The following is a 72,089-nucleotide window of genomic DNA, read 5'->3' on the forward strand; positions in this document are numbered from 1 at the left end:
TTTTAAATATTTAGAGCTAACATTTTCAATATCATATTGCATGCTTTCAAATGCATCATATAATTTATCATAAGTTGGGAATTTGTGATTTGCCTCATTATCATCACCAGAATCTTTATCCGAATTAGCTATTAAGCACGAAGAGGGTTGATCACATTCTAATAACAAGATTGATAATAAACATAGAAATTTAAGAACTACCAATCAAAATATACAAATATGAACAATTAACTTCAAGAAAAAATATTGCAATTAATTTCACGTAATAAACTATAATAACACATTAAATGTAAAATTAAAGTAGCAAATGGATGGAAAAAATTAACACCGAAAATTTTTATAGTGGTTTAATCAAACTCGACTTACATCCACTTTCTCAAACGCATCTTAGGATTTTGTATAATGATCTCACCAACTTTGTCCATGGATTAGAGTCTAACCATTACACCACTCTTTTGTGAGTTCAAGAGCAAACTCAATCATTTCCACGATTAAGATCAAACTATTACAACCGTTCTTTTTATGGATCAAGAGCAACCTTTACAAAATGTTCAGAAAAATTAAAGAACGCACTTAAGAAACTCTCTAAAAGAGTGGGTTTACAAATTTTGAGCTCACAACAAATCAATCCTCACCATACATAAATCTCTCTCAAGAATAAGATGAAAAAGAAAAAATTGAAGCTTGAAGAGAGCAACAATGAAAGTTTAATGAATTATGGAGAATTGTAAAAAGATGTGAAATTGTTGTTTTAATTTTGGAGAAGATGAAGAGTTTAAAAAGAGACGGGTAGGTGAAAACCAAATTCAATTTGGACCACTGATGTTGATAAAAGAAAATTGAATGATTGAGATCTAAACTAAACTAGTCATTTCACACAAACAAAAAACAATATAGTAATATATATCTTTAAAATCATTTCTTTTAAAACTCAACAAAAATAAAAGGTCCACCATGTGTCCCAAGCCGTTAGACACAAACATAAAATAATATTAAATTTATTTTCTTTTTAAATTTATTTTTAAAAAAAACCAATCCATAACTCAAAAGTCCACTATGTGTTACTCCTCCAAGTGGAACCTTTCGATTTGTCCACTTTGATTAGAAAAATTCTATCATGTCATCAATTTGAGATTTTTTTTTCTTCGTTTGAGTTCCAATTTGAGTGATTCAAATTGCATTGAAACCCTTATTCCTAACTCTACACAATGGATACTTCAAAACACTCAATTATTAATAATAAAAGCAGGTTTATTATCATCAAAATATTAATTAATTAATTAATTGAGATTAAGGACAAAAAGTCAACAGGGGTACGTGTCTCCTGACCCCATGTGGATCCGGCATCGTTTGAAAACCCTCATTTGACCCCATTACTATGAACTAAAAAATTGTTGAAAGATTTCTCCAATGTAAGTGAGGAATTAATCAAGAAGAAATCAAAAGAAGAATATGAAAAGAAAGAATATAGTTTATAACAACTAACATAACCAGATTTTGGATTTTTCTGGTCTACGAAAAAAAACAAGAAGTAGAGATGGATGGAGAAGAATGGAAGAGAGATTGGAAAAGTTCAAAAGAATGTTAGTTGCTAGATCACGATGTGGCGGGTGCCGGGATGTTCTTTCCAAACTAAAAGAAGATTGAAGGAAACTGGGGAGCAAAAAGGAGAAGAAAGCAAGGGTGAGTTGGGAGAAGAAAAAAGAAAACAAAAACAATTTTCTATGAAATAAAATAAATAGTCACATTTTTTAAAATCAAGTAACTCACCAATACCACATCACTTTACGTTGGTTGACTAAGAGTCAACTTTAATTTCAAGGACCATTTAGAACTATTATGGGAAATTTGTACAGATGGGTTACATTTTGAGGCTCATTCGGAATTTTGAGGCTCGATATCACGCATGCATCTCAGATTCTCGTGCATCCCTCTCGTGCTTTCCTCTAGTTAAAATGCTCGTTAGCACGCACGTGACCCAGATTCTCGCGCATTTCTCTCGTTAGACTCATTCCCTTCATTCTTCATCGAAAAGAAATCGAATGTTTTAAATTTTAATTTTCAGTCCGACCCCCCTATTCCTCTCGCTTTATCTTTTTTCCTCTTCCTCGGATTTCTTTGTTTCTCTATCTTGCATCTTCTTCCACTCGATAACTTGCATGCATCTAATTCGGTCCATTAAACCTGTACCGTCGAACACCAACAACACCATCAACTACACAGTTGCTCCTTTCTACACCTCTAAAAATTAATGTAACACTAGTACAAATTTTGGTTTAGGTTTTTTATTTCATTTGATATCATAAATATAATTGTCTTTAGGTTTAGAGTTTAGGAAGAAATGAAAGGAAATACGGAAAAGAAGAAGGGGGAGGGAAAACGAGAGGAAGAAAGAAGAGGAAGAACAAGAGAAAGAACGAGAGAAAGAATGAGAGAAAGAACGAGAGAAATAAACGAGATACAAGACTTTAAAAACGAGATTTTTACACATAACGCAATATAATGTATTTTTTGTTCCTTTTTTCTCCAATTCCACTTTGTTCTTTTACCTGTAGTTATAGTGGCTAATCTGAAGATTACTAGATAGGATCATTTTTTTAGATAGGCTATGAGCCTATCTCTCACATTGGGATCGCAAATAAGATAATCAAAGGGAAACTTACAGAGAGGCAACTTCAAATGTTTAGGAGGGTTGTGTTTGGAAAATTCATGGATATGGACATAGTCCTCAACAACTCACTAGTTCACCATATTTTATTGAGGGAGGTAGAAATTAATAGGCCTAATTCTATGAGCTTTGACTTGGATAGGAAGATTGTTGAATTTTCGAAGAAAGATTTCCTATTGGTTACGGGATTGTGGCAGTCACCTACTAAATTGGTTCGTAGTGTTAAAGTGACAAATTCACTAGGATTGAAGTATTTCAATAATTAATTGGTGATGGAAGTGCTATCTACCAAGTTTGAAGAATTTTATAAGGCATTAGAGTTCGAAAATAATTTGGACACGGGGAAGTTAGTCTTGTGTATAATTATGAGTTGGGGTTGATAGGAAAAGACAAGATAAAAAGTAGCATTGATAAATCATTGTTGGATGACATAGAGGATCTTGAATACTTCAACCGCTTAAATTGGGGACATATTTTATGGGAGAGAACCTTCAATGATCTGAAAAAAGCATTAAAGGACAACAGGGCATAAGATTCCTCGGGGGTCCCCCTTGCAAAAGCGAAAGCAGAACCTTGTTGGACATGGTTAGAACATGGAATTGTGTCCCAACTCTCGGCCTCTGGTACACCTTAGCAGAATGGTGTATCAGAAAGGAGAAACAGAACCTTGTTGGACATGGTTTGGTCTACGATGAGTTATGCTCATCTTGCAGACTCGTTTTGGGGTTTTGCAGTGGAGACTGCATGTTATATCCTAAAAAGCATTCACTCGGAAAGTGTTTCTGAAACACCTTTTAAGTCATAGAGAGACCGTAAAGGTAGTTTATGCCACTCCAGGATTTGGGGTTGTCCGGCATATGTGCTAGCAACTAACTCAAAGTTGGAACTGCGTTCGAAGGTTTTCCTCTTTGTAGGCTATCCTAAGGAAATGAGAGGTGGATACTTCTATGATCCAAGTGGAAGAAAGTGGAAGAAAGTGTTTGTTTCTACACTAGGAAACGAGAGATGGATACTTCTATGATCTAAGTGGAAGAAAGTATTTGTTGTCTTTTAAGAAAGCAATGGAGGATGTTGACAAAGATGAATGGGTTAAAGCCATGAACTAGGAAATGGAGTCTATGTACTTCAATAACGTCTGGGAACTTGTTGATCCACCTGATGGGGTAAGACCTATTGGGTGTAAGTGGATTTATAAGCGAAATAAAGGTGTAGAAGGAAAGGTGCAAACCTTTAAGGCTAGACTTGTGGCAAAGGGTTATACCCAGGTTGAGGGAGTTGACTATGAGGAAACTTTCTCACCTGTTGTCATGCTCAAGTCTATCCAGATTCTCCTATCCATAACCACATTTTATGATTATGAAATATGGCAAATGGACGTCAAGACTGCCTTTCTTAATGGTAATCTTGAGGAGTCCATCTATATGACTCAACCAGAGGGGTTCATAGTTCCAGATCAAGAACAAAGAGTTTGCAAGCTTAATAGGTCCATTTATGGGTTGAAACAACCATCTAGATCTTGGAACATCATATTTGACACTTAGTCGCATGCTATCGTGAGATGCTTTAGGAGTGTATAAAGTAAAATAGATTGGAAGAATAAAGTCTAAGTGCTGCGTTCTGCCTTGATGCGTTTAAATGAATGCAACGCGTTGGGGTGTTAGTATTATGCACAGAAGGCATACAACTTCTTATAATAACATTCAAGTTTTCCTAGATGACACCCAAATATAAATCTAATCTAGGTTCCTGGCAAGTCCAGGGTCGATCACAGGAATTCAGTTTCACTAACACAGATTATGCATTGTACTTGCAGTAGGAGGTTTTTCCTAAATAAATGTGAAAGATGTAGTATTTACACTAACATGTCATGCCTGTGCAAGACAATACAAGAGAGTTGAGTGGAGAGTGAAGGATCATGTGAAAATGGAATTTAAGTAGGTGAACGCGCCGGTTAAAGATAGTTGCACACAACTGATGTAATGTGGATGAAATGGGATGGGTTGCTTATCTTTCTGTTCATGCGTTAGACGTCATTCAACACTTCTCAATGCGAATAACATACACGTTTATCTTTAGGGTGCATACATCTAACTTAAAATGCAAGAAACACCAGTAAATCTATCTCTAACTGTACTAGGTGTTCTACTTAATGTGGCTTAGCTATTCTTTCGAACAACTAAGTAAAGAAGCTCTCACCAAGTTGTCAAGTTGATTTAGGCGTTGAAATAGAATTAGGCATGAAGTACTAATGCTTTCAACATAGACAGAAGATAAACAATAGCAAAAGTGATGATCAAATATATGAATTTTATAAAGGATCAATGAGTCTTTACAAAGAGCTATATTCAATCAAAATGAAATGGAAATGATATTAAGAGAGAAACTGAGTCAAGCCAAAGAATACAATCTCTTATAGTTCTTTGGCTCAATCTTGTTGTGTACAATCACTTTAAAGAGCCGAGGACAGAGTATTTTTCTCAAGAATAACTTTCTCCACTCCCTGGCTGGCGGTGGTGGTGGTTCTCAGCTCATTTGATCGTCTTACACCTCGGCACAGCTTGTACAAACTAAAACTAAGTCTACAAAATTATAAAGAGTATGTAGCTTCTAATTGTCTGAACTCTTAATTCTGGAGGGTCTTCAAGTATTTATAGGTGTTGATCTTGTCCACTTGGAGGATGGGCTGCATTTAAGTCCATGCCCTGGTCAGCATTAAACTTCATGTCCTGGTTAGCCTCTGACCTCTAGAAGCTTTTCAGACGCTGCCTGCTGCTAGAAGCTTTTCAGACGCCGCCTATTGCAAGTGCCCATGCTTGCAAGTGGTGATGTGACACAATCAGCCCGGAGCAATGAATCTTCTATGCGTTGAATTCCCTCCGACGCATGGCTCATGTGTTAGCACATTTCCTGCGGCACTTGTCTAATGCGTTATTGTCAGTTCTTGCGTTGAAATCCTGCAAAGTAGTGCGTTAGCGCCGCGATTTTTAGTGATAAACTTCTTTTACATGAAATTTCTATTGTTTAAGTAAATCCATGCGTCTCTATTAAAAATGAGGAGAGTTTATCATTAAAAAACTAATTGTTCTAACTTAAGAGCAAATATAACTTGTATTTTTTACAAGTTATCAACACTGCTGTCAAGTCGTTTGGCTTTGATCAGAACGTTGATGAGCCTTGTGTTTACAAGAAGATTATCAACAACTCAGTAACTTTCCTTGTACTGTATATGGGTGATATCCTACTCATTGGGAATGATGTAGGGTATCTGACTAACATTAAGAATTGGCTAGCTGCCCAGTTCCAAATGCAATATTTGGGTGAGGCACAGTACTTTCTAGGGATCCAGATAATTCGGGATCATAAGAACAAACTGTTAGCTTTGTCTCAGGCATCGTACATTGATCAAATGTTGATCAGGTACAGGATGCAGGATTCCAAGAGGGGTTTGTCTCCCTTTAGGCATGAAATCGTTTTGTCTAAAGGATCAATGTCCTAAGAAACCTTAAGAGGTTGAGGAGATGAGACGAATTCCCTATGCTTCTGCTGTAGGAAGTTTGATGTATGCAATGTTGTGTACCAGACCCGACATTTGCTATGCAGTAGGGATTGTCAGTCGGTATCAGTCCAGTCTAGAATTTGATCACTGGACGACGGTCAAGACGATTCTCAAGTATCTTTGGAGAACGAGGGACTACATGCTCGTGTATGGAGATAAGGATCTGATTCTTACAGGATATACGGACTTTGACTTTCAGACCAATCGAGATTCTCGCAAATCGACATCGGAGTCAGTGTTTACTCTGAATGGAGGGGCTGTAGTCTGGCGAAGCATCAAGCAAGGATGCATCGCGGACTCCACTATGGAAGCCGAATACATAGCCGCTTGTGAAGCAACTAAAGAGGTTGTTTGGCTAAGGAAATTTCTTTCAGATTTGGAAGTTGTTCCAAATATGGATTTGCCTATCACTCTTTATTGTGATAACAGCGGGGCTGTGGAAAATTCGAAGGAGCCTCGGAGTCATCATCGAGGTAAGCACATTGAACGGAAATATCACCTGATCAGGGAGATTGTGCATCGCAGTGATGTGATAGTCACGAAGATCGCATCAGAGCACAATGTTGTTGATCCCTTTACAAAGGCCCTCACGGCTAAAGTGTTCAAGGATCACTTGGAGAGTTTGGATCTGTGGGACATGCGATAACTTGTCTAGGGCAAGTGGAAGGTGATACTGGGGTATGCCCTAGTTTATTGTATATTATACATTTTTATATTTTATTGTACATTAGTCTCCCGAGTCATTAGAATAAGTGGGAGATTGTTGGGATTGGTGTTCTAATTCTCCCGGAGTCTCGTTGTTTGTAATGATACACATTGTTTGATGAATAAAATAAATGTTATTTCATTCTGGCATTTATTCATATCCAATAAACAAAGCTCATTGGTTATCTTATGTGAACTTAAGCATGTATATGTGATATACAAGTGGATCATACCTTAAGTGATAACCTAAATAGGTCTGTAGTATAAGGATTAAGGTGGGATACCTGATCTTGGTGACACTATGCATACGGCCCGCTTTGTAGAGGTTTGCAAGTGTTGTAAACTACTACAGATGGTAGATCCTGACCATTCATGTGGAGACGTGCGAGCGGGGGTGTTCTATATAAAGAGCTGTCTCTTATACACATCTAGATGTGTATAAGAGACAGCTATATATAACGTCGTTGATACTAGAGACTTACATCTCACCTAAATAACCATAGGTGACACGGCCTCAATCCTGAATGTTTTGAGAACTTCTACCATTGAGGGCGGTCCTTTGATTAGTATGGGTGAGAGTGGCCAGATTGCCAACTCAACATGCCTACCTTTTAAGGGACTTGTCTGATCTAGGAGCTGGGAACTCAATCCACAAAATGGAATTCACTTCTTTCCCAAAGTAGGGATAAGTAGAGAGATTACTCCCTTAAGGGCTGATTCTAGAGCTTAAACATAGTGGCCACAGCTTCTTTTTGGAAGAGATGACTCATTCATAGTAGGACTATGACTTATGTTCATTAGAGGGATCAGTGGTACTTAATAGGGGTGTTCATGGGTTGGGCTGGATTGGGTTGAAAGACTTTTTAGACCCAACCCAATTGTTTAAGTTGTAAATTTTTTCAACCCAAATAACCCTTATTAAAAAATGAACCCAACCCAACCCAATCATGAAATATTTGGGTTGGGTTGGTTCGGTTAATTGGGTAATTTATTTAAAATTTTGTTCTAAAAAGAAGCAAAACGTAAATATGTAAAAATATAATTTAATTATTTTCATATATTGAATTAAGATTAACAACTCAATTTCAATTTATATAGTAAAAATTTTCCTTCTAAAGTGCAAAGAAACTAATTTTGAGAGTTGTTGAAGTATATATTATTAAAAAAATATTGGAATTAAATAAAATTAAAATCAATGTATAAGTAATTGTGTTATAAGTAATAAAAAATATATTTTAAAGTTAATAATAAATTCAGGTTGGTTCAGGCTGGTTTGGGTTATATTAGGTAAACCCATGAACCAACCCAACCCATAAAATTTTCATTTATTTGAACCCAACCCAACCCAAATGAGTTGATGACCCAACCTTGATCGACTTTTTCAGGTCATTGAGTTTTTTGAACACCCCTAGTACTTAAGGAGGTAGATGTAACTACAGGGGCATAACGGTTATTGGCTTAGTTGTACCTACGAGCGATTTGTGAAGGGTTGTCGCACTAATGATTGATTAAGATGGACACATAATATATTTGTGGTAAGGAGAGTTCAGCTGTCGGTCTTTAGTGGAGTGCCTGGCAGTTAACCGATGGTGGATCCCGTAACTAAAGAGTTTAGTCAGTTATTCACGTACCGTTGGAGCTTCGAACTATAGGTCCATAAGGTCCCCTTGGTAGCTCAATGGATTCAGTTGAGGATCAGTTCTTGGAGTTGATTTGAAATGTTCAAATTGACGAGAGGTAATTCGATTATATATGATATGATCGATATGATGTATGGATACATCTAGTGGAGGATTAATTTAAATGAGATTTACATTAAGTACCATGGAATAGAAAAAGAGTTATGGTTTATATGTTTCATGAGATGAAATATTAAAACTATAGGTTATAAATATTAAATATAGTATGTTAAGTTAGTTATCATTTATATTTAGGGTACCCTGTTAAATGAATTTCATTTAGTTACTTTTAATAAAATTATTAATTTTGGTCTTTTATCTAATCATGAAAAAGTATGGTTTTGAAATGTATGCATGCATGTTTATAGTAACGACCTAGTTTAAGTCCTAGGAGTTGGGTTGTTACAATTTATTAATATTTTTAGTTTTTAATATAATTTTGTATTTTAAAATTAGGAAAAAGTAACTTTTTGGTCACTAGGTTTTGAGGTTAGTTTTTACTGTGTCCCTAGATTTCAAAATGTTACACATTTAATTCTTAAGTTTTGAGTTTGGTTTCATTTTGGTCCCTAAGTTTCAAAATTTTACAACCCATTGAGATTTGAGTTTTGTTTCAAGTTGGTTCTTAGGTTTCAAGATTTTACACTTTTAACCTGATTTTTTTTTATTAAATACTCATTTTTAGTCATTGACGTAAATGTTTATTAATTAATTTAAGGAAAATTGTATTGGGTGGCAAAACATAATTATATATTAGCAACTATAGCTTTACTTTTTACACTTTGCATCTATAGCAAAAACCATGCATGATTTTTATCTCATTTTAATCTCTTCCATGTTTTTCTTTTTCTTTTTTTCTTTTTATTTGTTTTTTCTTTCTCACGTGCGCGTGAAGCAGCTCCCTTGCACTTCATTCTCACGTGCTAGATGCAGACGCCGCCTCACTCCAGACCTAGTCACTTGAAGACATCGTTGCCGCCTAGATCTGTCAGTCTTCATCCAAACACACCGCTTTCGCCGCCAAGTGTCGTAGTCGTCTCCACGTCTGCGCACGCAAGCCTGCTATCAATCGCCAATGGACGAACCAGTCACTGAAAGCCGTCGATTCTCACATAGGTCTCCCTCTCTCTTTCTCTTATGACTATTTGTTGCACAAGAAGTCGTCAGCCGACCGTTGCCCAGTCTTTGTTGACGTCAGTGACCATTGCCCAACCACCATTCACCTCCGTCATTGCCAGCTTGAGCGTGTTTGGGCTAATAGGCCTACATCAAGTAGTTTGAGTTCTATTATAGTATCTTTTTTCATCGATAACACCATTCTGATTCCTCTATTCAACGACGCCACTCTAAATCAGGATCAGGTCGTCGGTAAATATCTTGTATCAAATGTACATTAATAATATATTAAGTATAGCAAGTGTATCGAAAGTATATTAGTGGTGTATCAAGGGTACAAGTTTGAGTATACTGATATCAGGGGTATCAGGTGTATAAGATGTATAAATGTATCAAGTGTATATCAAATATGTTTGTACTTTTTTTATATTTTGTGGGTTGTGCTTCTTTTTTACCATTTTGCAAAAGCAATAAGTTTGGACAATGGGTCTAATATTTAAAACTTAATTTGCGAAATTTACAAGAAGCCCTTGATTAAATTAATTATGAAGTAAAATTTTAAATTTAATTTTAATAGTGATGAAAATTAAGAAAACTTAATTAATTATAATTATTGTAATTATTTTAAATTAATTAACAATCATTAATACTAAAGATGAAAAATTAATATTTAGCGAAAAAATAGATTAAAACTCTAAATTTTGAAACTTAGAGATTAAGTTGAAACCAAATTCAAAATGAAAGGATTAAATATGCAATATTTTGAAATGGATTAAATGTACAACATTTTGAAATTTAAGGACTAAATGAAAATTAAAGTATAAAAAAATCTATTTTTCCCTCAAAATTACTATTAAAATTACTTAAAACAAAAAGTTTTAAAAAGCATAATCCAAAACAAATCCTTAATTTTGATGTGATATGTACATAAAAATAGGGTAAATATCGATTTTCCTTATAAGTTCAATTTTAAAATATAAAAATTAGAATTAAAATCGATCACTCTGCCTGTTCCAATCCAACAGTGGACCGACAGTCGTTTCAGTTCTATGTTCATAAACCCTACTTTCGATTGGATTCTTGAGTTGTTTTCCCTCCAGCATCCTCCCCCATTTCATCTTCGTTCCGACGGAATTTTTTCTCTTTGATTTCGGTACTGCTTCAAATTCGACTTTTTGTTTTTAGGTTTCATTTTTGCTTTTAGATTTCCGCAGTTATTGGCTTCTGAGGTAGAATACACCATTTAAGAATAATTTTCTTCTCTACCTTGAAAATGGTTTCTGAAAACGATAGGTTCATTGGCCCTCTATAATTTCCTTGATCCGTCCATGTACTTTCTGGCTCTGGGTCTCTTTCTCTGTGAATACGGACTTCGATGGCTGAATTGATACTATACACTTTTTACCATCATCTTAGCGTGGTGGCGTACTGGGGGTTTGTCACCTTCCTAAAACGAGACAGTTTAGTTTGGCTAGCATGTTCATGGCCTTTCAAGTGTTGGATATTTTTAGCACAATAAATGTGTTAGACACTAGTACAAAGTCTATAGAGGTCAACTATTTGTTAAACATGTATCAAACACTAGACTTTGAACAAATTTTGAGAGTCAAATGCATCAAACTCATTTACGTAACTCGGTATATAAATGCATTAATCTATTGGCTTTGAATCTCTTGTTGTACAAAAATGATATATATTTTAAAATGTATATTTTAATATATGCGTCTTTGCTGTATTTGTGTCTTAGATTTTTTTAAAATGTTGTGTCTCCATGTGTGCTTCTTAGCCGCCTCTCTGGTTTACGATGTCAGTATTCTTATCTGTTATGGTAAGAAGGCTACTAATTGCAATCTGACTTTCTACAGTAAGACAAATGGGTGGGAGCGCTATAGATGAAGATTGGCAGCTTGACCTTACTTCCCCAACCAGGAGAAGTGCTCAAACTGTGGTTTTAGTCGGTCGTACAGGCAATGGGAAAAGTGCTACTGGCAATAGTATTCTTGGAAGGAAGGCATTTAAGTCGAAGGCAAGTTCTTCGGGTGTGACGATCACTTCTGAATTGCAGACAACTGTACTAACAGATGACCAAGAGATAACTGTTATTGACACCCCAGGTATGAATGAGCTAACTGATAGGCACCATCACTTAGTTTCAAAGGCGAAGGTATAACAATCTAAAACAATCCATTTTTTCAACGTTGTAGGGCTGTTTGACTTTTCTCTTGGATCAGAGTTTGTTGGCAAGGAAATTGTCAAATGTATTGATCTGGCCAAGGATGGTATTCATGCCGTTCTTTTAGTTTTTTCAGTCCGGAGTCGTTTTTCTCTGGAAGAAGAGGCTGCCCTTCGTAGCCTGCAAACTTTGTTTGGTAGCAAAATTTTCAACTACATGATTGTTGTTTTTACTGGGGGTGACGAACTTGAAGAAAATGACGATACATTGGAAGATTACTTAGGTCATTCATGCCCTGATCCGTTAAAGGTTGCCTTTTTGTAGCTTGCACTAAGTTGTTCCTTATTCTAGGATGTATCTATTGTTTCTTTTAAAATTTTTAGTATGTCGTAGATTCTCAATCATTTATTCAAATTCATATTCGTTGTAAAAATTTAATACTACCAATTATTGAATTATTTTATCATTACCATTGTTGCAGGATATCCTTGCCTTGTGTCAAAACCGATGTGTGCTTTTTGATAATAAGACTAAGGACGAATTAAGGAAGGTTGGACAAGTTCAACAACTGCTCTTCCTTGTTAATGGCATTATGATGCAAAACGGTGGACAACCCTATTCAGATGAGTTATTCACCGAACTGAAGGTACTACTAAACTACATAGATTTCTTTACAATTGTTTCAGGACAAAGCCCCTGATAACAAATTAATCTTATAGATGGGGGCTATGAAACTACGTGATCAACAAAAAGAGGTTGATTCTCTTGAAGGCTACACCAAGCAAGAAATTTTGGAGCTGAAGGAGCAGATGCACCATTCATACGATGAGCAGTTGAAAAGAATTACAGATATGGTAATTTGAAGCTCTACTGTTTTTCAGTAAATTATGAAGGCGGTCTAGTTGATAATATTATTTTGCTGTCATGCTTTTTTTTTTTAAAGAACCGAACTTTTATTGAAAAAAATTATGAAAGAATATGTTACAAGGGCTCAAAAGAACAAGAAGTTCCACTGAAGGAAGAGACTTCAGTCAAGAAAAATGAGACGTATGATTGCAAAAGATTTTGTTACCAATGCCTAGTGTGAAACATAGAACCGAGCGAGGGATCAAACGTGACAAGGACCCCTTCCATCCCTCTAAAGGTTCTATTGTTTCTTTCTTCCAAACACTCCATAAAATGACACAAACTCCAGCTTGCCAATGTGTTGTTATCTAGACTTTTGCCAATAGGAAAATGCAGACATTGTTTTTCTCTGAGAGTGATGAGAAAGATTGCCAACCTGTCATGAAAGGACTGGGAATGGGATTGACATTGTTGGCCATGAAATGTTGATGATTAGAGTTGTTGGGCACAGACTTAATTTTAGATTCTTCAGAATAATTTGATTATGGTTAGCATATTATTACACAAGGATGATATATTTCTTTCCAAAGAAATAGAACTTTCATTGGGAAAAGTGAAAAAAAAATGTACTAGGGCGTAAATCAACAAGCTCAACAAGAAGGGAGGTCTTAAACTAACTACAAAAGGAACTCCAATCCAGCAAAATCAAATCAAGATCATAACGACAAAAAGGCCTAGTGATTGATGGCCGCAAGGAGCCATCTTAACCCTCACCAGCCCCCAACCTTGTCACACAACCTTTCCACATCTCTACAAATCTCTACAAACTCCCCATAAAATAGCATTGAAACTAACGTGCTACAAAAGTTTTCCCTTCTCCCAGAAAGGGGAACTTAAGAGCACCTCCTCAATCATAGCATATACAAATAATCAGTCCTATTGTAGTTGTGGAATTTATGAATCTATCATTTTACAAATTTTGTGGAGCAAATTTAACTTTCATGCAAATTTAGTTTGGACGGGATGGGATTATGGTGTATCCGAAGAATCACAAATCATAAGTGGTGAACCCGAAGGTTCATTAGCATAAGATGTACACAGCCTGCCATATGTGCACATATTGACATAGAATCTCATCATAGGCAGTCATTTTTTTTCTTTTCTTTTTCTTTTTTGTTTTTTTGTTTTGTTTTTTTTTTTTTTTTTGGGTATTTCTGGTCAAAAGTGAAAATATTTTTTTCCTTTTTCTTAGGCCATAAGTGGCCTACAGATATCCTTCACATGTTTAGAGAGAGCAACAGAAGCATACAAATGTTTATATTTAGAGAGTGTGTGTCACCGTGCCTGTATGAAGTTCTAAGTTTCTTGGTATTCTGACAAGATTCACAAATATCTATTTTTTTTTTCATAGGTTGAGTTGAAGCTTAGAGAAACAACTGTAAGACTTGAACAAAAACTGGCAGAAGAACAAGCAGCGAGACTGAAGGCAGAAGAGCATGCACGACATGCTCAGAGAGAATCTAGTGATGAAATTCGTAAACTCAGGGAGAATCTACAGAAAGCAGAGGAAGAGCTTCGCAGGCGTGGTGAGTCGTCTCACTGCACCATCCTTTGATAAGAATTTGGTGTTAAGATTTACTAGAGTAAATATTATCTTTATGAAATCTCAAAAAGAATATTTCCCATCCGCCTCCCACCATGGTGCCTTTTACGGAGGTTTACATTAACGGTGCAACTGATTAAATGATGTCTATAATTCTAGGGTCCTTTTATTATCAAACATTTCTGATTGCATTTAACTTCTATGTATATGAAAATTCCATTGCCTAATCATTTATGTGCCCAACCATTTAAACTGATATGAGTAGTTATTTCTGGTCACATAGTAAGTGTTTGATAGAATGTCGAAGATTGATGAAAAAAAAAAACTACTATTTCATGTCACAGCATGTCCCTATCCTCCATCCAGCAAGAACGATATTCACATTTGTATGAAACGCATATGGCCTAAATTGGATATTTGTACTCGTGTTCATGGTTTAAATTTATCTGGTCATTGAATCCGTGCTTGCTTCTACTATAATCCACTCCATTTTGTTATACATCTGGAATGGAATCATGATCACCGAATTCGCTCCATTATGTTATACATCTGGAATGGAAACATAATCAACGAATTACATGGAGACTAACTATTTATTTAAAGAAGCCAAATGGAAGTCACTTCGAATGAGAATTGCTACTCTTCCAGGAAGGGATAGTCTGTGTAACCAACTACTGGATCTGATAAGTAAAAAGTATTCCTATTGTACTTGTTGAGAGGAGCATCTATCTCGAATCTCCTTGGCAAGTCTGGATTTGCCAAGAACCAACGTCCATAAGCAATGAGATTGGCTTGATTTTCGGCAATGGCTCTGTTTCCATCTTCCCTATCGTACCCCCCAGCAGCTATGAATGTACTGTTGAATGCCTTTCTCATTGGTAAGAGGCTACGAGGACACTCAACCTCCTCAGGAACACTTTCCATCCGTGGCTCCACCATGTGGCAGTACAAAATTCCATATTTGTTCAAACTCTCCACCATGTAGAGTCCCAAAGCTTCTGGATTTGAATCTCCTGCCTCCATCAAATCTGCAAACGGTGATAGTCTTATCCCAACTCTATCTCCACCTATCTCATTTACGATAGCTTCAACTACTTCTAGAGCAAATCTGCAACGGTTTTCCAGAGACCCTCCGTATTGGTCTGTTCGGTCATTCACGTGATCTTTCATGAACTGTTCAATGAGATAACCGTGAGCTGCATGGATTTCAACTCCATCGAAACCTGTATATTCATTCAACTTCCATTATCAGTGCCGGGTAGAAAAAGTGAAGCCCCAATTGGAGTTGTTCACCCAAAATACATAAAATCAAGAAAGTAAACATAAAATCAGGCTTAAAAGTAGAAACAATTATGGCTAGCTAACTCGTCACTTTTCCAAGCTCATGCCTTGCAGACTTGTCTTATTGAGTAAAATAGAGAAGTTGTGCTGCTTGATGAATTTTTAGTCTTAATCAGTCATGAAAGAAGCTTATAATCTAGTCCTGGCAGGATTTATGTTAGTTTTCTGAAAATAGGACTTACCAGCTTCAATGGAATTCCTGGCTGCAAGTCTAAAATCGTTGACAATTTCAGGGATTTCATCTGTTCTTAGACGTCGTGGAGGACTAAAATATTCAATATCACCATTAGCCTCAACTTGTGGGGACAGTGGCTTGTCTGTTGATGAGATTGGAGCTTGTCCATTTGGTTTAGAACCTATATGCATCAGGGAAAATATATATGGGCAGAATGAACACTTGTTGAGTTAACCACTATGGCAAATCATAAAATCAACTGCTTGTTGTGTATAGCCACCAAATACATTCCCACATCCGTGCATTTTGCAGGCAATATTCAGTGGTCACAAACATCGGATTTTTTGGTCGAGGATATAATATATGGACAAGTTGAGTTATATTCTAGGTTTTGGAGTTAAAGTTGATATTTTGACAAATTTGAGTAAGAAGAGGAGTTCTAGTTTTGTATGGGCTAGTCTTTAATGTTGAAAAAGAAAACACACCCGAATTTGAAACTCTCCCTACGTGCCATATCTGACAAAAGAATGTACCACCTTTGCTATGAACAGCATCTACAATTGGTTTCCATGCTTCAACTTGCTCTTTTGTCCATATCCCAGGTGTATCAGGATATCTTAGATGTTAGAAGACAGAAACAGATTAGTGGAATTAAACTCAAAATAATGCTGTTCTTAGAAAGTTGAGCTCAAGAGGCCTTTTTTCCTGAAAAGAAAATGAAGAAGTTTGTTTACCCTTGGGCAGTATCAGAAACCCCAGTAGCCTCAGCTATCAAGAAACCCCCTTTGCTGGTTCTCTGGGAGTAATACAAGATAGCATGTTCCTGAGGAACATTGTTGTAAGATCTGTGCCTTGTCAATGGAGCCAATACGATTCTGAAGAATAATCATTGATGAGAGGAAAAATATAAGCAAGGCAGGGACTGAAGATGGTGAATTAGATAGATGATACTTGAAAGACAGGAAGATGCAAATGGTGAGAAATGGATGGATGGAAGTACCTGTGAGAAAGATTAAACTTCCCCATCTTGTAAGGAGTGAGGAGAGGAATGGTGGGAGTTTGATCATTGTTGTTTTCACCCATTTCTTTTGCTTTGACTTTACTGTTTCTTTTCTTGGTCCGTTGCTCTTCCTTGGCACAAAATTCAATGGGGAGAGAGGCTTTAGGTCTTTATAAAACTGGTTAAATTACTAAAAAGGTCAGAATATGTCCCCTAAACTTTAACTTTTGGGTTTGTGATAGGTTTTTAAATTTTCATTCTTGTGTATAATAGATTGTTGACAAATTTAAACAAATTTAAAATTTTTAAAATTGATTTATTAGATATACATAAACCTTTAAACTTTTAATTGTGTCTAAAAAATTCGTAACTTTTTTAAAAAATGGTAATTTATAAACAAAATTTGATACAAACAACCATACACCCAGATGGAAGAGGAACAGTGAGCAAAATGTAAGAGGTAACGTTGAATTATTATCGAGAAGAAAAAGGAATTTGCTTTGAGTGAATAAGACTCGTTACTTTTTAAACAAATTTTACTTTAATAAAGTTGCCTTTATCAGAGTTTGACCTTTCGTGTGACGTTAATTTTATCTTACTTTTGGGAGAGAACTTTAAATTCCACTGATTTTTTTTTCTTTAGCATTTCCTAATATGTATTATTAAAATAACGTGTTTTAATATAATTATGTGGTATTAGTTAAATTATTAAATTATTAATAAGTCTTGACAACCATAATGGTCAAGAGATAAAAAATTTTATTAACATTATTAGCACGAAATCAAAAGTTTAATGACTTGTTAGATATAAAATCAAAAGTTTACAAATATATAAGAAGCTTTCTCAAGTTCAATAGTTTTTAGATACTTAAAGTTTAGGAATCTATTTGGTATGAACATAAATTTCAACTACCAAACTATTAGATATCTTGTTACAAAGAAGTTAAAAAATCCTCATATTGTTAATATGTGGATGGAAATTGTTTATATGCACTTGTCACCTCCTTTTTTCATTTTTTTCTCTCTCTGTTGCTTCAATTTATGACCAATGCTTCTCCATTTTCCATCTCTTTCCCCGTATTCTTCCATATCTTCTTAATCTCTTTATTTCATTTTTCGTTCTCTAAAACTATGCAATCCTTTGATCGCCAATTTGAATATAATTCAATTGGTTTTAGACATATATTGATTAGAGATGGCAACGAGGCAGACACATGATTGTAGATGTACTTCCCATCAATATTTCATTGAATTTTTTGAAAAGGTGATAGGATGACTCCCCACTCGAAATACGAATGTTAAACGGAAAGCATTGACGAGCTCTGTGATAACAAAAACATTAACAATAAGTAAAAGCACGCAAAAGTTGGTAATCCACTTTGATGATAATTCACTTACGTGTGAGGCAGTGTACCCAGGAAAGATAATCCAATAACATTAAAGAGTTTAGCAGTTTACAATATAGTACTCATCTGTAATACACGATTATTATAGTGACTCACGTAGAGTTCAACTCACTAACTACCTAGGCTTCCCCTAAATATGAGATTCCCTATCAAATGTACTTAGGTTCCTCCCTAAGTTTGATAATATTAGTGTTCGATACTTCAACTTTTGATAGTGTGTGAGACTTCTCTCACTAAGATATCTTCCCCTTAGTCAGTGAACTCCCTTCACTGGTGAACCTTGGGATACCTTTGAGCTAGCGAATTCTTTTTCGAAGCTGAGTCTTAGGCTCCCCCTAAGATTGAGAATCCCTTCTCTGGAAATAATGGCTTAGGCTCTCCTAAGACTGTGATTTACTTCAAAGTGTTGCACTTCAATGGATAAAGAACTTGCACAGCACAATAGTAAGCAACAAGTAAGAACACAATATTGCACAACAATGGGTGTGGAACAAAACACGTCTTGCTTGATTAACAAAAGCGACAACCTTAAAGAGTGGCATAATTCTTCTTTAAAAGCGAGGGCAAATAAGGAAAGAACTTCCGAAAAAATATCTCCCTTCTTTATCAAAATAAGATCTGTTATAACAAGAAAAATATCGATTAATATATTTCTACTGAGATAACCCCGATTAGGAAATAAAAAATATTTCGTATATAAATTCCAGATTAGAAAAGAAAAATATTCTGCAGGATAATGACTTGTCTGAGGCAGATGTTAAGACAACATTTGTGACAACTGTGAAAACCACTAGAAACTGCCTTAGGAAAAATATAAAGACAATAAGCAAATTTCAAATAATTTTCATCACCACCTTTGGCCAATTCTTCATTTGAGAAGTTAAGGTTAGAGTCGAAGAATCTCTGATCAGGGATTGAGTCCCCATAAGAAAAAAGAAACCATGTTTTCCATTTTAATATGTTATTTATTAAAATTTGATAAGTATATTAACAGTGTACCTACTTAATAGTATTGTTTATTTAAATAACTAATCTACACATCTTGTAGTTTTTAATCATATATTTTAATACAAAAAAATTATTATTTTATTAAATCACATATGATAAATGAATACTTTGTATTTCATGGACAATTTTGAAGAATTGGGCTCTATTTTGGCCAATTTGTACACTTACCCATTTCCAAACCATAGGCTCATTATTCAAACTCAAGACAAGTTAGCCCAATTTTTAGAATACCCCATTTTTCTCCTTTTTTGGTTATTCTAAAATTTGGCCAAAAAAATCATATTTTATATATTTATTTATTATTATTGTACTTTTCTAAACTTATTATCATGACTATGTTTTGAAACTTTTTATTTTAATTGTAGTTTTCCTAAATTAAAAAAAAAAACTTTATTAGGACAAATATTGCACAATTGAATTAACACATCCAAGAAATAGGAAGATCTCCGTCTCTTGATGACAATTAATAAAAATTAAAATAAGGAAAAAAAAGGACAATATATATATACATATATATATATAATAAGAGTAAAAATATATATTTTAAAAAAGAAGTAAGAAGAGTTTTCCATACAACAAACTATGATCAGATAACTAGATGTAAAAATGTAACTAAGAATACATCTAAGTACTCTTCTTAGTTTTATGACCTCCAATAATTATTATGTTCGAGTGTTTTTATGAAGTTTGAGTAATTCTATATTCTACGCATTAAATAGGTTAAAATATTATTTTGGTCTCTACGTTTTGAAGTGTTTAATAAATATATGTATTTTTAGTTTATGTACTTTCAAGAAATTTTAAATTTAGTCCCTACTGCTTGTTTACTATTAATTTTTCATTTTTTTTTTTTTTTGGTTATTTGTTAGCATTTTCACTATAAATTTTAAAAATATATTCATATATTGTTAGAAATTTGTAGTTGGCTTTATATTTGGTTAAGGTTGCAGAAGTTTGGTTTTTAAGTGATTCTTGACTAATATTCTTATACTTAGGGGGAACCCAAGTTTTATTGGGAGGGAGTCTCACACTTAAGGGGAACCTAAGTGGATATTCACTTAGTTGAACATTTTGTGTGTCACTATATTTGCTGTAGATTTACAAATAAGTACAATGTTGTAATTGTTTAACTTCTTATTGATAAAAGTATCTTTCTATGGGCACAAAGTCTCTCAAACATAGGTGATACATCGTCGAATTGGGTTACCAAACTCTTTATGGTATTTTTTTATATTTGTATTCTTTTTGTTTTCTGGTTGTTCTTGCAAGTGTTCACACATCGTGCGTGACATTAGTACTCTGTGTGGTCGCTAACCTTTATTTCACATATTATATTTATGATGACTTGTAGAAATACAAGTTATTGTCTCTCAAAAGTTGAAACAATCAGGATTCTTAATGATAAAAACACATTTGTCTTAAAGGAAAATGCATGGAATTTCGCAAACACTACTAGTCTTTACAAAAACATACTTTTTTATATAACTGCTTCACTAACGCATCTTATCATAAAATTTTAAGAAAATTTGCTAAGTATCGCAGGCTAAGCTAACGCACAAATATGCGTCCGAAGTTGGCCAACGCAGAGAAGATATATTGGTTTATGTTGCTCCTGTCAAATCACCACTTGCAAGTATGGGTATGTGACTGTCAGCGTCTGAAAAGTGACTAAACTGGCAGATGGCTAATCAGGGCATGGAAATTAATGTTGTCTTTATCACAAGTTGCTGAGGAAAATACCTATAAATAGGAAGACTTGCAACCAAAGAAGAGATTCATATATTTTTCAGATAGAAAGCTTTAGAACTTAGATCGTAGTACTTTGTTACTGCAAGAACATAGGAGGGCAAGAACCATTGTCATCATTGATCAAGGAGAATTGTAGAAGACCAAGCTTGAAAGGGAATTCTTCTTCATCTCTTCACCAAGTTTGTTGTACACGCATTTGGATCAAGCCAAAGAGGACAAGAGATTGAACTCCACCGCTTGACTCTTTTCTTTTCTCACTCCATTACCAATTTTCATCTCATGCGATCAAGTATTATTATTGTAATGACATTTTCATTATTTATTCAACCGTGCATTTGATCCATCACTTTTGCCTTTGTTTACATGCTATTGTGTGATAGATGCGTTTATGACTTGTTGCTTGCTTATTGCCCAAAGCTTTAATCATTCTGATTATCTGGTTGAAGTTATAACTCAGTTAAAAGTATTTGAGAGAATAGGATAACTAGAAACGTATTAAGTCAGAACGCACAGTAGATTTAGAGAAAAATACTTGTATTTTATTGCTTTCTATAGCAACACATGCACCCTAGAAATAGGAACATATGTGACATTTGCATTGAGAAATGTTGAATAATATCATAGAAATAGAAACCTAACGCATCTGCATACATCTGGTTTGTAAACGAGCATCTCTGTTACCTTCATTTTTACCCATTCCCTTGTACACGTGTTCATCTTACTTGGATCAATGCATACCCCTAACACTTAGCACCATTCATTCATTAAGCCCCGCGTTTCACTTGATCTCTTGTGTTTTCTTGTATGCATGTAGTAAGATTAGTGTAGATAATTTTCTCCTGCATTTATTTAAAGCCCTTTTGCAACTGTTGCAATGCAAGGCCTGCGTTAGTCTAGTATAAATCCCTGTGTTCGACCTTGGACTTAGATTTATACTTGGATCTTACTCAGAAAAAGCTTGTGCACATTATAGAGAGTGTAATACGACACGTCAACGCATCATCCAATCTTCTCACCTAGAGAAGTGATTTATCATTCATCTTCATTCACCTCAATCGTGCTTTACATCTTTATTTATAATACACTTCTAGCACACATCATAAAGAATGAACAATTTCTTTGCATACAAATTATTTTCATATTTAGTCAATTCGATAAAATAAACTTTAATTTAAGAGACTAAATTTAAAACTCATTATAAATAAATGGCATAAAATTAGACATGCAAAAGTAACAAAGACTAAAATTCAACCTTAAAGTACTGTAAGGATCATCGACATCTCCTCTACTTTATGAAGGCCGTTAATTCAAGAACTAAACTAAACTATTTCTTAAACTTAAATTATTAAGTTCCATTTGATAACCATTTGATTTTTAATTTCTAGTTTTTGAAAAGTAAACATATTTTCTCTAAATTTCTTATCATAATTTTCATCTTTCATGAGTCTAGTTGATAGTCAAATTTCAAAAACAAAAATAAATTTTTAAAAACATTTTTCTAAAAAAAATTCAAAACTTTGCTTGATTTTTGAAAACATGGATAGGTAATAAATAAAAACGTAAGAAATTTATCGATGGAATGAAATGTTTATAAACTTATTTTTTAAAAGCTAAAAGTTAAAAACCAAATAGTTATACAAATGTAGTCATTACACGATTTTGAAACCTAACTAAAGTCTGACCTATTATCTAAACCACGTGGCCAAAGTAAGTGTAATTTGCTCATTTCTTTTTTACATTAAGAAAGGAAAGTTGTCTGTGATCAACAATATCAAATTTCAACTCCAATTAATTGCAACTTGTTAGGTCAATATTTGTTTAAATACATTAAATACGAGATTTGATGATGCAGTACACTCAAACTTAAGTATGTTTAATATAATAATAAAAAAACAACTTCAATAACTCTGATGCATGATCGTGACACATCAATTGGTTAAGACATATATTCTGGACCAAAAGATTAGAGATTCGAATTTTTATCCTTAAATTCCGAAAACAATACAAGTTAATGATTAAAATAACGAACTCACCCAAATAGTTAAAATAACAAACTCACCCTCCCTTCAATAATTTCAACGTCCAATCTTTTGGTCAACTCCAACGACAATCTTCCGCGATCACTCCAGCGGCCAACTCCAACAAAACCACCTTCGACACCTAATTTTGATGATCACCTCCAACGACCACTTCAACGAACACTTCCAACTACCATCTATGCAACTACTCTGATGATCAACTTTGGCGATCACTGCAATGACCAATTCATATAGTATTTAACGGTCTTCTTTCATAGTTATTTGACGCTTTAATAGAAATATTTTGAATGTATAGTAAACCAAACAAATTTGTATATAAAAATATTTTTGAGAAAATGCAACAAAATACATGAGTGTTTTTATTTTAATTTTATTTTATAAAGTGTTTAAATGAAAATAATTAATTTTTTGAAAAACATTGTTTCCTAGTCAATATAAACACATACCCTAATATATTATTTGTTTCATGGGTCTTATCAAAGTTTAAAGCAAGAAAACTATATATATATAAAGTAAAAGTCATTTATAAAATAAAATAAAAAAAAAACGAAATTCCCAAGAAACCTTTTACAAAGACTTGTACATTTTAATTCAATTCATATATAATAAAATAACTTTTTAAAAAAATTACCTTTTTAGTCCCAAGTTTTGAAAAAGCTATCATGAGTTTTAAAAATGTATTTATTTAGTCCTTTAGTTTTAAAAAATATGTGCATTTGGTTCCTGAATTTTTAAAATGTATATTTTTAATCCTTGAATTTTAAAAAATATCTATATTTTGTCATTGAGTTTTCAAAATTGTACATTTTTAGTCCCTGAATTTTATAGAATAGATCTAGAAGTTTCTTCAAGTGATTTTTTAATTATTTAAAATAGTTATATGATATTTAAAATTAGAAAATATTATAAAAAAATTTAGAGAGAAGATAACTTTTAAAAATTATTGTTCTAATTTAAAATGTTATATAGTTATTTCAAATAATAATAAATAATAAAAAATTAAAGGACATTTCAAACCTAGTCTTAAAAATTCAGAGACTTAAAAGGTATTTTTTGAAAATTTGAAGTATGTTGGCAAGAAATACGAAAATAGGAATTTGAAAGCAAGGGATTCCATGAAAATAAAATTATACTTCATGTTTTCATATATGTATTTGGTTATATATTAAAAAATTGGATTATAATTTAAAGAATTGTATATATATTTGATACTTTATTTGTAAACCATGAAACTAGTTTTAGTTCCCCATTAAATATTAGTTTGACTATAAAGTATTATTAATTAATTTATAAACATATTGTTATATTAAAAAAAATTTACATTTATTATTTATGTAATATTTTATAATTTGTAATATTATATAATACATATTTTAACTTTTCTAAAAAAATTAATTGAGTTTATTCTATGAGATACTATATTTCTAAATATTTTTATATTTACTTAATATACTTCTGCATTTTAAAATTTAAAATTCAAAATATGGATACATTGAAGATATTAAAATGTTGTTTTTAGAATTTCTATTGTTTGGATCACAAAATCCGAAAATAATTTTTAGAAACAAAATTCAGATTGTCTGCTAAACATATATTTGCTTAATTCAGTAAATTTGATAACATTAAACATAATATGGATTGCTAACCAAACAGGCTTGGACCAAACGTTGTTATTCTTAAGAACTTAGAGACTAAATGTGTATATTTTGAAAACTTAGGGACCAAGCATGCTTATTCTTCAAAACTAGAGGAATAACAAGGTAATTTTTCTTTAACTTATTTTAGTACCGTGAACTTCTCCTAAAAAAATACTCTTGATCACCACTTCTTCTTATATTGCTTTTGAATGATAAGCTACCACTATTATGTTTTAGTATTTTTTGTGTTTCATTATGGTGGTGGCATGTACTTGGCCAACTATCACTTCCAATGTACATTTTTGTTCAATATAATGGAGTTACAAAATTGGTTGCTTTCGTACATGATTTTTCAATCTAATCTACCATACTTTGTGCATGTTCAACAACGTTGATAGATCCTAAAATGACCAAATGGACGAAGAGCATAATGTAACTTAAAATTAAACACACTTTAAAAATTTGGTGGAACAAATCTTTTTATTTCTATTTACAATATATGATATTTAAGTTAATAGTATTTTTTTCTTCAACTGCTTTTCAATGATAATGGAACAGGATTGTTTTGTAGAAATCATGTATTTAAATTTACACTATTTTTTTGTGTCATCGTGGTGATGACCTATACTTCCCAACAATTGCTACTACATACACGTTTTTTGTGTGACATTATAGAGTTAAAAGAATTAGTTTTTTTAATCTCCAAAACATAAAGATTTCTTAATAAGTAATGAATTATGTAATCTAATCTCACAATCAAATAAAGGGATAATAACGTAACTTAAAATCTAACACATTTTAAAAAAAAAATTGGCGGATGAAATGCTTTTATTTATAATTACAGAATATATATCTAATATGCCATTGTTTGAATTAAAAAAATAGTAAAAAAACAACTCAGATTAAAATAATTTGCACTTCAAACACAAACTATACCCATGATAAAATAGTAAATATCTTTGACTAATCTTAAGTAGGATATTAAAACCTAGGAAGATGTCCACCATATATTGAACCCATGACTTCTTAACCCTTTATCAAGGCCTAGAGATGTCCAATTTTCCTACGGGGATAGGGCCCGTGGGGCTCCACCTCAAACAGGGAGGGGATTCTCGATTAGGTGGGGAATGGAGGAGGGAGTGGGGAAAAAAATTCCCCATGAGCTAAATCTCTGTCTCTTATACACATCTAGATGTGTATAAGAGACAGTTATATATGTGAATAATTTGATTTACATTTATTTCTTTCTACTAAAAAAATTAATTAGTTTTTTTAGGCCAAAATTTGAGTAATTTATTTTTAAATTCAAATTGTCATATAAAACTAACAATAATAAACAATTTAGTGATAAAGTTAATTATTTAATTAAAATTTGTTTACATTACTGATTTAAATCAATTAGTTTTTTACAAAAAAAGAAAAAAGTAATGAGAAAAAATTCCCACCGGGGAACCCTGTCCCCGTGAATTCCCCGTGGGGAATCCTCGCTCCGATCTACGTGGGGAATTTCACGGGGATAAGGAATGAAATGGGGAGCGGGGACAGGGATGGGGAATGACATCCCGGCCCCACCCCGCCCCGTGTACATCTCTAGTTATGCTTCCTATTTACCATTGGACCAACCCATGATGGTTTACCTTTAAAATATTATACTTTTATGTAGTCTATAGATTTCAAGATACTACAATTTTATCCTCAAATTTTCATCAACCTGATCACTTTACTTTTCTATTAATTAATTTAAAATAATTAAAGTAATTATTAATCAAAATCAAATTTCAATCATTTTTATCAATTAAAATTAATTAAGAAAAGGACTAAAAACAAACATTACTAAAAATATGGAGATAAAAAAGTAAACTTGAGAAACTTAAGGAGTTAGCAAATAGAAATTAAATTCAAAATTCTCAAATAAAAATCCAACCTTTTGAAATTTATAGACTAGAAAATTATACTAAAGTTAGAGACTGAAACCGGACCTTTAATATTAATATTGTTGTTTTCAAAACTTATTAGAGAAATATTGTTGTTTTGAAACTTATTAGAGAAATATTGTTGTTTTGGGAGTTCGAGGCTAGAGGTTGAACGTTGAGAACTCGACGAACAAAGAAAAACTTGGAAACAATACGTAGGCCGAAACTTCAACCCTCGACAAGGGAAATCTCGCGAATCTCGCTTAGGTTATCAAAGGTTGAAGTTTCGACACACATCCACCCTTGAGATTGCAGGTTTATTACTTTTCTTTTTCCCTCATAGAGGAAATAAAGTAATGAGATGGTATACTATATGTACTATGTACTCGAGCTACTTCTAACAACCTATGCATTTTTTATCATTTCAAATTAGACGGAGGCTTGTGGGATTGACGTGAGGGGGTGAGGATGACTACATTTCTGGGAGCGAACTCCAGGCGAATATGAAGCGCATGGATACAAGTTATGCCTTGGAATGAAAGACAATTCCGAATTAGCTTTGTCTACGAACAAATTTTGTATATTAGGTTGTCGAAGGTTACACACATGTCGAAACTTGAAGCAGATTAAAAGGAGGAGCGAGATTCAAAGCGAGATAGTAGGAGAGACGAGATGTTGAACAAGATTTTAAGAGAGAGCGAGATTCAAAGCAAGAATGTTGAGAGAGCGAGATGACTAATCTGATTACATTAAACTTGGTAAAATGAAATGGTTGAATAATTGAAAAATGAGATTATTCAGGAATACACCATTGAATGCTAAAGATTACGCATTGAGTTTCTAGTAGTAGATCCATAATAAAAAAAAGTGTTTGTGATTGTTCCAGAAGAAATGAAAGCTAGTAATCATTAAATGAAAAAAATAACAAAACATACAGAAGAGGCGAGATATTGAGAGAGAGCGAGAGTGAAGAGAGAGATCTTAGGAGAGAGCGAGAGCGAGATCTTAGGAGAGAGCGATACTGAGAGAGTGAGATCTTAGGAAAGAGCGGGACTAAGAGAGCGAGATCTTAGGAGAGAGCGAGAGTCTTCACTTTATTTGAATTTTCTATAGAAATATATATAAAAAAGAGAAAAAAAGAGCTAATAATCATACTATAATTGAATAATCATTAGACTATAATTGAATATTTAGATTATTATACTATAAATTGAATAATCATTAGACAATAAATTGAATAAATGAATATATTAGATTATTATAATGTAAAACTTTATTGATTTACAAAAAAAAAAGTTGAATATACAGTAGATTATTATAAAAAAAAATTGAATATACAATAAAATGAATATATATAATAAAAAAAATTATTTATTATTCAATCCCTAATTATCTGAGCCCGTCTTAGTAACGAAGGACACTTCCTTCAATTATGTCCTAATTAGCTTTGTCTCATCCCTGTCAGTATAGATACATTCCCCATGAGCTAAATCAAGGAGCAAACTCCAGGCGAATATGAAGCGCATGGATACAAGTTATGCCTTGAATGAAAGACAATTCCGAATTAGCTTTGTCTACGAACAAAATTTTGTATATTAGGTTGTCAAAGGTTCCATACATGTCGAAACTTGAAGCAGATTACGGAGAGAGCGAGATTCAAAAAGCGAAGATAGTAGGAAAGAGCGAGATGTTGAACAAGATTTTAAGAGAGAGCGAGATTCAAAGCGAGATTTTAGGATAGAGCGAGATTCAAAGCGAGAATGTTGGAGAGAGCGAGAATGACTAATCTGACTAACATTGAACTTTGGTAAAATTGAAATGGTTGAATTAATTGAAAAATAGATTATTCAGAAATACACATTGAATGCTAAGATTACGCATTGAGTTTCTAGTAGTAGATCCATAATCAAAAAAGTGTTTGTGATTGTTCCAGAAGAAAATGAAAGCTAGTAATCATTAATGAAAAAGATAACAACAATAACAGAGAGAGCGAGATATTGAGAGAGAGCGAGAGTGAGAGAGAGATCTTAGGAGAGAGTGAGAGCGAGATCTTAGGGAGAGAGCGAGAGTCTTCACTTTATTTGAACTTTCCATAGAAATATATATAAAAAAAAAAAGAGAAAAAAGAGCTAATAATCATACTATAATTGAATAATCATTAAGACTATAATTGAATATATTAGATTATTATACTATAATTGAATAATCATTAGACAATAAATTGAATAAATTGAATATATTAGATTATTATACTATAAATTGAATATATTAGATTATTATAATGTAAAACTTTATTGATTACAAAAAAAAATGAATATACAGTAGATTATTATAAAAAAATTGAATATACAATAATTATAATTAAAAAAATTGAATATACAATAAAATGAATATATTAATAAAAAAATTATTTATTTATTCAATCCCTAAACTATCTGGAGCCCGTCTTAATAACGAAGGACACTTCCTTCAATTATGTCCTAACTGGTTACAAATCCACATCGTTGTGAGTCGTTGTGATAACGTGAATTTTCGGTTCTAACCAGGTCTTCTCAATAACGATGGATCAGGATGTTAAGACAAGACATATTAGGGTGCGTGATCCAGTAATCTTTCATGCGGTACAGGTTCTCGGTACTTTTGCAACTATGGGTTTTGGAGTGATTTCCAACAATGGCTCCACACTGCATTCATGTTAATGACGCTCAGTTAGTTGGACGAGCCTACGGTTCTCGGTATGTTGTTTTAATTCAATTTAATTTTTATATCACCGATCTAGTTATATTTAAATTCTAAAATTATCAATTTAAAAAATTTAGGTGGAGAGACAAATTTTGTGGTGTGACTAGGATAGGCACACATGTAGTCAACCAGTATAGATACATGTTTGATCTGCTTCAACCTGAAAGGTACATTACACTAAACCTAATTAATTATTTTATTCACATTTTTATTGTATTTGTCTTTAATATTCTCTTAATATAACATTTTGTGTTTCAGGTTATTTGGAGCCGTACAAAATTATTGTACATACTTTGCCTAATTTTTGTACGAATGGTCAAACATATGGTGGACGATAAGTCCTCTCCATATGTTTTCACATTGGTGAATTGCATCTTCCTGACAGGGGATGAGACAAATTCGGTTTTCAGCAAGATGTCCATTGCCTTGTAATACTGAACCCGTACTGCATGTATTGACCTAAAAAGTGGAGATTGGTTCAAAAAAGTTGCACATTTGGTAGTGATGGCACTATCGTGCAAGGTTTATTGTAGTTGAGGTTTCTCTTGAACAGTTTGACACAGATGTCACTCCAGAATATATCATTGGTATAATAATATCACAAGGCGCTACGTCACTCGTCCGGGAGTAGCTGTGGGTCATCTGGTAAATGAATGAATATTATCTAATTTTTTTATTTAAATTTATTTTAAATATGTGTCTAATTGTTTTATAATTCACAGAGATCGAACAACAGTAGACTTCATGAGGTTGCGAATTATCCGAACCAGGTTCTTGCTATATGTAGTGACAAGCAAAGCTATATGAGGAAATTCAATTATATGTACGATATACCTATTGTTCCTCCACCAGCTCCTAGACGTAGAGGATCTGTTCGGGAAGAGGATGAGTTTGATAAAGGTTGCACATTAATGTGGAAGAGTTGCCCCCTATGACGCAGACGCAGAGTCAAACTGATTATGTTAGTCTGATGATGATGATGCCAGCATTTGGTTCAGGACATTATGTCTTAGAGGCTGGTCCTTCGTCTTCATACGTGCATGGACATGGTCGGGGTCGTGGAGAGTATAATGAATATTTATATTATGAATCGCTTGCAGAGGTAACAGAGCAACATCAAGAAGAACCCGAGTAACCTCAAGTTCGAAGTCGACGACGACAACCAGCTTGAAATCGACGACGTCCTCCTTGTGGGACACATTGATTTTTATAATTATTTTTATATAAACGAGATATTTAATTTATATATTTTTATTTTGATGAGTTATTATTTTTTTTTAATTTATTCTTTTTAGAGTTTAAATAAATAATAAAAAATTTTTTAGAATTTTTTTTTTTATAAAAATGGAAAATTAAAAAAAAGAGAAAGGATTAGAGAGAAGAAGATGGAATGTGTAATAATTAAAAAGGAAAAAAAGGGAAATTTGTACGATATTCTCGCTCTCTATCAAAATCTCGCTATTTCGCTCTCGCTCACACTCACGCTCACGCTCTCGCTCTCTCTCATAATCTTGCTCTCTCTCATAATCTCGCTCTCGAATTTGATTGGAAAGTTTAGTGGAAAAAAGAAGAAAATTCATTAGCTCGTTATTTAGTCAGACTTGCTGAGATGACAGAATCCGTAAAAATTATTCAACAAGTTTTGGAAGGAATTCTAGGGGGACCTTATGAAAATTTAGAAATACAATCTTTTGACAGAGGAAGGTCTCCAGAATGATAATTAAACAGACTCAATAATAATGTTAGGAAGGGCAAGGTCGAGGATTCAAAGTTCGACGTACAAATGAAAGGAAGGTCAGGTCGAATTTTGAACCCTCGACTTATTTATAAAAAAAAACAACAATATTTTTATAAATAGTTTGAAAACAACCCTATTTTCCCCTGAAACCATATATTTTCTCATATATATTGCTGGGCTTTTTTGGATGATTCCACCGAGGCCCAGGAAGAACTAAGCTGATGGAAGTGCAAGACAGCTGTTGAGATTGGTGATTCACACGAAAGGTAAATAAACAATTTTACTTTTTATTTCCTTACACTGCAAACCTAAGCTTTCGATGAAGCTCTCTCTAATGGCGATTTTCTTTGATGAAAGGGAAATCACATGCAAGGTTGAAGATGGAGTAGATGAAGGAGAACACAACAATTACGTGGTTCGGTCTAAGCACGGGAAGTAACCAATTCTTGAAGAAAAACTCAAAACCAAGTACAAGTCTCTCACACTCTTTTTCTGATTTTCCGTCTATGTAATCTAAAAGCAGAAACCTCTTTTATGTCTAAGAAGTTTTCTGTTACAAGAAGATTACATGTAGTTATTGAGAGTTTAATTTGAGATTTTGACCGTTGATTTCATTATTTTACAAATCTCCACCTTGAAACCAACGGGATAATTTCTTCAGTTCCTTCCAATGATTTTTTTCTAACTTTTTTCAGCTAAGTCGAAGTGGATTAGCTCAAAGAATTTCTGGAATTTGAGCTTGGTCATTGGCTTCGATAACATGTTAGCTGCATTATCTGAGGTATGTACTTTCAGAACTTCAACTTCTTCTTGTTCTATCATCTCTCGAACAAAGTGGAATTTTACGTCTACGTTTCTGGTCCGATTGTGTAACTAAGAATTTTTTCGATAAGTGTATGGTGCTTTGATTGTCACAAAATATTTTTTTTCTGTTTTCTATTGTATGCCCATGTCGGAAAGTAATCCTCTTAACCATAGACCTTCTTTGATTGCCCCTGATAATGCTATGAACTCTGCTTCTATTATGGATAGAGCTATTACTGATTGTAGTTTGCTTTCCAGGAAACAATAGCCTGATAGGGACCTCCATTTGTTTAGATCCCTGCATAGTTAGAGTCCACAAACCCATATAGTTCAAGTTCTGATTCATTACATCTCTGATAAGTCTCTAGATTCATTGGATGCCTTTAAGTATCTCAGAATCCATTTTATAGCTTCCCAATGCCTCTTACCAGGGTTAGCCATGTATCTACTCACTAGTTTAGCTGCATATGACAAATCCAGTCTAGTAGAAATCATTAAGTACATTCGATTGCCTGCTGCCTGACTGTAGGGAACTGATGACATTTGATTTAGATGTTCGATGTCTGTAGCTTTAGGAGAATTTGCTGCTGAGAGTTTGAAGTGTTGAGCAAGAGGTGTAGCCACCGGTTTGGCTTCACTTAATTGTAACCTCTTGATTACCATCTCACAATAAGCTTGCTGATTTATGAATAGAAGTGACTGTTCCCTGTTTCTAGTAATATCAATCCCAAGAATCCTTTTAGACTCTCCCAAATCCTTCATGTCAAACTCTTTCTTTAGAAATTTTTTTACAAGATTTAGGTCTTCTTTAGAACTCCAGCTAACATGTCATTAACATATAGAAGTAGATAGATTTTGCCCCTGTAGGACTTAGCATTCACATACGCACAATTGTCGTATGAACTTCTCTTAAACCCATTGCTTGCAATATAGGTCACTGTTTTAGTCCATAAATGGACTTATTTAGCAAGCAATATAGGTCTTCTTTACTCTTTTCTTCATATCCCTTAGGTTGGACTATGTAAATGGTTTCTTCTAGATGTCCATGTTGGAAGGTTGTTTTAATATCTAGTTGATCCAACTTTAAGTTGTTCTGAGTCACTTGGGATAGCAAGAGTCTGATTAATGTTTGTTTGACCACTGGAGAAAATGTTTCAAAATAATCTATCCCCTCTCTCTGAGTGTAGCCTTTAGCTACTAACCTACTGCTTCCTCAAAAGAAGATGATTCATCATCTGTGTGAGCCACTGATGAATTCAAGACTAGGTTCATATAGTTTGTTTCAATGTACCTAGCATGAGGTACTATAATCCTTCTTTGTTTGTCTCTAGCAAGTGAGTAATGACTCAAATCAGTTTGAAATTCTTCTAATTCACCTTGTTCAATTGTTTCTTCCTTTGATATTTTTGTTTCAATTAGTGGATTAGAACTCTAAGGCTAGTTTGTAACCTCAATTTCATTAGTCATAGGCTTAGAAATACCTTCCGACTTCTCTTGTTTCTGCATAAACATCTTAGATTCTCTGAATGTTACATCTTTACGGTTAATGAACCATTTTTCAATAGGATGCCACATTCTAAAACCCTTAACTCCATTAGTGAAACCAATAAACATACATTTCACAACTCTGGCTTTTAATTTCCCCTGATTCTGATGAACATACCCCACGCAACCAAAAATCTTTAATTTGTCTAGGTTAGGAGGGTATTTGGTCCATTTCTCTTCCGGTGTTAGGAAAATTAAGGAAGTTTGAGCACCTGTTCAGTGTATAGATAGTGTATGAAGCTACTTCAACCTAAAACTTCTCATGTAGTATTGCATTAGATAATAGACATCTAACCCTCTCCATAATAGTTCTGTTTAGTCTTCCTGTAATACCATTTTTTGGGGGGTGTGTCTAACAGTTCTATGTCATAATGCCTTGTTCTCTGCAATACTTATTAAAGTCCTCACCCGAGAATTCAAGGTCATCTGTTCTTAGGTAATTTACTTTCTTCATGGTTTGATTTTCAATAAGTATTTTCCACTTTTTAAACTTATCAAACACTTGATCCTTAGTCTTAAGAAAGTAAACCCAATTTTTTCTAGAATAATCATCAGGGATAGTAAGTACCTTGAACCACTTAGAGAGGGAGTAGAGGCTGGTTCTCAAAGATCTGGGTGGATATAGTCTAGAATTCTCTTTGTGATATGCTGGAACTTGATGAAATTGTGCCAAGAATACAATACTCATAGAAAGTGAGTTGTTCACTAATGCCATTAGGAAGTAGCCCTGTTTAGATAGAGCTTGAAGTCCCTTTGCACTAATATGAGTCAACCTTTTGTGTCATATATTTGATAGACCCCTGATCAAGAAGGTATATGTCCGGAAGAAGAAGAAGAAGCAAGGTGAAGGGCAAAATAGACAAAATGATGTAATGCAAAATGAATAGGGATCTTGTGGGGACCAGGGATCTTTTCTGTTATTATTCCATTAGCATTCTGTTATTAAGTTGTTAGGCTGTAGATATAAATAGGAATAGGGAAGGTAAGGTTTAGGCATCTTTTTCTTGTATTGAAAATAGCTCAGAGAGCTTGTAGAGGGGAGGAGAGCCTCGGCTCCCTTGGTTGAAAGCCTAAAGTGTGGATATGTAATCCGAGTACTATCACTCTGGTATTAGAGCAACGGTCATTGGGGAATGGTGAAGAAGATGGAAGCTCAAATTTCTGCAATCGAGGAACAACTGACCTTATTGCAAGTAGGGATGGAGGCTTGGATGGATCAGAGGTTTACGGAAATGAAACAGGTAACGAACAATGTGATGACAACATGCTTAGAAACGTGGGGTGAAACGATGGAGCAAAAGATGTTGCTCGCGCTCGAAACATGGTCAAAGAGAAGGGATTTTGCAAGGAAGGGGGAGGACACCAACTCATCTGAGCGGACAGTAACGAACAAAGGGAAACAACTGGAGGGTGAGGGGAGCAATAAGAAAGAAAGCTTGGTGTGTAAAGAAAAGGTGGAGGTACCTCTATTCGATATGCATTTGCAGAAGCTCGAAATTCCATTTTCAAAAGGAGAATTGGGAGACGACCCACTCGGATGGTTCCATAGGGTGGAACGCTACTTCGTGGTCACTAATGGGAAGAAGAGCGAATGCCAATGGAAAGTTGGGCTGATTTCAAAGAGCAAATGCTCTTGCACTTCTTGTCGGCCAAAGAGGAAGACCGTCGAGCTCAGTTCTTGAACCTCAAGAAGGATGGGACGGTGAGATCATACTGATGTCGGTTTGAGCATCTTTCAGGGCCATTGAAAGATTTATCGGACGAGACACTGGAAAGTAAGTTCGTTAGTGGGTTGAAGGAAGATATTCAAGTGGAAATGCGAATGTTTAAGTTAGTGGGTATTAAAGAAAAATTGGGAACGGCCCAGCTGATTGAGGACACTGAAGAAGCCCATAAGAGGAAGTGGGGAAGCAGAAGCCCAAACCCAAGCCAGTCAGTCCAGACAACCGGGTCTACCATAACCCTGGGTACGGGTTCAACATCGGGTCAAGGTAACGTAAATAATATCCCCACGGCCCGTACGATTTCTCTCAACCCTAGCCGTAGCTCGATAACTTCTTCAAATTCAGTGACACTGCGAGATGTGAACGGCAAGGCACTTTCGGTCGGCAACTACAAGCGACTCTCTGATAGTGATATGCAAAGCCGCGGAGACAAGGGGCTATGTTATCGGTGTGATGAACGGTACAGCCCAGGCCACCGTTGCAAGAAGGAGCTGAATTTGCTAATCCATCCTGATGAAGAGGAAGAAGAGGCTGTAGTTGAAAAAGGTGTGGAATTGGAGAATGTTGAAGGAATTACCCCGGCTATGCTAGAGAACATGGAACACCACCCGACGATATTACACCCAACTGAAGCCGAGATTGCTGAACTATCCATTGAAGACGAGATTGCTGAACTATCCACTGAAGATGAGATTGTTGAATTATCCTTAAATTCTTTTGCTGGAATTGACTCTCCAAAGACAGTGAAACTGATGGGCACGGTAGGGGATAACAATGTAGTAGTGTTGATTGACAGTGGAGCAACCCACAACTTCATTGATGATCAATTGGTTAGTACACTCAACCTTCCTTGCTCACCCACCTCTAGTTGCGGAATTATGCTTGGCACAGGGAAATCGGTTCGGACCAATGGCATCTGTAAAGGTGTAGTCCTTAATCTCCCTAATTTAACTATTATTAACGATTTTTTTCCCATACCTCTGGGAAGTGCCGATGTGGTAATGGGTGTTCAGTGGCTCATGACCCTCGGGCAAGTGGAATGTGACTGGAGCACATCGAAGATGGACTTCCAAGTGGGAGAACGGCGGGTACACTTGAAAGCGGACCGGAGTCTGGTGAAGTCTCAAATCTCCTTGAAGTCCATGATGAAACACATGATGAAGGCAGGCTAGGGAATCCTCCTTGAATTGAATGCTGTAGGAATCCTACAAGAAGACGAGTCCCTCTACTGTAAAATGGCCAGTGGATGCCCCAAAATTCAGGAAGTCTTACAACAATATCAGTCTGTGTTCAGACCAATGGAGGGGCTGCCACCGTTAAGGTGCCACGACCACACGATTGAATTAAAATCAGAAGAGGGACCGATCAACGTGCGTCCATATAGGTATCCACAATTTCAAAAGGATGAGATTGAACGGCTAGTAACAGAAATGTTGACAGCAGGCATCATACAACCAGGTACCAGTCCTTTTTTCAGCCCGGTTTTGTTGGTAAGAAAGAAGGATGGCAGCTGGAGGTTCTGCGTGGATTACTACCCCATTCCGGTTGTGGATGAACTCCTTGATGAATTGACCGGGGCAGTAATATTTTCCAAGATTGACCTTAAATCTGGATATCATCAAATACGAGTCGCACAAGACATCCACAAGACGGTCTTCAGAATGCACGAGGGGCACTACAAATTTGTTTCAATTATTTAGGCTGCCCAGTTTACTAAAATAATTGTATCAAATTTCTTCAGTCATGAAAAAATAATCATACTCAAGTTGCTAAAAGATTAAAAACAGAAAATTCTTCAGTTGATCTTCCCTTCTGCCACTGCCGAGAAATAGTTATAAAAAAAATATAAAATTTCCTTTGCGATTTATATTTTATTCCTTGTACAGAAGATGAGCCCATAGTTTGCCATTCAAATGGTAGCCCCAAGTTTGTTCCCAAGTCTTTTGAATATGATAATGATGCTCTCAATTCTGGTGGGATGAAGCTAGAAGATCAAAGGTTTGGATTTTATTCTTTTGGATCGGAGTTTGTTCTTGGACTTGTTTATTGTAGGACTTTGTACATTCTTGATTCCTCATTGTGAAGCTTGGTTTGTTATGGGTTACTATGTGATTGAATGTATCTTTCTTTTTCATTCGCAGGTGTTGTGATTGTTTTGCCATTGGGGATGTATTGTCCTGGGTCTCGTTCTTGTTAAAGCTGCTTTAGCAACCTTGCGGATGTAAATATTGTTATAGTAGACTTTTCTATAATAATAGTTTTTCTATCTATTTTGACTCTGTCCAAAAAAGCACTCCATATTTCATCTATTGTTCTTGTAGGTTCTTGAATATATGTATCGGAAGAGTTTTGTAGGGGAATGAGAATAATCAAAATGCTTGAAATTGTAAGCTTCCATTATGTTGGTTGGTCTGTTTGTTGAGAGGGGAATGCTTTGGCATTATTAGAATTTAAGAGCATTGTACCTCTTTCGAGAAGACACTTGCTTCCTTAGTTTATACTCCTACCAAGTTTATTTTGTGTATTATAAGAATTTTATTTTATGCATGTAAAGGTAAAAAAGATATTAAGAATTTTATTTTATGCATGTAAAGGTAAAAAAGATATTATTGATTTGCATGTGCATGAGCAACAAAAAAAAAAAATGACAATGATACAGATATTTAATATCGGACAATTATGGACAAAGAGGTAAAAACCGACATTGAAAATAGTCTTCAATGTCGGTTGAAAACTGACATTGAAGATAATTGACATTGAAATCTTGGTCATCTATAATGTCGGTTTAAAATCGATATTAAAGACAATCAACATTAAATATCTTTTATAACACGATCTTTGATGTTGGTTTTCAATCGACATTGTATCTTTATAATGTCAGCTTTAAATTGACATAAAAGCCTAGTTTTGTAGTAGTGACCTTTGTAGTTATTTTTTGCTCTTTAAGTATCATTGATTCTCTAATAAACAACCTATTTATGGTCCAACCAAAAATAAAATTCCTCTCAGGCCAATGAGAGGGTAAAACCTCATATTGTCCAAGTTTCATCACTTAAAGAAACAATTTATCTATTTACCTTTAAGGAGGGAAGAAGGGAATTTTGTCTTGTGATGCTATGTCCTCAACTCTTCACTCGATATTGTTCCCAAAATGATAGGCTTATCAAGTTAGCAACTAGGATCATTCTCATCCATATAAATCAAAGGATGACCCTTAAGTAGAGCCCATAATTCACTCAGGGTTCAGGTTGAGTTACATTGTAATCGTTTGAAATATTAATCTCTTCAGTTAACGGTGTTATAACGAGAGATTGTATATTTTGCGCTCTAGTTTTATACAATCTCATTACATAGGATACCCTCAATCACATGTCTCTACATGAACGATTTGAATCAAATCGTTTGTAATAATTATAAAGTGGATTGTATTCATAGTGTTATTAGGATAAGACACCCAATTTTATCCATATATTATAGACCTTTTAGGTTATTACTTGAACACGATTAACTTGTTTGTCAGCCACATACTGTTTAAGTTACATGAAAATAACATCATATCTTAGTTTATTGGATTTGAGTTATGTGATTAAATAAATAACGATTATTTATTAATAACAATTACTATAGATTTTTTTAAATTTACAGATTACGAATTTAGAACATAAATTTCAACAGATTCTCCTTTTGCCACGTTGATGAATAATGGTTCACATAACTAAAGGTAAAGAAACCATTTAACTTTTAATTTCTTTACACTACAAATCTAAGCTTTCAATGAAGCTCTCTCTTTTTTGATAAAAGGGAAATCACATGCAAGGTTGAAGATGGAGTAGATGAAGGAGAAGAAAGGAAGAAGAGAACACAACAATTACATAGTTCGGTCAAAGTGATCTACAACTATGGAAAGGAACCAATTCTTGAAGAAAAACTCAAAGCTAAGTACTAGTCTCACTCTTTTTATTATTATTATTATTATTATTATTATTATTATTATTATTATTATTTTATGTCTATGTAATCGCGTTAAGAGCAAAAGTCTCTTTTATATCTAAGAAGTTTTCTGTTACAAGAAGATTACATGTAGTTATTGAGAGTTTAATTTGAGATTCGTCTGTTGATTTTATTATTTTACATATATTGCTTCAATATAACAAAATAACATTGATATGGAAGGCAATCACAACTCCGTTCATTCATTCTTAAAACAAATAAGAGTGGAAAAGCTAAACATAAGAATGACTAATTAGTTGTAATTAACTTATATTCTTCTCTCTCGTTAGTTAAAACTTTCATATTCTACAATTATTGTACTAAAGAAAAATGGTATCATAATGTTGAATGCTACAAATTCTCAAATAAATAAATAAAATGACCCGGAAAAAGGTCAATTCTACAGCCTACAAGTAAAGTTTATCTAATATTAATTTACACTTGAGAGGTGATATGACCTACACATTGCCCACAAAATATAAAACTAGTTGAAAGCTTTGAAGTAAGCTTAGTTGATAAATTGGACGAATAAATTTAATCTGCGGTCCCCAAATAAATATAAAATTGCGTCCTCAAATAAATATAAAATTACGTACGACGATAATGTTGACAAATTAAAATTTATCCAAATTAGGTGTAAATATAAGATAGTGGATGGAAAATTTGTTGCAATAAAAAAAAGGGTATTGTCAAATCTTTGAAAATTTTAATCATGATGGATGGTGAAATTATTTTGTCCCATATATTCTGCTTCAAAATTCAATATTTTTCTTTCTAATATTCTATTTCTTTACTTTTGAAATGAAAGGACAATTTTATCTTTTCGATCGTCCAATACTTTGTCCGTATCTGATTCTGCACATGCAAACCACGTTATTTTAACTGCTACGGAACAAAACTAGGTTGTGGTAGACCATGTTTCATGTTTTATGTTTTATGTTTTTTGTTTCTTCCTTTGTCAATATTATAATTACAATACCATATAGTATGTTTCACAAAAAAACAAAAATAAAGGTACTTATAAGTTAGGCTTCATAATAATATTGTTATGAAGTTGATTAAACAAAATTTAATATCTTTTATAAGTTCCATAACCAATTGGGTCACATTGTTAAGTTATGGCTTCAGTATAAATAACTTTGATTGAATTCACAAATGATTGTTAAGTTGTTTTTTACTTACGTGTGGAAGAATATATCTGTATTCACTATTTTTTATTAAATCTAAATTTTAATATATAATGTAGAGGTACATCGAGAGAGAACATTTTGAGGGTTGGACTAATCAACAACATGTCTTAAAAATATAATAGATAATACTATTGAAATAGAAAAGAAAAAGAAACAACACGAGGTTTACGTGGAAAACCCTAATTCAAGGAAGAAAAACCACGATAGAAAAGGTTTTATTATTTTAATGTCATACCTACAAGAGACCTCAACCTCAGATATAAATAGAATGAGGGAAAATCCTAATTTAGTGAAAAATCCTAATTTAGTAAATATAGAGTAAACTATACATATACCCTTAGGGCTAATGCAACATATTTCCATTCTCCCCTTCAAGTTGGGGCGTAGATATCGGCAAGATCCAACATGCTAACACAAGCTTCAAACGTCTGTCTCGATAACCCTTTGGTAAGAACATCTGCAATCTGTTGGACTGAAGGTACATAAGGAATACAGATAACCCTGTGGTCTAACTTCTCTTTAATAAAGTGTCTGTCAATTTCCACGTGCTTGGTTCTATCATATTGTACTGGATTGTTAGCAATACGGATGGCGACCTTATTATCACAATACAACTTCATGGGACCCAGATTGTCCTGGTGAAGATCAGACAAAATTTTCTAGAACCAGATTTCTTCACACACTCCCAGACTCATAGCTTTATACTTTGCCTCAGCACTGCTTCTGGCTACTACACCCTGTTTTTTACTTCGCCAAGTCACCAAATTCTCCCACACAAAGGTACAGTATCCTGAGGTTGACTTTCTATCAGTCACTGATCCTGCCCAATCTGAGTCAGTATATGCTTTGATGCTCTGTGTATCATATTTTCTGAACATTAAGCCCTTCCCTGAGGTGGACTTCAGGTATCTCAGAATTCGAGTCACTGCTTCCATGTGCTCCTCGTACGGATTCTACATGAACTGACTTATCACACTCACAGCATAGGAGATGTCGGGCCTAGTATGAGACAAGTAAATTAGTTTTCCTACCAGACGTTGATACCTCTCCTTATTTACAGGAACTCCTTTCGTAATGCTTTTCAGTTCACCATTGACCTCAATAGGAGTGTCAATGGGTTTGCATTCAGTCATTCCTGTTTCCTTTAACAGGTCCAGAGTGTATTTCTGTTGAGACACAGATATTCCTGTTTTCGATCTCGCCACTTCCATCCTGTGAAAATACCACAGACTACTAAGATCTTTGATCTCGAATTCGCCTGCCATCCTTTGTTTTAGCTCAACAATTTCTACCGTGTCATCTCCTGATAAGATGATGTCATCAACATACACCACCAAAATAGCAATCTTCCCTGAAAGTGATTTATTGATAAACAATGTATGATCAGAATGCCCTTGAACAACCCTTGGGATTTAACAAACACTGTGAACCTGTTGAACCACGCCCTAGGAGACTGTTTCAACCCATATAAGGACTTCCTGAGTTTGCAAATATGGTCCCCAAACTTAGCTTCGAAACCTGGAGGCAGACTCATGTAAACCTCCTCTTCTAACTCACCATTCAGGAATGCATTTTTTACATCCAATTGATGTAGGGGCCAATATTTATTCACAACAACAGACAGAAGAACTCGGATCGTGTTTAGCTTAGCCACTGGGGAAAAAGTTTCTGAATAATCAATCCCATACGTCTTAATGAACCCTTTAGCAACTAACCTCGCCTTATATCTCTCGAGCGTTCCGTCAGACCTATACTTCACCATGAACACCCATTTGCAACCAATTGTCTTGTGACCTCTAGGGAGCGCTACTAACTCCCAAGTCTTATTCGCCTCGAGAGTTCTCATTCCTTCCATTACTGCCGCTTTCCACTTAGGAACTTCCATGGCCGCATGTACACTAGTAGGTATTGCTAGGGCATCTAGTTGGGTAGTGAAAGCCTTAAATCCTGGAGATAAGTTACTATAGGTCAAAAAACTGTGCAAAGGGTACTTTGTACATGACCTGGTTCCCTTCCTCAGAGCAATTGGCATATCTAGAGTGATATCATAATTGCCAGTTTTCGTCGGTCTCTCTCTAGTATCAGACTTCTGAGACAATTCTGCATCTTCCTGAGGATCTTCTAGCACCTCATTACCTCCTGTAATTTCAACCTTCTCTGAGCTCGTCTCATCATTTTTTCTGTTCCCAGATTTTTCTTCATGAATCTCCCCTGAAATGTCAAGATCTTGAACCCGAGCTGGTTTTGATGCTTGGACACTTTCCAATGGAATACAAGGGGTTTCCTGAGTTTCCTTTCTGAGATTCTTCCTATAGTATGTTATCCAGGGCACTTGTTGTAACGACCCGACTTCCTAGGACTCAAGCTAGGCCATTACTAAACGCATGCATGCATGGAAGTTAAAACGACATCTTCATTAAATTCAAATATTAAAATCAAATAATAGGGTACCCATAAGTCATAAATGGAAATAAATAAGTCTGAAAACAAATCTTAATCGTAAGTTTCAAACATCAAAACTGAAAGTTGAAAAACATGAAGAGAAATCTAAATATCATGAGCGGAAGCATAAAACTGGTCCTAGTGGCTCGATTACGAATTCCGCTTGTCAATCGCTGATGCATCTCTACCTTTACTTGAAACAACAACATGAGAAATGATGAGTATAAAATACTCAGTAAGTAACCCCACTACTAGGGTCGGGCTAGGCATCTATGTCCTCTTGATGCCTACCCCTGGTGGAATATAAAAACTGCTTTAGTCCTCATGGGACACATACATACATGAAAAGCTGATTTCTATCATACTGTAGTTAAGTATGCCCACTACCTCTGGTGAATCTTGAAGGAAACACAACCCCTGGTGAATCCCGAAGGAAACTCAACCCTATCTAGTGAATCCCGAAGGAAACACAATCTGGTGAATCCCGAAGGAAACACAATATCTAGTGAATCCCGAAGGAAACACAATATTTGGTGGGCATCAAACTAATTAGTAAAGACACTATCACAGTCTCAACATCACAATTATCACAATATGATTTTATAACATACATATACACCTCAACATCATGGCTATACAACATGCACATATGCCTCAATATCCTCATATCAAATACAACCTCAGTGAATCAAGTATCATCTCTTACTAGCATGCAAGTATGTACGTGTACAAATAAATCTTTCATATTCTCATACAAGAACATATATCAGTCATACTATACTATCCATTTATCATGCTATCGTTCTATCCTGATATTCATCTATCATGCTAGCATATATCTAGTGTCTGGCTCGTGGGCAGTTCCAGTAGTAAGATTACTTACCTCGATACTAGATTCAGATATCGATCCAAGCGATAGTCTTCAATAATAAATCTTTGGATTCAATTCCCCAACGAAGCCTGAGCAACAACCACCCTTAAGATTCCAATCTCCAAAATCTTCTTTCAATCAAACCTTGCTTCCAACTTTTAATCCATTTTTCCCTTAAAATTTTCAATTTACCAAGAATTTAACTAACCCCCTTCCACAATGAAATTAATTCTTGACATTAATTTCAAATTATATTTGTGTGACATAACCCATTTCTAAAACGAAATTAATTCTTGACATTAATTTCAAATTAAATTTGTGTGACATAATCCCCTTCCAAAATGAAAATAATTCTTGACATTAATTTCAAATTAAATTTGTGTAACATAAAAAATTCAATTTCCATAACTTCCCTCCAATTAAACCATTAAATTAAAATACCCCTTCCTTCCAAAATGAAATTAATTCTTGACATTAATTTCAAATTTAATTTGTTTGACATTAAAAGTCCAATTTCCATAACTTCCCTCCAATTAAACCATTAAATTGAAACACCTCTTCCTTCCAAAATGAAATTAATTCTTGATACTAATTTTAAATTTAATTTGTTTGACATTAAAAGTCCAATTTCCATAACTTCTCTCCAATCAAACCATTAAATTGAAACACCCATTTCTTAGCAATTAAAGCACAATAATTACATTTTGAATTTCCAAAATTCAAAAAATGCCCTTTAATACTAGAAAATATTGAAATTACATTAAGAACAAAATTTGGGGTGTACACTTGTCTAGTAGGAAGGACAGACACTGGAATAGCAGGAGTAGAGTTAGGCTCGAGACTAGGTAGACTGGGTTCAGGAATATTAGGACAGGCTCAAGATTGAAGCTAATAGGTACGAAGTATGTAGAACTGTTAGTCTCTTCACTAGCGGTCTCCCCCTGAAGATGACTAATGGGAAAGAACGGTTTATCTTCAAGGAACGTGACATCCATAGTGACAAAGTATTTTCTGGAAGATGGGTGAAAACATTTATAGCCTCGCCGATGAAGGGGATACTCGGCAAATACACACTTTTGAACTCGTGGGGCAAACTTAGTTCGGTGTGGACCATGAGTGTGAACAAAAGCTGTACACCTAAACATACAAAGAGGAACCTTAGGAATAAGACGGGTAGACTGATAGGACTCTTTGAAGCACTCAAGGGGTGTTTGAAACTTTAGAATCCATGAAGGCATCCTATTAATGAGATGGGTTGCGGTAAGGACCGCATCTCCCACATGTACGAAGGGAGAGATGCTGGAATCATCAAGGAGCAAGTAACTTCAATGAGATGGCGATTTTTTCGTTCAGCCACCCTGTTTTGTTGTGGAGTATATGCACAAGAGTTTTGATGGACGATCCCTTTTGACGCTAGGAAGTCCTAGAGGGTGTGATTGACAAACTCACATCCATTGTCACTCTAAAGAATGACAATCTTTGTATGAAACTGTGTTAAGATAGTGGTATAGAATTGTTTGAAGGTAGACAGAACCTCAGACTTATCAGCAAGGAGATATATCCATGTATGTCGGGTATGATCATCGATGAATGTTACAAACCACCATTTATCGGACAGGGTAGAGATGTTTGAAGGACCCCAAACATCATTGTGGATCAAGTGGAAAGGCTGGGTAGGCTTATAGGGTTGAGAAAAAAAAGACACATGAGGTTGTTTAGCACGTATACAGACATCACAAGATAACGAAGAAATATTCACATTATGCGGTGTTGTCCACCAGAACATCGATGTGAGGAAGAGGAAAATCTTCTTTTGGGCTTGCCTTAGGCGTCTTTGGACTCACGGAATCTGCTTTCAAATTGAGGGAAAAACCGTTCTCGAAGAAGCGTGACCATCCAGTTGAATCTCGTTACCCTCCCGTGTGGTTATGGGGGCGGGCCTACTTTCCACTTTGTTACTATGGAGCCGGGCGGCAAGCAAGTGAATGTGATCCCGCCCTCCATCAGCCGGTGTGTGTGAGCTTCGCTCCAACTAGCTCTACACCGCCGCCGGCCACTTTCGCTCCTCTACCATATTCATAGATTCATTCTTTGGAAGTTAGGAACGTGACTCGATAGCGCAGGCACAAGACCCCAATTCGACGATGAAGGATAATGTGACTGAGGAAACCACTATTGCAGCTTTCAATGAGGCCATTCGGGATGACCGTCGAAATAGAAGTGAATAAGTGGGGAAACAAATATCTCATATATTGAAAGCTTGGATGTTCAAGATGAAAATGCCACAATAAATTATCTTTTTCAGACATAGTAAATGAAGATAAAAGGCAAGTCCTAAACAAGTTCCTGGAAGAAGCATCTTTAGAAAGGAAATAGAGGCCCATGTCATATCGGGCAGTGCCAATCGTCTTCCATGAGCTCAATTCCTGAAACAAAGCAGCATCTGGTGAGAAGACAACTCTACAGTGCAAATATTTTGTTATTTTACTTATTGATAACAAGTTGTAAGAAATTTTTAGCACATGTAGGACATTTTGTAGAATTATTCCCTGAAATGGAGACAGTCTGCCTTTTCTAGCAACAAGAGCGAAGGACCCATCCGCAATTCGAATCCTCTCATTTCCAGTACTCGAATAGTATGAGAGGAATTGATCAGATGAGCCAATCAAGTGATCGGTCGCTCCTGAATCTAGAATCCATAACTCATTCCCTTCAACAAGGAAACTAAAAGATTGAGGGTTACCTGATTGAGCAACTATTCCAATCCCTATGATACCTAAATCACGTGGGTTGGTCACCAGAGGTTGTGTGGCCCCCTCAATTGATTCACTCACTAGAGCACGATCAGATTTTGACGTGTCATTTGGAGGGCGACGTTTACCATTAGGAGGTCGACCATACAATTTCCAACATTGATCCTTCGTGTGCCACTGTTTTTTGCAATGCTCACATACTGGGGGTGTTTTGCTATTCTGCTTGTCACCATCAGATCCAGTGGATTTCATTCCAAAGGTAATTGACTCTACAGTGGTAACACTAGACCCATTCATTGCATTTGATCTATCCTCTTTCAATCTAACCTCTGAACAGACCTCCATGAGGGACGGTATTGGTTTCTCCCTAGTATTCGACTTCGAACCGTATCAAATTTGGGGTGCAACTCTGCTAGAAAATCATACACACGCTCAACCTCTTCTATCTTCGAGTACTGAATTCCGTCATACGGGCAGTTCCAGATGATCTCCTGGCATAGATCCATTTCTTGCCATAACAAAGACATCTTATTGAAGTATGACGTTACATCCATGCTCCCTTATTTGCACTCATGAACCTGTTTCCGTATACAGGCGAAATGCGTTTTGTCTTCTAGAATACAACCTACGGACCGCATCTCAAATATCTCTTGCAGTGGCTGAATATAGCAGAGGTTTCCCAATTTGAGGTTCCATGCTGCTTATCAGCATCGACCAAAGTAAAAAATCTTCTGCCTTCCAGACCCGTTCTTGGGGGTCCCCAGGGCTCGGTCGCGGTATTTCTCCAGTTAAGTACCCAAATCTATGGTGCCCTTCAAGGACCATTTTAATCGTTTGGGACCAAGAGAAGTAGTTTTGGCAATTCAACTTTTCACCTATGATCATTTATGCAGAGTTTCTTAAAGTACCAGTTAACAAATTAGCAGGGGGTAAAGTAGGAACGCTATTACCGAGCTTTCTGAATAAATTGAAAGGTTAGAGGACTCATGGCCATTTAGTTTTGAACCAAGAACTGGTATCTGTTGTTGGAGACTCGGCAACTGTTGTTGGAGTTCCCCATGGGTCTCTGATCTCGACTGTTTCTACTCATAGGAATTGGGAACCGGAGTGTCACCCATAGAGTCACCCACTCGATATCGAGGCTGAACTGGATACACATTTGGGATAGACCATGATGCTGGAAAGACCCAAAAAAGTGATCTAACGACTCACCCAGGTACTGCCCAAATACTTTGGCATTACCGCTCAAAGTTACGTGGCCAGGTACCGCGCCGGCGGCAGGCACGACGGCCGACTAGTGCGAGACAAACTCAGAAAGACCGACGATGTGAGACGAACTCGGAAGGGCGACTTGTGTGAGATGAACGGGTGGCAGCCGAAGTTGGAAGGACGCACAATTGTCCATTCGGAGGGAAGATCGACCGGCGGACACGAGATAAGTGGACGCGAATGACTGGAGCGCGATCGAGCCCTGGGGTGCAACTCCGATGGCTGTAGGGTTGGGATCGACCGGCGGCTGTAGGGTTGCTGGGTTCAAGATCGTTCGGAGATACCGATCCATAGCCGCTTGAATCACAACCCTATTTGTTGGGTCTGCTATTGCTCCATCACCAATTACGTTTGATGACTTAATTTCTTCTATCGGGGCTAGAGTTTTATCGCCTTGCTCTGATACCATATTAAAATAGAAAGAGAAAAGAAACAACACAAGGTTTACGTAGAAAACCTTAATTTAGGGAAGAAAAACCACGATAGAAAAAGTTTATTTTAATGTCATACCTATAAGAGACCCCAACCTCAGATATAAGTAGAATGAGGGGAAACTCTAATTTAGTAAAAAAAACCCTAATTTAGTAAATATAGAGTAAACTACAAATATACTCTTAGGGCTAATGCAACATATTTCCACAAATACCTTTTTTGTACAAAAAAAAAATATTGTAGATTTTTAAGGCCCCGTTTGGTAACCATTTAGTTTTTTATTTTTGTTTTTGAAAATTAAGCCTATTTCATCCACATTTCTTATAATGATTTGCATCTTTCTTAAATACCATGGTTGAATTGTTATTATTTTTATTTGGCACATAAATTTTCTTTTATTGAAATATTGGATCTTTTCCTGTTGACTTCGTGTTGCACTATCCGGTTGTTTGTTTTGGAATGTTCCAATCTTGCTGGTTTCCTTGTCTGTAACTTACATGTTGATACTGTTATAAAAGGAAGTATGAGAATGTTCTCAACTAGGTTTTTCAGAACTGAATGTTTACTGTCATTTTTGTGCGGCTATTGCTAAAAGTAAAGAAACAGAAAGGTTTGCAGGTTTTTTATCGTGCGTGGGTAAATCCTTGAAGAGAAATGTTGAGTTAGGGGGAGCTTAAATGTACAAGATCAATAAAGCCTGAGCTGAGAAAAGAACTTGAAATAGGTGACGTCAAGTTTAGGGGAGTCTAAACAAATTTCCTATCTAAAGTTTATTGTATTACATGATAGTTGTTCTATCAGTTAAGTAGTTTCTCTTGTAAACCTTCTGAATAATACTGAGCTTCTTTTTAACTTTGGCACTGTGCCCCCAGATGTAGGTAAAGTTATATCGAACTAGATTAACATGTTGTGTGTTATTTTTCTTCTCTGCTTGTTTATTGTGTTAATACTTATGTCAGCATCATTGTATCCATCATCATATATTTAATTGATTGTTTGTACGTTTTTAATGAATTCTTAGCCAAATTTCAAAAACCAAAACAACTTTTTGAAAACTACTTGTTTTAGTTTTCAAAATTTGGCTTGATTTTTTAAACTATTGATGAAAAGTAGATAAAAAAAAATGAATTGAGGGGTGAAAGTAGTGTCCATAAACTTAATTTTCACAAAAAAAAAAAAGGTTATCAAACAGGACCTAAGTTATTTAATTTATTAATAATAGAAATCAAACATTAAAATATCCAATTAAATTGGCATAACCACGTCATACATATATTAGTACATGGGTTTAATAATGATAATGTATTTTAGAAAGTACAGATTTCATAAATTTGGAAGTAAAATACTTATTTAACATTGTCATTGTCATATTGTAATAATCTATTAAAAAGAGTGAATAAAAAAAGAAAAAGAAAAAATCGATTAAAAAGTCAACACTAAAAGCCTATAATAACGGTAAACCTTTTTGTTTTATATTTCTTTTCTAGCTACCATCTAAAAACAAAAGTTTAATTGCACTGTCTTTCAAATATTCATCCTTTCAAATAAGATAAAGAAATCAAATTTATTTCTTAAATTTAAAACCATATGTATTACAAATATATATATTTTTTTAATTTTCATCAAATAGAGAGGATAAAAGTTATAAAATTTCATGTTGTAATTTGATAAGGATCTGTTTAGAAAAACCAAGAGGGATTTGTTTTTAATTAAAAAATTATGTATGGTCACGTGGAGATTCAAACATCTGACTTCTTGATCGAAAAAAATATACTTTATATCAATTGAGCTTATAGAATTAAATTTTCATCAATATATCAACATTTTTGTTGACATTTTCACATTTTCATGTTATCTATATCACATAAGAAGTGAATCGATATTTCTATTATTTTGTAAAAAGAATTTATGATATATTAAAATTGAACAACAAAATGCCACTAATATAAATATTAATATAGATAATAAATACCACTAAAATATTTATTTATTAATTTAAATATTTTTTATTTTTTATTTTAATTTTTTTAAAAAATATTCCAATTTCTTTATTGAGATTCTCCTAAAATTGAGACTTTTACATTTTTGCCGACATCAATTTTTTAAACGGTTGAGCTATCTATGATCAGCTCATATACATGAGAAATTACTCACAAATGAAGTATTTACTTTTTTTTTTTTTTGGAATTTCATCAATAAATAAAAATAATAATAATGAACTTTCTCAAAAGAAAATAATAATAATGAATTTATTATAAATAATATAATAATAATAGATACCCATGAGTGTCAAACCTTGGTGTCTCAAAAGACCAAATGACATTTTCCTACTATCCCATGTGTCTTTGAACACAAAGTCCATATATTTTATGAGTACACATTTTTAGTGTCCAACTAATTCCACCTCTTACTTGTCAATTCTCTCGTAAATATTGGTCATTTTATGGACTTCGTAGAGTAGTGAAGATTGGTGAGCAATCCAAAATATTAGAAATTAGTAGAATTTCATGATTTTCTTATTTTCTTTATTTTATTTAAGTTATTTATTTTATATCTATATATATTTATGTTATTTTATATTCTTTTGTTATTTATATTATTATATATATTTTTTTTTTCATATCCATGTTCTGCTGTTCCAATTTTACAACAGAATTTATATGGTTTATTCACTAAAGACGAACCGACCTTTTCCTATTTATATATACAAATCTATAATAAGATAAAGTCACGATATATATTATATATGTAGATCCATATTTGATGAGGTAGACAAACATTGTTTGGATTATAGTTATAGGCCAGCACAAAATAATTTTATACGATATACTGAAATTATAATATTTTTCTGTGCATTCTCCAACAAAAAATGGTAATATATTTTTATGTGCCATATTAAGAATTATTTATATATATATATATTAGGAATGATAATAGTTAACTTTTTACTCTAAATTATTTAAACTTGTATGATTTCACAAAAAAAAAAAAAAAAAAAATTGTGACAAAATGTATGTTCTTAACTTTTGAGATATTTCAACTTCTACTTTGCCATGAAATTATATTTTTATCCCACTATTAAGTTGCTTGAATTGATCAAATTCAATCATTATGATGTTCATGATATTAATTTTTTTTTTATAAAGTTTAGAGTTCATGTTCTCACTCTAAAAAAATTGTAGTTGTTTTCCACTACCAAAAAGTGTCAGAATTTTTTTTTAATATACCTCATAAAATTAATTTTTTCACTCAACATCAATTTCTTGCAACCCACCTAGTTACATTATGACAAAAAAGCTAAAGTATTAATATCTCAAATCCAAACTTTAATACAGAATTAATAAACACAAGACACAATACATTTTCGGTCATATTCTATTAGTTCATAAATATGTTTTGTGAACCAAGAAAGTCCAGCCTATATCTTATAACTAATCCTAGGAAAAGTAATTTCACGTGATTAATTAACGTCTCCAAATATGCATGTCAAACTCATGACTCACACGAACTAGAGTCGAGATCATAAAACTACACATCAAAATGTATACTATATTAAAAGTGTGAGGTAACTTTTAACGTTCCTCCCACCTTTAAATCTTTCAACAATGCAGAATTTGCTCTCACAATCATACCCGTTTATGGTATTTTGTATGTAAATTTCATACCTTTTTTTGTCTTATTTCTCCATTTAATTTCATTAAATTTGTCAACCATTTCTATTTTTTCTATATCCCTCTCATACATTTTTATGTACCTCTCCTTTTTTTTTTTTATGGGACAGTTGTAAATATAGTCATTAGACACAAAGTATTTAGTAGATATAATATAATATAAAAAAAATTACAAATATGGTCAAATTTAAATAGTCTATCAATCACAATGAGTTTGGAGCGATCACACTTTTGCTCAGAGGCACTCTTTGATAAAAGTTCTTTCAATATATATATCTAATAATAATAATAATAATAATAATAATAATAATAATAAAATTACATATTACTGAGATGTTTAATTTTTTTAAAAAAATTTAAAAATCTAATATAATAAATTTAACTTTTATTAATTTATAATAGAAAAAACATGTAATGTTTAATTTAAACAACAATAATACTTTCTATATAAAATTTATAATTTGAATGTAAATATTAAATTTAGTTAATTTTAAATAATAAAAATAATAAAATAAAAAATGGGGGGTTTTCTCCCACGGGGATTCCCCGACCCCGACCCCGACTCCCAAAATGGGGAATGGGGCGGGGACAGGGATTGAAAATCTCCACAGGGACGGGGATGAGGAGTGCATCCCCGCCCCGCCTCGCTCTCATTGCCATCCTTACGCATAAGCATTTTATATGAAGTTATTATATTACAATTTTCTTCAACGCATGCCTTAAAATGAATGTTGATCGCATGATTTATGTTTTTAAATTATGAAATTATTTAAGAGTTTAGCATGCGTTTTTCAATTACCTATGCCATGTCTTATCGCATGATGAAATTGATCGGGTATACTCCATGTTTTACAAGGGACTATGCGTTGATATGAAACCATGAGGTATGATTATTTCCAATATGCATATTCTGTTTATGTTCTTAAATGTTTAAATGTTTGTGCCTTATACAAACCTTACTCCATTATTAGTACCGAAGGTATGGTAAGGTACCTAGATTTCAACGATGTTAGGTATCCTTGACAGCGAAGGTATAGTAAGATGGTCAGGACCCAATTCAGCTTTGCGTGCACGTATGACTATACTATCGGCATTGATGAGATCGAACAAAAGAGCTTTCTTTTAACTAAGGTGATTAGGGATTGAGCAAAAGGGCTCTCCCACATGTTCAGGCAGTGGAGTAATGGAGTTTTTCAGAATGATGTTAATGAGTTTTATTACAGGGTTTTGCATGATGTATTTTACAATTTCAGTTCCATTTCCAAAACCCTGATTATGATTTTATAAATATTTTTCTCGATAGGCATGTTTATGTTATTTATGATGTAAAGTTTTATAAATGTTTTTCTCAATAGGCATGTTTATGTTATTTGTAATTCAAAGTATGTTTTATATAAGATAGTCACTCACTGGGCCTTTTAGCTCACTCTTTTTAAATATTTTTCCTCCCCAGGTAGCGATCGACGTCTCGAGGCCTAGTAGTTCTGCCAGTCAGTCACTCCCCAGACCCTCAAGAAGAATGCAGTTTTAGGTGGCTCATAATATTTTGTTTAAGTTTTATATCCACATTAGGGGGTGAAAAAAAATAGAGTTTGCATTGTTTATAAGTTTGGTTTCTAAATCTGTTATGTATGTTTATGTTGATATTTCTGATTAGCGGTAAACTATATGTCAAAAGAGGTTGCTGGAACTATGTGTTGAGTTTCAGAGAATTATGAATTACTAATCAGGTTTAGTAGGTGCTAAGGATATAGGTCTTCAAGAGTATGTTGGGCAGTAGTTGTCATAAGAGGATTGACAATTGATAATTGTTGTTTTCACATATTTTCTCGGATTAAGTGGGTAATTTGGGGAGGGAACCATGATTCAACGTTATCCATCTTACTTAACTACCCATGCGTTGGTCATTAGTGGCTTTAAGAATTTTGTAACTCTGAGCTCTTTTTGTTGTTGGATTTGTTCATTGTAATGTCAAGAAACTCACTCTTACATGGAAGACACTTTTTTTTGCTCTGTTTTTTTTAATGAAAAATTCTAGTGCTTGAAGTTTCTTTTAAGTTTCCACTTTTTATGCGACTAAACTTAAATTTCTTTGTGTTGCATACCCTTTATAATGGCAGAGATCAAGTCATAATGTAGTTCATAAAAATATATTTTTTTCTTTTTTGGGGTCATTCACCTTTTAAGTTCATGCAGGTCAGGAGCCACATGCAGTTTAGGCTCTTGCAATGAGGAGCATTTTTTTTTTTTTTTTTTTTACATTTATCAAAGATAAAATTTCTTAATAAACTTGTTGTCGATTGGGCCAATTCTTAATCCATCTTGATCAACGATCTTGTATGCTCATTTGTGTAGACCTCTTTGATGATGTAGGGTCCATCCCATTGAGGTGTGAACTTATTTTCTGTATGTCTCACATGATAATAGGTCTTCTTACAATAAGCATCGGGTCATCGAATTGAAAAGATCGAGGCTTCACATGCTTATCAAAGGTTTTAGACATTCGCGCTTGGTAGCACTCCGATGCTTGTTGAGCTTCCAGTCAACTTTCATAAAGTGCTTCTAACTTTTGAAGATGCAACTTGGCATTGTCTTCTGTAATCAATCCCTTTTGCACCGCCATCCTTAGTGACAAAATTTCTCTTTCCAAAGAGAGTAAAACTTCTACTCCATAAAATAAAGAGTATGGTGTGACTCTTGTAGAGGTACGGTGAGTGGTTCGATAAGTGCACAATGCCTCACCGATCTTCTCTTGTCAATCTCTCTTGACTTAGAGACAATTTTTTTCAATAGATTGCACAACATTTTGTTGAATGCCTCTGCCAACCCATTTTCAGCAGCATTGTACATGGATGACTTGAATTTCTTGAACTTTAACTTCTCACACAACATATCCATCAAGCCATTGGAGAACTGCCTCCCATTATCTATCACAATTCGATGGGGGATATAGTACCAATAGATTATGTGAGTGCGGATAAAGTCCACCATGTTTTTTTGTCTTAGCTTCTCTTAAGGCGATGGCCTCAGCCTACCCTGAAAATAATCAGTGGCTATGAGGATGTAAGAATGTTATTGCCTTCTTATAGGGCTAACAAGATCAGATCCCCATATTTCTAAAGGCCATGAAGCTATAGTCGGATGTAGAGGCTTGGACGGTTGATGAATGAAGTTTTCATGGTATTAACAAGCCTCACACTTCTTTGCACACTCTTTCGAATATTAGATCATTCTTGGCCAGTAGTAACCCATCCTTTTCAGTTAGAACTATAGCTTTGGTCTAGATTGATGTGCGCTGCAAATGCCTGAATGCGATTCTTTCAAAACCTTAGTTGATTCCCCTTTTCCAAGGCATCGAAGAAAGATCCTTAAAAGGAGCGGCAGTATAAAACCCCTTTGTAATAAATGAAGTGAGTAGCTCTTCTTTGGATTTTGATTTTAATGGCGGGTTGTCAGGAAGCCTTTTATGCTCAAGGTAAATTATAATGAGTTGCCACCAATCTTCCTCATAAATTAATCAAACTGTTATCGCATTCATTTCTTCACATTTAGTCTTAACCAAAGGTATAACCCACCTTCGATAAAGTGATATACTTAGGGATACATCGTCTAAAACTGTCTGGGCAGTAGCCAAGTTTGCCAAGGCGTCTTCCTTCTTATTTTTTGACCTCTGGACATGCTCCAACATCACGCTGTCAAATTTCCCTATCAACTATCTGGCATAAATGAAGTAAGGCTTTAAGTCATCATGCTTCACATCATACTGGATTACAAGCTAATTTATTATCAACTTTAAGTCACCAAAAATCTCCATGCATGATACCTCAATCTCTAAAGCCATTTGGAGGCTGATTATCAAGGCCTGGTATTCGGCGACATTGTTCGAGCACAATTCACTAAGTGCACAGCTGTAGGGCAGCAAGTGTTTGTCCTGTGAAATGAGGTTGACCTGCCCCCACACCACTCCTTCATGCTGCACCATCGAAGAACATGATCCAAGGTTCCATGATTTGCGTGAAGAGAACTTCATAATCGGGCAAGTCTTCTTGAAACTTTCAATCTGATGGAATTGGGTGATCTGCTAAGAAGTCGGCCAATGCTTGTCTTTTGGTCGCCTTTGGTGGCACACAGACAATGTCGTATCGTTGAAGCATGATTGCCCATTTTGCCAAATGCCCGGAGATGATTGGCCTAGATAGGATGTACTTGATGGGGTTAGCTCTCGCAATTAGATGAATGGTGAAGGCTTGCTATAATGTTTCAGCTTATCAATAGCGAAAAAGAGTGCAAGACACGTTTTCTCAATTGGAGAGTAATTGATTTTAGCTCTGGTCAAAGTTCTGCTTAGATAGTAGAGAGCATGCTCTTTTCCCTTCTCCTCTTCTTGTACCAACAATATCCCCAACGATCTTTCTTGTGCGATGATGTATAATATCAATGGCTTACCTGCTATGGGAATGCCTAAAACAAGAGGGCTTAACAAGTACTTCTTTATGTTATCAAAAGCATTTTGACAGGCCTCATCCCATTCATATTTTTCTCCTTTTCTCATCAATTTTTGGAAAGGTTGACATTGATCAGCCACATTGGAAATAGAACTTCGATGTAAGCTAGACGTCCCTGAAGACTTCTTAACACATAAATTCTTTGGCCTCATCATCTTCTGAATGACATCGATCTTGGATTGATCTATCTCGATTCCCCGATGCCTTACAACGAAACCAAGAAACTTTCCTGAGGTTACATCGAATACAAACTTGAGAGGGTTCATCCTCAACTTGTATTTTTGTAGGCAATCAAACACAACTTTTAGATCCTTCAAATGATCTTGTCGTTTCTTGGACTTGACTACGAGATCATCAACATAACATTCTACATGTTTGTGCAACATGTCATCGAACAACTTTTACATGTCACGTAAGTAAGTAGTGCCAACATTATTCAACCCGAAGGGCATTACCTTATAACAATATATTCCTTTTGGAGTTCAAAAAGCCGTCATTTCCTCATCAGCGAGAGCCATTCATACCCAAACGATCCATCCATAAAGGATAGGACCCCGTGCCCTGTTGTCGCATCAACATGATCCCGTGATGGGCAATGAAAAATCGTCTTTCAGGCATGCATTGTTTAGATCACGAAATTCTATGCAAACACGAAGTTGTCCGTTCTTCTTTCTAATAGGGACAATGTTGGCTGTCCACGTTGGGTATTTGACTTCATGGATAAACCCTGCTTCAATCAACTTATTGACTTTAGCTTCAATCTAAAGAATAAGTTCTGGTCGAAAGCATCATTGAGCTTGCTTAACTAGTCGACGCCCCTGTTTAATTGTGAGATGGTGGCATGCTACCTTTAGATCAAGCCCCAACATCTCTTTGTACGACCAAACGAAAATGTCCCTGTATTCAATGAGAAAACTCATATATTTGCCTTCTTCCTTTCCAAAAAGAGATGCGTTGATGAAAGTTGGGCACCCATGCAAGGACCGCCCTCAATGGTAAGAGTTCCCAACTCACTTAGGACTGAGGTCATGTTACCTGTGGTCATCCTAGTGAAGTAAAGTCTTTGTCATAAACGATGTTATATAACGAGACGTTAACACTTCATGGTGAAGTCTTATACAAACTCTTTGTATAGGATGCCTCCGTTCGCATGTCCCCAAAATGATTGATCAGGATCAGACCATCTGTGACAAGTCACAACACTTGTAACTATTTCACAAAGTGGGTCGCATCTGTAGTGTTACCAGGATAAGGTTTCCCTTCTATATCCATATACTACAGACTATTTTGGTTATCACTGAAGAATCCACTTGTATGTCACTACATATATGCTTAAGTTAGTGACAACCAGGGATTTTAGTCTATTGGTTCGTGGTAAAGCAAATAAAACATATAAATATGCAAAGTAAGAAGTGAAGTAAATATCATATATTAAACATCACAAGTGTTCGTACAAACTGTTTACAAACTATAGGACACGAGACTTTAGAGCATCATCCCTGTCACACCCCCTCCCAGATTATCCTTCTTAATTTAGAAGTGAATGTGACGACAGTAGTTACCAACCCTTTTGTGGCACTTATTGTCTAACTAACATCCTTAACCTGTTTAGATCCCTGGAATATATATATATAACATTCACCAAAATAAGGAAACTTTAAAAATAACCTCAGAACACTAGGGATCAACAACAACATAATTACATCATATTATCACATACAGAGTTCAGCGGTCCCAATATACTTTACTAGTCCTAGCAACACATATGTACAGACATTTACGGAATAAACACCTAAAATTTCTCTCTAGACTTTGGACTTTTAACTGGAATCCTTGAATAGCAGAGCAGGATGATAGCTAACCTCTGGGGAGATGACCATTACCTGGGAAAAGAGAAACATTTGAAAGAATGAACTACTCGCCCAGTAAGTGACTTAATAAAAACATAAATCTCATGCTTAAACTGAAAGCTAGAAAGCAGAATACTGGAACTAAAACATGTCAAGCAAACGTGTACATGAAAATTTTAAAACCATTGTATCTGAAAACATAGCTAAACTGATTCTCAGTTGAGAAGGAACCCTTGTGGTTCAATCTCAACGTCCGATATCATATTCAAGAGAGAACCCTTTTGTTCAATCTCTCAAACATTAACCTGGCCTGGGGTGAGAACCCTTTTGTTCAACACCTTCTAGCCAATGCTAAGAAAGAACCCTCGTGGTTCAATCTTATCGTCGGGTATCATGTTTAAGAGAGAACCCTTTTGTTCGATCTCTCAAACATAAGCCTGGGCTGGGGTGAGAAGCCTTTTGTTCAGCACCTTACAACCAATGCTAAGAAAAAATCCTTGTGGTTCAATCCTACTGAACTGATTAACTGTCATACGTGCACGTAGAGCAAACTGGATCCTAATGTCAAGGATCATAACTGAGGCAGGGTACCACTGCTTATCACTAAACTAAGTGAATTATTCTGATACCTTATCTATATACTTCAACATTAGAATCATAACAAAACTGAAACTAGGTAGTACAGCTCGGATACCTTCTCCTTGTACTTCACTATTGAGCTGAAAATACCTGATAGGAAAACATTTTCATAAAACATGCTTACTAAAAGCTTGATCTCATAAATCATAGTTTTCACAAGAACATCATTTGCTAACGCATGCTCAACAACATTAAGAGCACACATGCTTTAAAACATAATACAAATATTGTAACATAAACACGTCATAGAATCTCCTTTTGAAAACTACCATGGTTCAACCATTGTACCAAAGCATATTTCATAAATTTTGTAACTAGCATGCGTTTATAAACTTTAAAGAAATGCATTGCTTGGGACTTCTTGTAAAATAACCAACATAAAGTAACTGTCAATAAAGCATGGATTATTAAAATATTTATAACTATTTATAAATCATTTATAGTCACTCACAAGTCCTTTAAGTTTGCTTCCTTAAGGCTTAATAGGCTTTTCTAATGAGAGTTGAACCTACACATATAAGCATACTACTTAGTATTTACATTAGACTTCCTTTTAGGCCTACTCAATAAATCAAGCTCACATGCCAAACCATCACATTGGGCCTCCTAATATTCACTTTGAGGGTCAGACATGTAGCCAATTTGGAGGGATTGGGTGTCAAAAGAATGCACCCTTTAATCGCCCACACTCCTCACACTTAGAAAAATTTTGGAGCATCAAACTGCAGATTCAATTCCAACAATTCATAACTAAATTTCCAGAACTGATCTCAAGGAAATTCCTTTTACAAACTTTCTTAGAATCAAGTTAGAAACATTACCTTAAAATTTCAAATCAATATTTTTCGTCGTTTGATTTGGAGATTCAAACATTCATCATTGGCCCCAATTCAAGCAGCTGCCTGCTTTTTCAACTTCCAGTTCAAACTTCAAAAATATATAACTCGCATTCCAGGCCTCATCTTAAAAATTTTCATTCTACAAAGTTGTTTATAACTGAGTTAGCAATATTACCTCAAATATTTAGCTCAAAAATCTTCGTGATTCGTCCTGGAGTTTCAATTCTTCATTGATGGCCTAGATTCACCCGAGAAACGAACCCTTCATCTTTATTTTGCTCCTTTGGCCTTAAACCGGCGAGTTTTCCCTCTCGCAGTAGAGCCAAAAAAAATGGACACATAAAGCTTTCAAATCTCACTAGAATTACACGAATAGCCCAAGTAGTTTGTTCAAACTAATTAAATGAAGTCGGCCTTCCTACTTACCACCAACCAAAATCCTGCATAAAAACTTCTTGTGCCACCTTGCCCACTAATGTGATGAAGGGCTAGGATTTAATCAATTTTCCTTTCCTAACTCCATCTATAGTGTTAATTCAATACTATACCTCAAAGAATTGCATGACCTTATCCATACACTCACTATGCATTCCAGAATTGCATGACCTTATCCATACATTCACTATGCATTCCAACGTCAAACATGACCCTCCAATATTCAGCCAGTCACCTCTTGCTTGGCTTGCTACCCGATTGTAAACTACCCCCCACACCTTTCCTCATCTCCAAGCCCATTGCGTGAGCTCCATCCCTAGGCAACATTTAGTAAAATTCAGCCGATCAATTCACCCTTCATTCACTTTGCCACCTAGGTCATCTACCACTTCATGGCTTTCTTCTTTCTTCCATAATTCCTAAGACATGATTTCATCATAGTTCATTAGAAGACATCACATTACCTACTCTTACTTAAAGTAATTAGGGTTCGGGTTTTACAATCCCCAACACCTTGCCCTCATTTTCTCTTGCATCATCAACTTCTTCTGTAGTTATATGATTGTTGTCGACTAACTTTTTCTTCGCCCTTTTAGTTATACGAACTGACTCTGACGACTTACATCCATGTCCTTCCTTGATGCAGGTATAGCATGCCCCTCCTGCAAAAGCTTCTTCTAGGTCGAAGAAATCTCGAGCCACTCATAAATGTTCAAACTCTTAAATTTGGTGTAGTTGTGAAGTCATACCCTGCTTTTGCCAGCAATTTGTAAGCTTTAGGATCGAACCCGTCTTTTGTTTATGCTTCAGGTAGATTTACATTTTTTTTAAGCCTCCCTTAGGTTCATGGATTTCCTGCTTCGTTATTGACGTAAGTGGTGTAACAAAACTTTCTTTTAAGATTTCACTATCCTCAACCTTCAAGCCTTTTGAGCATTTCATAAAAGGTGACTCGCCCTTCTTGCACCTCGACAAAGGAATATAGCGGAAGATCAGAGAACTTGGAGCCTTTTCGTCTTTTAAAATCGGTATTTTTGTAACTCTAGTGGATGTATCATCCCCTTTCAAGCTAGAGGCTGCCTTGTCGCCTGTTTCCTTCCCTGCATCTACTTGTGATTTTGACTTGGATTCACCTCCATCCATTATTGATGGAGTCTCCATAGGCATTACCTCACCAACACCCCCACTCTTTAAATAAAACTTCGCATCTGTGAAGTGAGACTCAATTTCTGAAGATGGATTAGAGTCTTCTTCAAATTTGTTAATTCTGTCTTGATAGAACTTGAAACATTGATGAAATGTTGATGTTATCAGCCCATTTCCATAAATCCAATGATGTCCCAACAACAACTTATAGGTAGTCTTCGAGTCTATGGCATGAAACAATGTGTCGGCTTTCAGGTCGCCAATGAGGAGTTCTAAGCATATCATGCCTATCGCCCTTTGGTTGTCTTGGTTAAAACCTTGAATTACCAACTCGCTGTTCAACAATTATTTCATGAGGATGCCCAATTGCTTCAAAGTCGTTTTAGGAATTATATCGACGACCGATCTATTGTCGATTAGAATTCACCCAACTCTCTATTCTCGAACGTATCCCGAGACGTATAGAGGCCTATTATGCAGTTTTGATCCCAACAGTAGATCACTGTTTGAGAAACCTATGGACGTACCATAAGAGGTATACGCGCGCGTCGTAGAGGTCAACACACTAGATGCATTGGACTCTAACAACACGTGGATGAGAGTCGTCTTAGTTGCTTAAGGGAGTGACAACAGGTTATCTATGCTAAGTGATAGTAAGTCCTATGATTCTTCCATCACTTTCGACGAACTTAGAGGAGTATCCTCTTCTCCTAACGTGTTGACGGCGTGACATGCAACAATCTTTGGTGCTTTCCTTGAACAATGGCCATATAAGTTCTCCAACAAGAAATTTGCTAACATCACTTGTCGCTTGGGTAGAGGGAAGTCCTCATCTTCCTCTGCAACAAGCTTGGGCTGTCAAGCCTTCTTTTTTCCCTTCCTTTTATGAGCCATGTTCCTTCTTCTGGAATCTAATAGGAGTGTGAATATTTTCGGGTGAGACTTGACTTTCTTTTCTTTCGACGTGTTACGAGAATCCATCCTTCTTCATCATCATCATCAACATGTTTTTCTTTATTTTGAAAATCTCTTTTTTAGACCGTTTGCTAAAGCCGAACGACTACAGGTTCAAAGGTCCCAAACTGGACTAAACTCTCTTTTTTGTCATAACACATATTCGATGTTGGAGCACTCGTTGTTACTGCCACTGTGGCATGACTTGTTTAAGCAATCTCGCCCAGATCCAGCTCAATTTTTCTATTACGAGCCAACCTTAAAATCATCTCCTTCAATACAAAAATTTTATGATGGGGTGGCTAACGACCCTATAATACTTGTAGTAGTTAAGATTGTCCACTTTTCTGACTTGCTCCAGTCATTTGCATTCCGGTAGCTGAATAAGCTACTTTTCTAGCAGTTGCTCAAGCATATATGCAACGTCTGAGTTAGGAAATGGATAAAATTTTTCCTGCCTCTTCTTTAAAGTTAGGTGATGTATTTCTTCTCAATTTTCTTCTTTTTTCTTTTTGAAGAAAATTTCGGCGGGGTCGTATTGACAACCATTGATTCCTTCGTGGCACTTTTCACAATCTTCTTAATGCCCTTTATCTCTTTTTTGTCCTTCTTTATCTTAGGGATCAGGAAATCCTTCGTCCCTCTATTGATGATGCTCAACTTCATATTATGGGTGTGAGTTACCAATTCCTCAAACGTACAGGGTTTTATTCTCTTCAAAATACAAAGAAGTCCCTAATACATATCTTGGGCGCACATTTCTACAGCAGACAGTTTAGTGAGTTGATCTTTACAATCCAAGCTTAGAGCTCTTCATCAATTGATGTAATTGATGACCGATTCTCCTTTCCATTGTTTGGCATTTGTCAACTTCATCATAGTGACACTGCGTCTGGTGCTGTAAAAGAGATTCAAGAACTCTTTTTCCAGCTGTTCCCAACTGTCAATCACCTTAGGCTCTAGATTAGTGTACCAGTCAAAAGCATTTCCTTTCAAGGTTCTGACAAACTATTTAACCAGTAGATCTCCTCTGGTTCCCATGTTCTCGCATGTTTCGACAAAATGAGCAATGTGTTGTTTCGGGTTACCCTTTCTATCGAATTACTAGAACTTCGAGGGTGAGTCGCTCTGCCTTAATCACCGTGGACATACGCTGCTCCCCCTTTACCTTCGCCTACCATGAAAAGGAAAGTTCCCTCGCTCTGGTCTACTAGTAGTGAGTGTAGCTTACTTTCCGTAGTGTGCTATTGATCTCAAGCTCTGGGATGACATGTGCATTCCGAAATATTTCCATCATTTGTTCTCGGTGGTGCTCTAAAGTTAAAAGAAGACCTAAGATCTAAATTTGGGCAGGGACTTTGGTAAGCTGTTCGGCCACATTCTATTCCGATTGCCTTGAGAAAAGCAGGTACCCAATAGACATCGTCGAGTTGTCAATTCTTTGGGTGTACGGCTTGGATTACATAAAGAAGGTTTGAGACGGGTCTCCATATTGAGCCTTTATGGAAGTCACGATCATATCTTGCAACTATTGGACCGATAGAGAGACAATAGAGTTTGATTGCAGCAGTTGAGCTTCATGTTACATGGTCTTCCCTTTGTCATTTGCCCTGACAGCAAAGGTTTCATGGGCCTATACCTGCTTTCTTAAGGCAATGATCTCATGATCTCAATCCTAAAAACTTCCATCAGAAAATTTATCCTTTTTTCCATTTTAGCTATGGCCGACTCGGCCGTCACGTCTGCCATCGTGAAAGATATCACATCTGGGTGTGATTCTCTCTTCGACTTGCTGAAGGCAAAAGTAGAGTTGTCAAACAAGGGATTTTCCTTGATGATAACCCCGCCTTTAGAAGAATCTGTCATTTGCTTCAGAATGCTATGCGTGATGACTGAGCTTTGCTCTTGTCCCTGTAGAACCTCCTTTGAATGACTGTGGGTAACAGGTCCCATATAGGAGTCGTTCACAATAGTTACTTTGGATGCAACTTTCTTTGGTGCCATTGATTTTTCTTTTTTTTTTTTTTTTGAGAGAGAGATGAGAGGTAGAGACACCCCATAGAGGTTGCCAATTTGTTCGCATGAGATTTTTGGAGAAACTTGCTTCGTGAAATATGAAGTTGCATTGATGTAGATTTGATGCAGATGTGGTTCGATCTCTAGTACTTGATCCTCTGATTCTCTATCAGTTGAATGCATGCGCTTGACTTGAAGAAGTGGAGTGCGTGATTTTCTTGATGTTGAAGTCTTGGAAGAGTCCTTGTATCTTCAAGAGACTTGTGTCTTCAAGGAGTGTGCAACTTCAGGAGTCTAGGAGTCTTCTGATTGTTGGGAGAATTATCTCTGAACTCTCTGAAATGTAGAATTGTTGACTCCCACAAATGAAAAGAGCTCCTCTATTTATAGAGTTTTCTGGTGAGCTTAGTGGACTTAGGCTCAGTTGATCCATGGGCCTTTGGACCCAATTAGTTAGACTTGGGCTTGGTTTGTGACCTTTAGGCTCAATTAGTTGGATTTGTGTCTGATTTGGCATTTGGGTCAAATTCAACCTTTTTTTTTAGCTTAGTTGGACTTTAACCCAAATAAAAATATCAAATTGGGCCAAATTAATTTTATCCGATTCAACGGTCATGATAAAAACACATGACGTCATCGAGATTTGTCTTTAACTTCAATTTCAGACATATGAACTCCTAATTGGTCCCAAATTTGATGATTTGGAATTTCGTCTTTAATTTAGTAAATGATATGGCAGTTTGTGATTGGTCCAAAATTTCTCCTTCAAGAGGCATATTTTTATTCGACGCTATCTAAGCAGCACAATGGATGATGCAACCTAACCTCAAGTTTTTCCTATAAAACAAACAGAGAAATGCAATCTTGGATAAAAAAAAAAATCAAAACAACACATCAGACACCATGATATCTCTCCTAATTTCCAAAGTAGAATTTTACCATAAAGTTAAACAATGAAGATCAAATCATATTAAAACCATGCATTAAAACATGAAATAGTTCCCAAAAAATTGCCAAAATAAATATAATCAACATGCATAAAGCTTGTATAATTGATTTCGAGGTTAAAGGTGAAATTTACTCTCCTCATGCTTATTTTAAAAAAATCCAAAAGGTTCGATCGAAATATCCATAAAATGTTGATATCAATGGATATGTCTGAAAAAATTATTATTTTTTTAAATTAGAAAATAAATATTTTACGTTCTTTAAAATAAGTTAAAAGCTTTATTATTTATATTATATTCACACCGTGATATTTTTTTACTTGTTGTTTTTGTGTGTGTTTCATGATTTTTTTTTCTTATATAAGAAACGATCATCTAAACAAAAAAAAAAAAAAAAAAAAAAAAACCAAACCGTATATACAAAAGAAAATCTATGCCCAATAATTTTTATCTCCTTAAGAGTACAATTTTACTCACTTGTGCCTAAATTTCAAGAGTAATTTTCTTTCAGGATATAATAAATTACCTTTCTGTCCTAGAGGTTGGAGGTTTGATCCCTCTTCTCCACGCTTGTACTAAAAGGAACACCATCTCCACGCAATATACGACAAGCTTTACTTTGTGGAGTAAACGAAACTTCGACAAATTTTTAAAGAGGAGAAAAGTACGAATGAAAAAGTAAGTTCTAATTTAGAGAAGAGATATATTATTAACTAATTCGTGATTGTTTGAATATTCGTGTCCTTCAAATTGGTTAATAATTGAAAAGATGCATCCATTAAACTGAAAGGATGAAACTCATGAAATTGAAAGATGCAATCCTAAATAAAAAGTCATATACCATTTTATTTCAACATTCCCATAGAAATGCCAATTCACCCCTAAGGTAGATGTTGAACCCGTGTCAATATGAATTTTTTTAATGGAAATGTGGACATGTCGATGAAAATTTAATGTTGCAATTTATGAATAACAACAAAAAAACAAACAATAAAATAAAAGTAAAGATTGAGATTGATAACCAAATTTGATGCAATATCACCTACGACCGGAGAACAGTATATTCAAAAGTATATTAAAAAACTGCAACCCTAAAAGATGGAGAACACACACAACTAAATATTGTAGCTTAGTTCTTTAGGAAAGAACAAAAAATGGACCGTGATCGGATGAGGAAGCATATATATATATATATCCTATGATCATAGTATGATGGCAGTCGGGCAAGTATGCCCCCATCGTCCAGTGATTCAGGACATCTCTCTTTCAAATATATATTCAGATTGAATCTGCAAAAGAGTGCAACATCAGACTCGACAAACTAGAGGTTCAGAGGATCACAAGACATAAAACAAACTAGACAACATTTTTCTTGTAAGAAAAATATAGTCAATACCAATGCAATAACAAATATATATAGAAAAAGAAATTGAGAGTATCAAAGGGGTGAATAAAAGGGAGAAAAAAGCTTGGTATCAAGGCACGAGAATTCTTATATGAAGAATAAAATCAAGTTGCCTTGAAAGGCAAAAAGAAAATAAAGCAAGAACTTCTATTTGCAGAGCATGACAAGAAAGACACATGAAGACATTACAGTTGATAATTGGCAAGGACATGAAGGATGATTGTTAACAGATTATATCTATAAAATCTAGTCAAATAATAGGCTAATTTAAGACTAAACCCTAATAGTGGGTTTGATGTTTTGTCTAACTTATCTTTTCATTTAAATTCAATCCATTTGTGTATTATAAACTGAATAAAAAATCTAATTCCATATGAATTCCAAATTGGCAAGTTTCTTTTATATATATATATATTTATTGGAGTTAATTGAAAACATATAGAAAGAAGGGAAAGAGGGAGATGATAATTTTTAAATGTATGAAATCGAAGTTCATAATATAAACATTATGTCAATTAAGTTATTTATTTAGATTTTAAAATACTAATAAAATTATTGGAGTTGAACTAATAATATATGTTATATGTAGGTCAAACAAGAGGCTTGATTATTTTAATTAATAAACTTTATCCAAGTTAGTGGACCAAATATAGGTAGGTGATAATTTCTATACTAGATTATTTGGTACACAATAAAGCGAATTTCCTGCCGATCTTTTAAGAATAAAAGGGGAAATGAAAAAGATGCAAGAGAAAAGGTAACAAAAAGGATGGGCCAAAAACTAAGGCAAACGAAAATTACTGTTGAAAGTTACTCAACCAAACCAATCTAAAGTTTTCTTCTCACTTTTGTTCGTTTGAGTTCTTTAACGGTTGGTTTGATTGACAATCCAAATTCTATTTTATATTTTCAGATTTATTGAGCTCAGTAAATATGTGTTTGATAGACCACCCAAATTTTGTTTCCGAAAACTGTCTTTAGATTCTATGATCTAAATAGTAAAAATTCTGAAAACAACAATTTTTTTGTTTTTATTGTATCAAGTATTTAAATTTTAAATTTTAAAGTGGAGAGAATTATATTAGAAAAGACCAAAATATTTACCATTTTATAAACTCTATTTATTTTTTAAATTTAAATATGTATTGTTTAATGTATTATAAATAGTATAATATTACAAAATAATAATTATATAAGTTTTTTAAGAAAAATATTCATAAATAAATGAATAATAAATAATTGTTAACACTCAAATTTAGTTATAAATATATTATCAAATACATTTTAAACAATTATTTAAATTAAAATCTAGTTTCTAAATATGTATGTATATTTAGAAACATGAAATTTAACTCTTTTTCATTGGATCATTTATTTTTAAATTTATGTTTTCAGATTCCTTACCTTTGAAGTAAGTTATTAATATAGAAATGGAGAGAATTTGAGGCAGTAGTATTAGCAACCTCTTCAAGAGAAAATTAAAGCTTGCAAATTCTTCATCTAGAAAAGGTTTTATTATAAATGACTATGGAGAATTATTTAGTTCTGTTTAATAATTATTTTGATTTTTGCTTTATGAAAATTAAGCTTCTAAACTCTATTTTAATCTCTAAATTTCTATATTATGTTATCTACCTTTCATTAATGTTTTAGAAAAAGTAAAGTCAAGTTTTGAAAACTAAAAAAAAAGTAGTTTTTGAAAATTTGTTTTTATTTTTAGATTTTGACTAAGACTCAGATGTTTCTTCAAAGAAAGTGAAAGTTATTATAAAAAATTGGAAGAAAATAAACATAAATTTCAAAAAACTAAAAACAGAGGTCCAAATTAGTAACTATTTAGTTGATATGATTATTGATTTTTTAAAATTAAGTCTATTTCATCTCCGATTCTTACAATGATTTGCATCTTTCTTTAGAACAAAAGTTGATTTTTATCTAAATTTCAAAAATAAAAACAAATGTTAATTTTTTTTTTTTTAGTTTTTAAAATTTAGTTTGATTTTTAAAAATATTGGTCAAAAATAGACAATAAACCAAGAAATTTAGAAGTGGAAGGAGTGTATAGACTTAATTTTTTTAAAAAAATAAAAAATAAAGGTACCATTTGATAACCAATTTATTTTTTTGTTTTATTTTTGAAAATTAGGGAATTAAACCTCAAACCACGAGGTTGATAATATAAACATTATGCAGTTGAGCTACGCTTTTATTGGCTTTCACCTTCATATTTCTTTCTCTGTTATCTACTTTTTCATAAATGGTTTAAAGAACCAACCAAAATTTTGAGAACTAAAAAAAAGTAATTTTTAAAAGATTGTTTTGTTTTTGGAATTTGGCTAAGAATTCAACCCTTGTACTTATGATGGAAATCATGGTAAGAAATCTTGATGAAAAAGGTTTAATTTAAAAAAAAAAAAAAATCAAATAATTATCAAATGAGACTAAAATGATTATCAAATGGGACCTAAATAATTATCCAATGGAATGGCATCTATAGACGGTTGCATTATTGTATCACCTTTTTATCTTAATGTGGGTCCCTTTAAGATATCACAATCCATAAACAATAATGTCAATGAACAAAATATTGGCCTAACTTTGGTCCTTCAACATGTGCTTCAGTGTGATAAGGACTTAGGTACTAACTTTACCAAAGAATTAATGATAAAAGCAATTGAAAATTAGGAACCGAATTCCAAGTTAAAAAGTAACTATTTTACCGATTGTCAAAATGAATATTACTCAACTGAGTTGTACCGAAGGTAGGAAAGTTAAAATTTTCTTTTAATTCTAGAATTTAATCCAATATCTTTAGGGAAAAAATTATTTTAGCAGAGAATATTTTAATAGATTCCAGTTAATTGTTTTTGACGATTTTTATTATTATTTCAGAGTTAAAGTTTTTTAAATATATATTGTGATAAAGAGAGCTAATATTTTCAAAGATCTTCCATTGATAAATATAATGTGTATTTTTCTTCCTTCTTAAAGGTCTTGAATAACATTAGATAAAAGTATATTTTTTTCTTGACGATTTCTTTTATAAAAAATTTGACGAAAAATAATATAATTTTCAAAGATTTGGAATAACATTCAAGTAAAAAAAATATTCTTTCCACAGGTTTATAAAAAACAATATAATTTTCAAAGAGGTATTTAAAATTCTTCAATAAATAACGTATATCTTGTTTAAATGTGTTTACAAATGTTTTGTGAAGAAGATATTTTTCAAGGGTCTCTTAAAAACCTTCAATACAACATACATTTTTTTTTAATGTCCCTACAATTGTGTAGTTTTTTTAACTTTAGTGCGTTGTCATATTTGTAAATATATCATATAAATAAATAATTTAAAAAAATTTTAGGCCTATCATTAATATATAATTTTTTTATAGTCTATATTTCTATCGCTAACATACTCTTTTTTTTTTTATCGTTTATTGGAATATTTTTACATAATTCTTCATTAATTAAATATCTATCACTTATTAATGATTTTTGTGTCTATGATTGATGAACAATTTTTATAAATATTATTCATAAACTATTAATATCTCTATTAGTGATCCTCGTTTAATTTTATTATTAATAGACTATTTTTTTTTTTCTATATCTATAATTGATAAAGAAGAACATTTTAATATTTATAAATTGGTAGACCATTTCCACGTCTGTCAATAGACATCATATTATATATATGCTATTAATAATATCTATTATTATTTACTATCAATCGTTTTTTAATTAATATTAAGTTATTACTTATTTAGTATTTTAAATATTTTGATATAATATCAATGGCAAATAAGCATGTCCACTTCACAAGTTGAAAATGAAGTATAACATCATCAATGTATCATTTTTCTCTATTGATAAGGTAGATAAGTAATAGATTTAATAGCAAATAAGCATGCAAACAACAATTTAATTGGTAGAAAAATTAGGTGAAATATTACTTATATACATTTTCATTCAATTGATAATTATGAAAGATAGATCTATGATAAAGAAAAAAGTAAATAATTATTGATAAGTAATAAATATAAATATTATTAACGTATAATTATATTATATTTATATCTAATTGTGATGTATGATATACTGTAACAAACATAATAACAAATGAGCATGCAATCAATCAATGATAGACATATATTACTGATAGATCTTAATTAGTGATAAGTCTATAAATAGACCACAATTAATGATATATGTTGATAGAAATATTTTTTTTTTCATATTTGTAAATAGTTTTTGACTAGATTTGTTATTATTTAGTTTTAAATTGCAATATATGCAATTATCCCTTCAAACTAAGTTTATTCTTACAAACTCGTTTAGAAAGTATGAACCAATATAAAAATAAAAATTACAATATAAATTAACAAAATACAATAAACCAAAGTAATCTTTGTAAGATTTCTTAATTCTCATCCATTTCATATTATCAAAGCATCTATGATCTTTTCTGTTCTTTTCTTTTTCACCTTTAACCACATGATTCTTGAATAGAATGTCATCAAGTGAACGTAAATATTTAACATATAGATATTTAAAGTTTTATTTAGATTAACTTTGAAGGTGATTTTAGATAGTTATCAAGTTTTTCTTTCTAAAAAGCACAAACAAAATCTAAGTGTTTGTTTGAATAAAAGTAGTGTATGTTCCAATTGAGAAAAAATATGTAATATCAATCTTGAAGCCAACAGTTTGATTCCTTATATCCCACATATTATATTATAAAAAAAAAATAGTAGAGTAAAAAAGGAGGTTTTATTGAAATATTGTAGTTTGGAGAAATATTTAGTGAATTATGGTAGTTTTAAAATTATTTAGAGATTTAATGTAGTTTGACAGCTTTTGTAAAAGCTCGAGGAAGAGTGAGAAGATTAAGTCGAGTTCTCTAAACTCAACCTGTGGATTTGGCAAAGTTTAGGGTCATGTCGAGTGTTAAAAACTCAAATTACATAGGTCGAGTTTTCAACACTCGATATACTGTCCACAACGTCTCATCCCATCCGTCAGACTATTTTGACTGTCTACCTTTATTCCTTCCCAACGCTCACCTACATGCTCACCTACACATTAATCCGTTGGTCGAGTTTTCAACACTCAACCTACATCTTTTTAAACCCACCACAAGCTTCCCAAATCACAATTTGTCTCTACCTTCCATTGCTATCTGCCCATCTTCTTATCATTCCAATACTTCTAAGAAATTTGCTCTCTACTCGTCTCTCTTCTTCTCTTTCGAAGTTTTCTGGCTCTTTGTCTCTCAGATCATTTTTTCCCTCTTCTTCTTCCAAAATTTTTTACTAAATCCTCTTCTTCCCCACGTCCGTCCGTTAAATTGTGAGGTTTGTATATTTACTCTACTAAATTTCAATTTTTTAAAAATAACTATGAACTTTGTTCCAATTCTCATATTATTATATATTTCTTTATTATAGTTTTTGTTGCTATTTGAGAAACAAAGAACCAAAAAGAGGTAACGTTCACTCAACAAAATTCTTAGTTTTTTTAAATTAAAAATAAGTCATAGATTCATATTCTAATAAAATTCTATTT

At 34.2% G+C, this 72,089-nt stretch overlaps 3 protein-coding genes across 7 annotated transcripts; 2 read left to right on the forward strand and 1 right to left on the reverse strand.

Annotated features, from left to right (window-relative positions):
• Positions 1-10,711: 10,711 nt before the first annotated feature.
• Positions 10,712-14,573, forward strand: LOC120067296 (immune-associated nucleotide-binding protein 9-like). The gene is made up of 6 exons (XM_039018836.1): positions 10,712-10,877; positions 11,590-11,838; positions 11,929-12,206; positions 12,379-12,543; positions 12,617-12,751; positions 14,155-14,573. Exons 2-6 carry the CDS (start codon positions 11,598-11,600, stop codon positions 14,356-14,358), a joined length of 1,023 nt encoding a protein of 340 aa, XP_038874764.1. The 5' UTR covers positions 10,712-10,877; positions 11,590-11,597; the 3' UTR covers positions 14,359-14,573.
• Positions 14,574-14,778: 205 nt separating this feature from the next.
• On the reverse strand, positions 14,779-17,023 carry LOC120067294 (12-oxophytodienoate reductase 2-like). 2 transcript variants are annotated; one of them, XM_039018835.1, is made up of 5 exons: positions 16,863-17,023; positions 16,597-16,737; positions 16,399-16,478; positions 15,870-16,043; positions 14,779-15,569 (listed from the first exon to the last, which is right to left on the reverse strand). In XM_039018835.1, the coding sequence occupies exons 1-5, from the start codon at positions 16,943-16,945 to the stop codon at positions 14,983-14,985; spliced, it is 1,065 nt and encodes a 354-aa protein (XP_038874763.1). In that variant the 5' UTR covers positions 16,946-17,023; the 3' UTR covers positions 14,779-14,982. The 2 variants fall into 2 exon arrangements, with proteins under 2 accessions (XP_038874763.1, XP_038874762.1); XM_039018834.1 differs by having other exon boundaries at positions 16,348-16,478.
• Positions 17,024-31,284: 14,261 nt separating this feature from the next.
• On the forward strand, positions 31,285-37,697 carry LOC120092972. 4 transcript variants are annotated; one of them, XR_005486235.1, is made up of 4 exons: positions 31,285-31,360; positions 31,452-31,562; positions 31,790-31,875; positions 37,309-37,697. XR_005486235.1 is itself a non-coding variant. In XM_039051242.1 (2 exons), the coding sequence occupies exon 1, from the start codon at positions 35,260-35,262 to the stop codon at positions 36,337-36,339; it is 1,080 nt and encodes a 359-aa protein (XP_038907170.1). In that variant the 5' UTR covers positions 31,882-35,259; the 3' UTR covers positions 36,340-37,165; positions 37,309-37,697. The 4 variants fall into 4 exon arrangements, 1 of the variants encoding a protein (XP_038907170.1); XR_005486234.1 differs by lacking the exon at positions 31,285-31,360 and adding an exon at positions 37,054-37,165 and having other exon boundaries at positions 31,371-31,562; XR_005486233.1 differs by lacking the exon at positions 31,285-31,360 and having other exon boundaries at positions 31,373-31,562.
• Positions 37,698-72,089: the final 34,392 nt, after the last annotated feature.

Source organism: Benincasa hispida, chromosome 12, assembly GCF_009727055.1.
Source record: "Benincasa hispida cultivar B227 chromosome 12, ASM972705v1, whole genome shotgun sequence".
NCBI classification, from domain to species: Eukaryota; Viridiplantae; Streptophyta; class Magnoliopsida; order Cucurbitales; family Cucurbitaceae; genus Benincasa; species Benincasa hispida.

What these genes read in the sequence shown, in the direction of transcription:
- LOC120067296 (XM_039018836.1), top strand. Translation starts at nt 11,598, where the DNA reads ATGGGTGGGAGCGCTATAGATGAAGATTGGCAGCTTGACCTTACTTCC. An exon ending in AACTGTTATTGACACCCCAG is followed by an intron (nt 11,839 to 11,928) that starts GTATGAATGAGC and finishes TCAACGTTGTAG; the next exon opens with GGCTGTTTGACTTTTCTCTT. An exon ending in CATGCCCTGATCCGTTAAAG is followed by an intron (nt 12,207 to 12,378) that starts GTTGCCTTTTTG and finishes CCATTGTTGCAG; the next exon opens with GATATCCTTGCCTTGTGTCA.
- LOC120067294 (XM_039018834.1), bottom strand. Translation starts at nt 16,945, where the DNA reads ATGGGTGAAAACAACAATGATCAAACTCCCACCATTCCTCTCCTCACT. An exon ending in AGGGAGAGTTTCAAATTCGG is followed by an intron (nt 16,044 to 16,347) that starts GTGTGTTTTCTT and finishes TGATGCATATAG; the next exon opens with GTTCTAAACCAAATGGACAA. An exon ending in CAGGAATTCCATTGAAGCTG is followed by an intron (nt 15,570 to 15,869) that starts GTAAGTCCTATT and finishes ATGAATATACAG; the next exon opens with GTTTCGATGGAGTTGAAATC.
- LOC120092972 (XM_039051242.1), top strand. Translation starts at nt 35,260, where the DNA reads ATGCGAATGTTTAAGTTAGTGGGTATTAAAGAAAAATTGGGAACGGCC.